The 70914-nt window shown below is 43.9% G+C and overlaps 5 protein-coding genes across 11 annotated transcripts; 3 read left to right on the forward strand and 2 right to left on the reverse strand.

Moving 5' to 3' along the window:
* Positions 1 to 9452: 9452 nt before the first annotated feature.
* LOC127348695 (uncharacterized) lies at positions 9453 to 10177 on the forward strand. The gene has a single exon (XM_051374635.2). The coding sequence runs from the start codon at positions 9542 to 9544 to the stop codon at positions 9974 to 9976; it is 435 nt and encodes a 144-aa protein (XP_051230595.1). The 5' UTR covers positions 9453 to 9541; the 3' UTR covers positions 9977 to 10177.
* Positions 10178 to 15030: 4853 nt separating this feature from the next.
* On the forward strand, positions 15031 to 17735 carry LOC127294242 (uncharacterized). 3 transcript variants are annotated; one of them, XM_051324018.2, is made up of 8 exons: positions 15031 to 15351; positions 15437 to 15535; positions 15774 to 15933; positions 16022 to 16201; positions 16298 to 16432; positions 16858 to 16940; positions 17037 to 17121; positions 17228 to 17735. In XM_051324018.2, the coding sequence occupies exons 1-8, from the start codon at positions 15071 to 15073 to the stop codon at positions 17309 to 17311; spliced, it is 1107 nt and encodes a 368-aa protein (XP_051179978.1). In that variant the 5' UTR covers positions 15031 to 15070; the 3' UTR covers positions 17312 to 17735. The 3 variants fall into 3 exon arrangements, with proteins under 3 accessions (XP_051179978.1, XP_051179977.1, XP_051179976.1); XM_051324017.2 differs by having other exon boundaries at positions 16025 to 16201; positions 17037 to 17130; XM_051324016.2 differs by having other exon boundaries at positions 15032 to 15351; positions 17037 to 17130.
* A 959-nt stretch (positions 17736 to 18694) lies between these two features.
* On the reverse strand, positions 18695 to 24880 carry LOC127294243 (uncharacterized). Of its 2 annotated transcripts, XM_071818858.1 has the most exons (4): positions 24420 to 24880; positions 22006 to 23650; positions 19348 to 19765; positions 18695 to 19151 (listed from the first exon to the last, which is right to left on the reverse strand). In XM_071818858.1, exons 1-4 carry the CDS (start codon positions 24790 to 24792, stop codon positions 18852 to 18854), a joined length of 2736 nt encoding a protein of 911 aa, XP_071674959.1. In that variant the 5' UTR covers positions 24793 to 24880; the 3' UTR covers positions 18695 to 18851. The 2 variants fall into 2 exon arrangements, with proteins under 2 accessions (XP_071674959.1, XP_051179979.1); XM_051324019.1 differs by having other exon boundaries at positions 18695 to 19765.
* Positions 24881 to 25059: 179 nt separating this feature from the next.
* Positions 25060 to 30608, forward strand: LOC127294244 (uncharacterized). 4 transcript variants are annotated; one of them, XM_051324020.2, is made up of 14 exons: positions 25060 to 25227; positions 25562 to 25647; positions 26757 to 26911; positions 26988 to 27052; positions 27172 to 27358; positions 27624 to 27893; positions 27979 to 28121; positions 28395 to 28584; positions 28666 to 28725; positions 28808 to 29056; positions 29139 to 29397; positions 29469 to 29674; positions 29831 to 29881; positions 29989 to 30608. In XM_051324020.2, exons 1-14 carry the CDS (start codon positions 25160 to 25162, stop codon positions 30277 to 30279), a joined length of 2280 nt encoding a protein of 759 aa, XP_051179980.1. In that variant the 5' UTR covers positions 25060 to 25159; the 3' UTR covers positions 30280 to 30608. The 4 variants fall into 4 exon arrangements, with proteins under 4 accessions (XP_051179980.1, XP_051179981.1, XP_051179982.1 ...); XM_051324021.2 differs by having other exon boundaries at positions 27630 to 27893; positions 29989 to 30607; XM_051324022.2 differs by having other exon boundaries at positions 27988 to 28121; positions 29989 to 30603.
* A 407-nt stretch (positions 30609 to 31015) lies between these two features.
* Positions 31016 to 32507, reverse strand: LOC127348696 (uncharacterized). Its single transcript, XM_051374637.2, has 2 exons — positions 32101 to 32507; positions 31016 to 31881 (listed from the first exon to the last, which is right to left on the reverse strand). Exons 1-2 carry the CDS (start codon positions 32362 to 32364, stop codon positions 31213 to 31215), a joined length of 933 nt encoding a protein of 310 aa, XP_051230597.1. The 5' UTR covers positions 32365 to 32507; the 3' UTR covers positions 31016 to 31212.
* Positions 32508 to 70914: the final 38407 nt, after the last annotated feature.

The following is a 70914-nucleotide window of genomic DNA, read 5'->3' on the forward strand; positions in this document are numbered from 1 at the left end:
TCTACCCCTGGACTATGGGTCCATAGCAGTAGCTAGATGGTTGTCTTCTCCTTATGTGCTTCATTGTTGGATCTTGTGAGCTGCCTAACATGATCAAGATCATCTATCTGTAATGCTATATGTTGTGTTTGTTGGGATCCGATGGATAGAGAATACTATGTTATGTTGATTATCAATTTATATCTATGTGTTGTTTATGATCTTGCATGCTCTCCGTTATTAGTAGAGGCTCTGGCCAAGTTTTTGCTAGTAACTCCAAGAGGGGGTATTTATGCTCGATAGTGGGTTCATGTCTCCGTGAACTGGGAGTGACAGAAACCTCTAAGGTTATGGATGTGCTGTTGCCACTAGGGATAAAACATTGATGCTATGTCCGAGGATGTAGTTATTGATTACATTACGCACCATACTTAATGCAATTGTCTGTTGTTTTCAACTTAATACTGGAAGGGGTTCGGATGATAACATGAAGGTGGACTTTTTAGGCATAGATGCATGCTGGATAGCGGTCTATGTACTTTGTCGTAATGCCCAATTAAATCTCACAATACTCATCATATCATGTATGTGCATGGTCATGCCCTCTCTATTTGTCAATTGCCCAACTGTAATTTGTTCACCCAACATGCTATTTATCTTATGGGAGAGACACCTCTAGTGAACTGTGGACCCCGGTCCATTCTTTACATCTGAAATACAATCTACTGCAATTGTTCTACTGTTCTCTGCAAACAATCATCATCCACACTATACATCTAATCCTTTGTTACAACAAGCCGGTGAGATTGACAACCTCACTGTTTCGTTGGGGCAAAGTACTTTGGTTGTGTTGTGCCGGTTCCACGTTGGCGCCGGAATCCCTGGTGTTGCGCCGCACTACATCTCGCCGCCATCAACCTTCAACGTGCTTCTTGGCTCCTACTGGTTCGATAAACCTTGGTTTCTTACTGAGGGAAAACTTGCTGCTGTACGCATCACACCTTCCTCTTGGGGTTCCCAACGGATGCGTGCTGTACGCGTATCAGCGGCTCCCATGAGGGATGTCATCTCTACCAGCAAGGTAGATCATCCCTCTTCTCTTTTGTTTACACATGTACTTTAGTTTTTTTTATTTATGGATGACACTCCTCCCAACCTTTTCTTTCACAAGCCATGGCTAACCGAATCCTCGGATGCCTTCCAACAATCTCATACCATGGAGGAGTGTCTATTTGCAAAATTTAGTTGCTTACTGATGAATCAGAGCAAAACATGTGAAGAGAGTTATTAATGAAAGTTAATTAATTGGGGCTGGGAACCCCGTTGCCAGCTCTTTTTGCAAAATTATTGGATAAGCGGATGTGCCACTAGTCCATTGGTGAAAGTCTGCCCAACAAGATTGAAAGATAAAACACCACATACTTCCTCATGAGCTATAAAACATTGACACAAATAAGAGATAATAACTTTTGAATTGTTTAAAGGTAGCACATAAAGTATTTACTTGGAATGGCAGAGAAATACCACATAGTAGGTAGTTATGGTGGACACTGATGGCATAGGTTTTGGGTTAAGGTTTGGATGCACGAGAAGCATTCCCTCTCATTACAGGTCTTTGGCTAGCAAGGTTGATTAGCAAGCATAAGAGTTGAGGGAAACAAACAAATACACATGTGATAGAAACAATCATGCATCTTCCTTGTAAGCACAAACAATTTTAACTTCAGAATAATAAGCTAAGAGCTAACAAGAAAGAAAGATAATGAAATAACATATTTATATGTATTTCTCTTTTCTACTTAAACTCAAAGTGTTGTTGCTATTGACCAATGCTAAGTTTGCCAAAACCAAATAGATTTACTCAATGCTCCCAAAGTGATACCAATAGTAACAACAAGATCAATTATATAATAGAGTTTGCAAACTAAAATAAGATGTGCAATATGTAAATCATAAGACTTCTCATTAATATTCCATAACGATAACTCACACCAAGGGATACATAGATAACCAACTAAAAGAGAGAGATACTTCCACACTGCAACCCATCTTATATGATAACTTCCCTACTCATGATATGACACTACTTGATAGTAAAAAACAAGGTAAAAGATAGCGATGATGTGATACCGCGGCACTCCCCCCATGCTTGGAACAAACCAAGGGGATGCCAATACCAATGACGAATTACTCCTTCAGCGGTGGTGGTGGTGATGAATTCTTGATAAGCTTCTTAACAAGCTCCTTTAGCTCATCAATCTCGTACATGAGGTTGCGGATCATCTCCGAATTGTGCTCGACGCGGTTAAGAAGTATGTCCGACGGCGAGTCCCAACTCTTAGAGTTGTTTCCCCACTCTTCAGCTTCAGGCTTCATCCTTCCTGCAGTGTTAGAACGATCTATATCCCAATTGCTAGGCAATACTGCCTTGGGAATCCTTTCAATTTGACTATTATGAATTAGAGTGTGGAAGGGGTTGTAGGTTCCTGGAGGAGATGTCCTTGGAGCTAGGAAGTGACGTGGAACTTTTCCTCCGGTGCGAATTCTTGCGCTCCTCTTGGAACTGAAAGGGTTTTCCACCACCTCGATGCTTGCGACGGTGGCACGCGGGTATACACGCGAGTCTTCCTCCACTTCTTCTTCATCTTCTTCCTTGACACTCTCATCCACCTCTTTCCACTCGGGATCTTGAATATCTTCCTCCGAAATCCCCTTGCCCTTGTTGTTGGAGACCATGGTGCTTCTAGATCAAAGACAGATCCTGGCAGAAAACAGCTCGAAACAAAACACGACGAGAAAACGATATACGGACCTCTAGGGGTCTGGGAGATTATATAGCAAAAAATTTCACGACGGAAGGAAAGTACCAGGCCGAACCAGACTTGGAGAGGGACACTGAGGGGAAGTCCTCATAGGGCGGCGCGGCCAGGCTAGGGCCCGCGCCGGCCTATGGGGGCACGCCCTCGTGCGTCTCCTCCACTCCGTTTCGATCTCGTAATTTTTCATATTTTCCGAAAATAGCAAAAACATTGTTCGGAAAGTTAAACGCGGACTTTTTATTACCAGTACTGTTACCTATTCAAAGTCGAACTCTGCAGAACTGTCAATTTGACCTTTGATGAAAGCTTCCGGAGTTACCACTCGAATAACATCAACATCTTCATTGTAAGAATCTCCAGAAATATAATGCTTGAGTCTTTGTACATTCACCACTTGTGTGACATCGCCTTGCAAAGAACTAATTTTAATTGCCCCTGAACGATACACCTCCACAATGACATATGGTCCTTCCCATTTTGAGAGTAGTTTCCCTGCAAAAAATATGAGACGAGACCGATACAATAGGACTTTATCCCCAACATTAAATTCTTTTTTGATAATTCTTCTATCATGCCATTTCTTAACTTTCTCCTTAAAAAGTTTAGCATTTTCATAAGCTTCACTTCTCCATTCATCTAGAGAACTCAATTGTAGCAATCTCTTCTTACCGGCAAGTTTAGGATCTTTATTTAGTTCTCTTACAGCCCAATAAGCTTTGTGCTCTAGTTCTAAAGGTAAATGACAAGCTTTCCCATAAACCATTTTATAAGGTGACATCCCCATAGGATTTTTATAAGCAGTTCTATAGGCCCATAGTGCTTCCTTCAATTTACTAGCCCAGTTTTTTCTAGATTTATTTACAGTCTTTTGCAAGATAGATTTAATCTCTCTATTTGATAATTCTACTTTCCCACTAGTTTGAGGATGATAAGCGGAAGCAATCCTATGATTAATACCATATTTAGCAAGAGTTTTTCTAAAACCACCATGAATAAAATGAGAACCTCCATCAGTCATAAGATATCTAGGAACTCCAAAACTAAGGAAAATAATATCTAAAAGCATTCTTAAAGAGGTCTCACCATCAGCACTTTTTGTGGGTACGGCTTCCACCCATTTAGTAACATAATCAACAGCGACAAGTATATGAGTGTTACCTTCTGAAGAAGGGAAAGGACCCATGAAGTCAAATCCCCAACAATCGAATGGTTCAATAACAAGAGTATAATTCATAGGCATTTCATTGCGTCTGGAGATATTACCAACCCTTTGACATTCATCACAGGATAAAATAAACCTTCTTGCATCTTTGAAGAGAGTTGGCCAATAAAAACCTGATTGTAGAACCTTTTGCGCGGTTCTATCTCCGGCGTGATGTCCTCCATAAGCACTACCATGACATTTACTCAATATCTCTTGTTGTTCATATTCGGGAACACATCTTCGCAGAATACCATCCACTCCTTCTTTATATAAGTGTGGGTCATCCCAAAAATAATGCCTCAAGTCATAAAAGAATTTCCTCCTTTGCTGGGCTGAAAAGTTTGGAGGCAAGTACTTGGAAACAATAAAGTTAGCATAATCAACGTACCAAGGACTATCTCGCGAGCTCACCTTTATTACAGCCAATTGTTCATTTGGAAAACTATCATTAACAGGAACAGGATCAAAAGCAATATTTTCCAATCTAGATAAATTATCAGCAACAGGATTATCAGCACCTTTCCTATCTATAATATGTAAATCAAATTCTTGCAAAAGAAGCACCCATCTAATAAGCCTTGGCTTAGCATCTTTCTTTTCCATAAGATATCTAATTGCAGCATGATCAGTATGAATTGTAACTTTTGAATCAACAATATAAGGTCTAAACTTATCACAAGCAAAAACTACAGCTAATAGTTCTTTTTCAGTTGTAGCATAATTTCTTTGAGCAGCATCAAGAGTTTTACTCGCATAATGAATAACATTCAATTTTTTATATATTCGTTGTCCAAGGACAGCACCTAAAGCAAAATCACTAGCATCACACATAATTTCAAATGGTAAATTCCAATCAGGAGGTTGAACTACAGGAGCAGTTGTTAAGGCTTTCTTTAGAGTTTCAAAAGCTTCCTTACAATCATCATCAAAAACAAAAGGTACATCTTTTTGAAGAAGATTAGTAAGAGGCTTTGAAATCTTGGAGAAATCTTTAATAAATCTCCTATAAAACCCAGCATGACGAAGAACACTACGAATATCTTTAACATCCATAGGATAGGGCATCTTCTCAATTGCTTCAACTTTAGCTCTATCAACTTCAATACCTCTCTCGGAAATTTTATGTCCCAATACAATTCCTTCATTAACCATAAAGTGGCATTTCTCCCAATTAAGAACAAGGTTAGTTTCTTCACATCTCTGCAAAACTTTATCAAGGTTTCGCAAGCAATTATCAAAAGAATTTCCATAGACAGAAAAGTCATCCATGAATACCTCTACAATATTTTCACAAAAGCCATGAAAAATAGCAGACATGCATCTTTGAAAAGTAGCAGGAGCATTACATAAACCAAAAGGCATACGCCTATAAGCATAAGTTCCATAGGGACAAGTGAAAGTGGTTTTCTCTTGATCTTTAGTTTTAACAGCAATTTGTGAGAACCCAGAATAACCATCAAGAAAACAAAAATGAGTATTTTTAGATAACCTTTCCACGCCGCCTCTACCTCGTCGCCCAGGTAGACAGGGGGCATGACAGCCAAGGTAGAGAGGAATCCCTGGGTCATGGAAAGAGGATTAACCTGCAACGACGCCGCGCGGTCGGCCGACTCCCGCGGCGGCCGTCGGTCGAGGACGTCCACGACCCCGCTAGCCTACACCTCTCCAGCGCCAGCAGCTCGCCCCGGCCAAGCTCCGGTCGCCGTTTCCCGCTGCCCCTACAGCCCTGCCTCCAGAGCCTGTCGACGCTAGGCTGGAGCGCTTCCTATTCCCGGCCTTCTAGCTGAGGAGGTGACAGGCAGCAGAGGGCGAGAGAAAATGGAAGAGAAGAAAAACACGGGATGTTTCACGAAGAACCGAGGCCTGTAGAGGGGATAGATAGGAAGGAGGCAAAGCGGTGTGCCCAACCGACGTGTCATCGCGAGAATGAGGCAGGATAGATATCACCGCTTTGACCGCTGTGACCAATACAAAGAAACAGAACCTAGTGTAACCGGTAACCAGTAGGCCCTACAATGCGGCAAAGAAGAAAATGTAAGCAAGCCACCGGAAAACAACCGGTCACCACGGAATTAAGACGTGGAGAGAAAGAACCAGACACGAAAATGTGTCGTACCAATCGCTCGTCTACAGTCAAAATCGCCATCGTGTTAAAATTTGATTGGCTGAAATACCACCATCAACAGTACCCAAACAGCTAAAATTTCAGCAAATGGGGTCAGCTTTTATATAGGTTATAATGAATCCCTCGACTCCACCTCCTATATAAGGGGGAGTCGAGGGGCAAAGATAGCATCGATTCATTGTTTCACGCAATCCTAGTTTTCACATCGTCGAGCACTTTTCGGCTGAAACCTTCGAGATCTACTTGCCCTCTACTTCCGACTAAAATCATAGTCTACAATCTGTAGGCATTGATAAGTTAATCCCTTGTCACACAGTTCATATTCTGAAACCAGAGAACTGCCCTCGTGCGCCACCTCTTATAGTGCGAACCATCAAAGAGAGGCGGCCTAGTAGCAGCGACAAGGTCACTTGAATTCATTTGCCTATAATCAGGGTTTTTGGATTGTTGAATATATAAGCAAATTATCATATGAATTAATCCAAACTAACAGTTAATAAATCATGACTACATAAACAGCAGATGAACTAATCATGCAGATCCACAGAGTAGATGAACATATAGCATCTAGGCAAGATAAACCTATTGCATCTACTCCAAACAGCAGTACTAGAAACTCTAGTAAGATCTGAAACAAGGATGACAGAAACGTGTACCGTCCAGCGTTGGCGGCAACATCAGCAGCGATGTTGGCGGCAACAATATCCTGGTTATTGTCGCCCATGTTGAGGTTGCCGAAGAGGTTGTCGATGTTCGGGAAGAAGTCGTCGTTCGGGAACTCGTCGTCGGACGACGTCGTGTTGCTAGTAGTCGTGCGTAAGCGCTCCCCAAAAACCGGATTGCCCCTCACCCGTACAGGTCTACGAGAGGCATGGTTCCAGAGGCCTACTGTCCCGCCGCTCGGTGCACGCCGAAGGACGGGATGAGGAAGACGAAGGCGGCGGCGCAATGAAAAGGAAAGAGGCGGTCGCATATGGTGTCTCGTACAGGCTAGGGCCGGGTTTGCGTTCGTCCTTATATAGTGCAGTTCGGGAAGGTCGTGGGACGCAGCCCACGCACGAGTCCACGATCCAGAAAAACCGGAACAAAAATAGCTGCGGCTCGGCGAGATTCCCGCAATCCCGTGGCGTGGCGTGGCGTGGCGAGGCGGGCGGCGGAGGAGGAGTGTGCGAGGACTCTCTCTCTTCTCACTCACTAGGAGTAGAACAACCCACCTTATATACCACTCCAACTCTCTCCCAACTAGCAATATAGGACTAAACTTTAGTCCCATCCCTTACCATTCCCACATGGGCCAAGAGAATTTCAGAATTTATATTAGAACATGGGCTAAGGGCCCAATGCAAAGTTCCAGCAAGAGATTGACATGTACGACAGATACGAAGCGGATCTTGTGCTTGATCCCGAGGAGGGTTGCAGCAGAGAATCTCCTCCGAGTCAGGTGATGTTACCTTCTTCTGGAACAGTGTTTCCAGAATTGTGGGCATTATTTTGAGCATAATTTTTTACCAAATTGCAATACTATTTGTGTTGGAACCTGTGGGGCAACACACGCTGGACTAGAAGAAGGGGAGCATCTCCAACAGACGCTGTATCCAAAAAAGCGACTAGTTTAACAAGCGAGAGGTGTAAATTGTTGTTCCAACAGATGCTGTAACCGGTGCTGTAAAGTGTAAAGTGGAGCACGCTGCAAAAGAGTTATCTAGTGCACTATATCTACCGCGCCAGATGGAGCGTGCAGTACAAATCGCGCGCAGAAACAACTACTTAATTTTACAGCTCCAAACTTTAGAGCTTCTGCCGGAGGAGAATATGGCCTCACGCGCGGAACACTTATGGAGCGCGCTGCAAAGTGCTTTTACAGCGCCAAGATTTAGCGCGGCTGTTGAAGATGCTCTTAGTATGAACATTAGTCATGTGTGTGTCATCAATAAATTTATCCCCTTGTTCAGGATTGAGAAGTGTTGGTGGGACTAAAAGGTTTTCTTGTCGAAGACGTGCCCCGATATTAGGATGAAGTGATTGGAAGGGAAAAACAACCTCGTCAAACGCAACATCGCGAGAAATATAGACACACCCTTAAGACACCTCAAGACATTTCCCTCCTTGTGGCGAGTACTATAGCCGAGAAAGACACACCATGTAGAGCGGAAGGCTAACTTGCGTTTGTTGTATGGACAGAGATTGGGCCAACACGCACACCTAAAAACCCGTAAAGAGAAGTAATCAGGTTTGGTTTCTAGGAGGCGATGCACATGTGTGTTATTATTGATATATAGTTTAGGTAGGAAGCATTTTAATGAAATAAGTGGCGGTAAGAAAAGCCTCGTCCCGGAATTTGAGGGGCATATGAGCATGGGTAAGAAGGGCTAGTCCCACTTCAACTATATAGCAATGCTTACGCTCAGCGGATCCATTTTGTTGATGTGAATGAGGGTAGGAGACATGATGGGCAATGCCTGGTGTTTAGGGAAAGTTGTTAAGTTTGACATATTCGCCATCCCAATCAAACTGAATGGTAAGGATTTTTCTATTAAGTTTATGCTCAACTAATTTCTAAAAAATGATAAAAGCATTGAACACAACAAACCTCTTCTTGAGAAGATATATCCATGCATAATTTACTATAGTCATCGATAAAGTTTACATAATAGACATGAGCCTCCCATGCCAAGTATCCATACTTATGGTAATTTTCTCCAACATGAACATGCATGAGGTGTTCATTAATGGGCATATACTCCCCAGTAGGAAGCCTAAAGAATGTCACTGGAAATTACCCCAATTTGCAATTAAACAATTCAAAACCATCACCTCTCTCTTGTAGCACTCCCTCCGATCCATAATAAGTGTTGGAAATTTTATAATAACTTAGTACAAGTTTTCTATACTAAGTTTCTGGCACTTATTTAGTACAACTTTTGTATACTAAGTTTCCGACACTTATTAAGTGTCGGATATGTTATACTAACTTAGTACAACTTTTGTGTACTAAGTTTCCGATAGTTATTATAGATCGAATGAAGTAATTGATTTTCATCCCTTACATGTTTTCAAAGCAATATAATAAAAATTTCATTTGCAAGGTATGTTGGTTTCAATTTTCTCCATGATGACACCACTTCATCTGCATAGTAATTTAAAAGGTTCTTTTTCACTACGGAGTAATAACAGTCTACGGAGTAACACATGGGTAGAAATTCCACTGCTCATAACAATGGGATGTTTGCCGCCAAGGACAGATAGGCAGACATTCAGCATCGATGCATGCGTGTGGCCAAAGGCACACCCGTACAGCTTTTGTTTATGCAAACCTGCACGCACACACCCCCGCGTCTCTAGCTATATCTAACCGCATCCGTCCATGTGATCGGGAATCCAAGATTGAGAGAGATAGCCAGAATTTCAGTCGTCATGCGGTGGCCGCGGGGGCCATGGAAGCCAGCCTCCCAGTCCGGCGAGCCCGAGGATGAGGGACTGGACCCGGCGGTGGATCACCATCGCCACTTCCACGTGGAGCACGGCGACGTCGAGACCGAGTCAGCGTCGTCGGAGCACTGGCCGGTGCTGCCGGTGGAGGAGGCGGTTCACGTCGAGGACCCCGCGGCAGATCAGAGCGGCAGCGAGTCCGGCGAGGCGAGCAGCAGCAGTGAGAGCGAGGATGGTCATCGGGGCGGCGGATGGAGGAGATCGGGGCGAGGACGGAGGAGGAGGAGAGGTAGGGGGAGCCCGTTAAGAGGGCTGCCGGTGCGCACGTTTGTCGGCGCCGCCGCCGCGGTGCTGCTCGCGCTCGTGGCGGTCGTGGCGTCGTGGAGGAGGAGGCGGCGCCAGCCGGCGCCGGGCAGCTGATGGATGACGCGCGTCCTTGTCGCGCGCGCGGCTGTATTATCGCCCGTACGACATCGTTCATACTCAGGTTGTATTCTTACGTGTATACATCCGTCTAGATGTTGTGCCAAGTGTAGGTACGTCCGTGGATGATTTGGTGTGAAAATTAACTTAGTTTTCGGTTAGATGACGTCCCAATCACGAATTATAACACAAATTTAGCGAGCTAGATATTTTTTCTTAATTGCATTCTCTCTAACAATTAAACATAACCAATCTCATCTACAACTCTACTTGTAATTGAAGAACTCTTTTGCAGGGGTTAGAGAACTCCTCACTAGTAGAAAACGGCCTTCTATCTTAACTCATTAGTCCCCAAATACTTTGACCCGGGACTAATGGGGTCTTTAGTTCCGGTTCTGCTGGTGAACCGAGACTAATGCTCTGGCCGGGACTAAAGGATGCCCTTTAGTCTTTGTTGGTAACACCAACCAGGACGTCCCCAACCGGGACTAAAGATTTTTTTCTGGTTTTTTACTCCCCACGCACCCTTCACCCCCCTCCCCCCCATGGATCGTCTTTTTTTGCTTTGTAAAATACAAAAGAAAATAATAGAAAATTCAAAAAAAATTGTTTTCAGATTCTTGTATGTTATGCAACCTACTATTCGGCGAAATTAAGAAATTCAAATTTTCACTTTTTTTGCAAAAAAGGTTTAAAAATGGTAAAACCGTATTAACTTTTGCATACGACGTCCTAAAAACGCATAATATATCAAAATCATCGTGGAAAAGGTTACTTGCGAATTTTTAGATTTTCAAAGTTCCAAATGAAAATACGAAAGCAGGAAGATTTTTGTTTTTGCAATAAATTACGGATTATATTTTTTAAAAAAAAAATTAAAATTAATAATTGCATCCTGCATAAAGATTACTATTACTTTTACCCAATTTTAGATTTTCAAATTTTTAGGTTTTAGGTTTGGCAAAAAAATATTTAAAAAATTAAAAAGAATACAACTTAAAAAGTTAATGTTTATTTATTTATTCAAGATTATTATTACATCATTAATTTTGTTTATTAAAATAATTATTTGAAATTCAAACAATAAAAAAATGTGACACCGACCAACATGTTAATAGGATTGATATGATATAAGTATCACATATATGCGCGCGAAGCACTTGGATGTGGAACGGAATGAAACTCGAAAGTTAAGCGTGCTAGTGCTAGAGTAGTGGGAGGATGGGTGACCGAGCGGGAAGTTTAATCACGAGTAAATAATTTGACTAGAGATAAGTGTAGTTAGAGATAGAGACTAAACTATGCAAATAACTTAAATAATAGAAATTCTGAAAAAAATAGAAAAAAAATGGAGTGAAAAAAATTAGAATTTTTTTTAGAAAAATTCACCTGGAGCCATTTTCGCCGACGCACGGAACCCACGTGGATGGACCTTTAGTCCCGATTTGTAAGCAACCGAAACTAAAGGGGGGGGGGGGGCTTTAGTCTCGACCCTTTAGTCCTGGTTGCACAACCGGGACTAAAGCCCGTTATGAACCGGGACTAAAGGTCCTTTTTTCTACTAGTGCCTAAACTGCGATTGAAACCCGGTAGGGGTCGGGATGTTCATTGCCCTTGCGCAGGGAAGGCTGCTGGACCCCTGATACGTCCAAAACGTATCTACTTTACCGAACACTTTTGCTATTGTTTTGCCTCTAATTTGTGTATTTTGGATGCAACTAACACGGACTAACGCCGTTTTCAGCAGAATTGCCCTGGTGTCTCGTTTTTGTGCAGAAACTCAACTTTCAGGAAAATCCCCGGAATTTATGCCAAAGGTCTTATTTTTCCAGAAGAATTACGGAGCTAGAAGGGCAAGCCAGGTGGAGGCCCGAGGCCCCCACACGCTAGGCCGGCGCGGCCCAGGAGGGGGGCGCGCCGCCCTATTGTGTGGCCGCCTCGGCTGGCCCCCGACGCCCTCCTCTGGACTACTTAACGCCTTCGACCTAAAAACGCACGGGGGGTTAGACGAAATCGCCAGAAGACATCCAGTACGCCGCCACCATCGCGAAACTCCGTCTCGGGACCAGAAACTCCGTTCTGGCACTCTGCCGGGACGGGGAATTGGAGGAGATCATCGCCATCATCACCACCGACGCCTCTCCATCGATCAGCCATGTTTCCCCCATCCATGTGTGAGTAATTCCCCCGTTGTAGGCTGAAGGGGATGGTAGGGATTGGATGAGATTGGTCATGTAATAGCATAAGATTGTTAGGGCATAGTGCCTAGTATCCGTAATTGGTACGTTTATGATATTGTTGCAACTTGTTATGCTTAATGCTTGTCACTAGGGCCCGAGTGCCATGATCTCAGATCTGAACATGTTATTGTTTCATGATGATATGCATTGTTTTATGATCTTACCTGCAAGTTGTATACACATGTTGCTGTCCGGAACCCGAGGCCCCAAAGTGACAGAAATTGGGACAACCGGAGGGGAGGCGGTGATATGAGGATCACATGTGTTCACGGAGTGTTAATGCTTTGCTCCGGTGCTCTATTAAGAGGAGTACCTTAATTTCCAGTAGATTCCCTAGAGGCCCGGCTGCCACCGGCTGGTAGGACAAAAGATGTTGTGCAAGTTTCTCATTGCGAGCACGTACGACTATATATGGAACACATGCCTATTGATTGATTAGTACTTGGATACCGTTTTATTATTATCTGCAAATGCCCTACCTTGATTGTTACATGAGTTTCTCTCATCCATGCAACGCCCGTTCATCCATCCCTGTGCCTACAGTATTTTAATCCTGCTGTTTACTATAATCACTACTGCTGTTTTTGTTACTCACGTTATTTCACTATCGCTCTTTGCTATAAAACCGTTACTACTGATAAACTCTTGCGAGCAAGTCTGTTTCCAGGTGCAGCTGAATTGACAACTCCGCTGTTAAGGCTTTCAAGTATTCTTTGTCTCCCCTTGTGTCGAATCAATAAATTGGGTTTTACTTCCCGCGAAGACTGTTGCGATCCCCTATACTTGTGGGTCATCAACCCCATTCGTAGATTAGTTTGGTCCATTTTTGCGGCCCTTTATTGGTCTCTTTGAAATATTAGAAATAAAGTAACTATCGAAGGAAAACTGATTGGCAACGCGTCTAACACTTTCTTCCATATATTGCTTCATATGCAGTCGTGGAGGGTTCTGGTCAGACCGAGAAACCGAACGATGCTGGACATGGCGGTCGACGAGCTCAGGAGGCTCCATGCGAGGACTAGAGCGGAAGCTTAGATATCATATTCGACCCGTTTCACGGCTCATGTATCCTCTTTCCCGCACCCTGAGCTATTATGGGGGCATATGTTGGGCTTGTCTTTCTTTAGATGGTAGTGCGCGCGTGGTGTGCGTTCTTCGTTGATGTGTGTGTGGTATGATGTAAAACTGTAATTATGTTGCTTTATATATAAAGCTGGGTTAGATAACCTTTGGTTTAAAAAAAAACTCTTTTGCAATCTACTTGCAACTCATATATAAACGAATCACGATGCAATGGAACGACGTATGACTTAGCTGAGAACTAACTTATCAAATCCGATATTGTAAAGTTCGTCTAAAGTTCTGGTTCGAAGAGGAGGTTTGTTTTAGTTTTGAAAAAAAAGTTGAGGTGCGTAGTTCAATTGTATCGATTGTGACGTTGGTTTCACTTAAGCAACATGCGTAAGTCCTAGGCACCATCGTGAGCATCGTCTCGAGGCTTGTCGGCCCTGCTTCCACCAATAGCTCAAGGTGTTATCATTAATCTAAAACTTCAAAACCCTGAAATCTCACTTATGCTAAATGGGAGCGAAGGGGTTAATGGTGGCCAACAAGGCATAGAAGGTTGATATGTGCAGAATCACTGTGGCCCGTTATATTCGGTTGCGTTCATGTCAATGAAGACACATTTTTTTTTTGTCTCAGTTGAGCTGAAGCAAGAGCGTTGAGACAACAAAAGTGTGTGTCACGTTGAGCAACATCCGGTGCCTCTGTTCTTGAGGTGCAAATGTCTTTTTCTCTCATAGGCCCACATAAGGAACGCAGCGATTCTACCGGCTCCGGTAGGTAAAGGAGTGATGATGTCATGCTGACGTCACCCATGTGTTGATTTAGTTTCCAAAAATTTGTGAAATATTTCTGAAATTTGTGAAACATGTCTGAAACTTATGAAAAATTATTTACTGTTCAAAGTATGTTTCAGAAAGTTTCACAAAGTTTCACATCTGTTGTTAACGTGTTTATGAAACTTATGAAACATTTTCTACTGTTTAAATTTGTTTCAATTATGTTTCAATTTTGTCAAAAAGGGAACAAAAAGTTTCACCAATCTCAAAGCACAATGTGTGGTGGATGACACTCCTACACATACAGTTGCCTGTAAAAAGGAGTTTTCGCGCACATAAGTAGATGGGTACAGCAAAGAGTAGCCACATGATACATGGTAATTTCTTTAATTTACTTCATTTGGTCCTTAAAAACACGTATGCTTTTGGTTATGGAGAGGCAAAGATAGCCATTTCATCTCATGGCCATACCTAGGTAATTGGTTCTGATCTTCTCGAGGAGAAATGCTCTTATTCCATGCACGAGAAGCCACATGTATATGCGTGCCGTTGATTTCCTACTTTAAGACACGTGCCACAATTTATCGTCAAGTTTTGTTAAGATTTATTTTATTTCAGTTTAATTACACAAATTGAAATGCAATGATACCTAATGATATAGCGCACGGGAAGTGCGAACAATAATCACAAGTGTGGTAAATTTTTTTTTTTGAACAATCTAATTTTTTTAGGGGAGGTTATTTCTTCTCATGGACGTACCTAGAATGTGTGGTGTGTGACAGGCCAAGTTAAAGCGACACCGGGTCCGACAGTCCGACCTGTACATTCTTCTAGTGAAGCCCGTTGACTCATTTTTTTTTTTGAGAGACAGCCCGTTGACTCATATGAGAACGGCAAAATAAAGTGTTTGACGCCATGCCTGTGGGCTAATACATGTCCAGCCCATATATACATAAGAAAGAAGCATATGAAAGCCCAGACCTGGGTCCACCAACCCATCCACTATAATGCTCCGCCGCACTCCCCTCCTCCGTGGAGCCCCCTCGCCGGCGGCGTCCTCGTTCCGGCGAGCTTTCCGCTCGGTAGCCTCCATCGAGGCCATCCTCTCATACTCTCACCCATCCAAGACCTCCTCCTCCTCCGAGGACCAGGCGGGTCCCGCCCACCTCGCGCTCTACAACTACCCCACCTTCGCCGGCGCCTACTCCGCACTCGCCGCCGACCTCTTCCATCGCCGCCTCGGAAGCCGCCTCCTCCTCCTCCCCTTCTCCTCCATCGACCCCTTAAGGTCCCATTCTCACTTGGAGTCTCACCATTCCCTCACTCGCTTTGGCTTCTTCTTCCTGACTGTGTTCTTTGAACAATGGAGCCAGAGCGGAGGACTTCAAGGCTGCAGGGTTCCGTTCTTGCTATCTTTTGGATTTTATAGGCCCAAAGAAGTTCGCGTTGGAGCTCTCTCGATTCATCCCCAGGTGAGTACAACAAAGCTACAGAAATCTCAGGATTTCCTTTTTGGTCGGTCGGTTCATCACGCTACAAATCTGCAACTGAAAATTTTCTTTCTTAATCATGGACAAAAGCCAGAACTTCTGATGATAACGAATATTTATTACCGTGCAAGGGCTTGTTCTAACTGAGCAACTTATTCTGGAATATATGTACTGATATGATGAAAAACCTCATATGACACGCCATTTCCAAATGATGCAGCGTGGTAGCATTTGATCACCGGCAAAGCACACTGGCAAGGATTCCCCAATTGGGTCGGTGTCCAACTAATCTTGAGCTCCACATCGACACAACAAAGAACAGTGCCCGAGCTGCATTCGACTATTTCTCCAAGAAGCTTGCAGGGACAAACACTGATTCTGTGAGCTGGAGAATCATTTCATGTTTTGGGTTCATCGTATTGCGCCACTTGGGAAGCAAGACCATGATGCTGTTCTCTTTTCATGCAGAAGATGTGTGAGAACCTGTTGGACCAAGGAGACCACGAGCGGGTTCTTAATGTTGTCAAATACATAGAGGATGCTGATCTGCGACTATGGGAGCAGCCAAACAGTAGGGAATTTCATACGGCTCTGAGAGAAGAACGTGCAAAGTTAAACTGCGTGACTAATCCTCATGTTTTTGAGCAGGTGAAGGTCTATCCTTTGCAGTCATGGTTGTAAGCTTCTTTTGTGTACCCCTAGTGATGACATGGTCAATGATTGATTTATTGGTACTCCAAACAGCTAGTGCAACTTGATGTTTGGGATCTGCTTGCTAGGGGAAATTCACTTGTGCAGAATCGTCTAGAGGCTGCAAGGAAGCTAATATACAATCCTTTCAAGCTTCATCTCGGAAGAGGGTTATATGGTGAATGCCTAGTAAGTGAATGCCTTGTATCACCGTCTCCTAGGAGGCTTGTAATTATAACTCTTTCTTTTCAATGAAATGAAGCGCAAAGGTCCTTTGCGTTTTCTCGAAAAAGTGAGGCATGCTCTTACATTATTATAGTTATCATTGGTCCCTTTTGATATGCGATATCCGTATAGTTCCTTTCTCAATCCATCAACTAAATATATTTCGAAGTGACCATTTGATTCAGATTACATATGTTGCCCAATCAATTATGCTCCTTCAGTATTGCTGCAGACTTGCTTTCATGTGTGTTGCATGTCCCAGCCTAAAAGTTTGATACGAGATATTTGTCAATAAAGCAAAATCAAGAGTTCTTAGCTCTTAGGTGGTCTGTGTGTAGCTCTGGAAGAAATCTTATGTATGGCATTACATGCTTTATTTTTTTTTGTAGGCAATCAGAGCTGATGGGAATGCAAAACTGAGCCACGAAATTGGTTTGGAGCTGAGCCAGATGAGTAGTGCTGCTGGATTAAGGTATAAACTCTATGCAAGATCCAAAGCACATGAGCACAGAAATCGTGTGTACGGTTGCTTTAGTGATTTTTCATGAATGCTTTGTTTACTTGGTAGACCAATTGGAGCGGTGGTCTTTTTGCAACGTGGTATGCTTAAGGTCTGCTTGAGGACTGCAGACAATGCAACCAATACATCAGAGGTTGCTAAGGTGCATCGTTTTTTCTGTTTGTTTCTGTAGACCCGCATGGTTTTAGACGTATTTTAGTATTTAGCTGTTTGCACGTTGACACTCTGTTAAAACTTAGGCATATGGTGGAGGTGGAAAGCCAAGCTCAAGTTCTTTCGCGCTAAGAATGGACGAGTTCAATGCCTGGACTAGAGAGAACTGATGAACCCACCTAGAATGCTACTCCCTCCGGACAGATTAAATTGCCGCGAGCTGAGCACAGGAAAACAACTACCTACGTACGAACGTCGCGTCGATTAAACAAGACCAGAGGAAGTAGAAGGCAACCTGTGATACTATCGTATGATGGCAGAGCTGTCGGGACAACGATACAGAGCTGTCGGGAGAACGGTGCAGGGACAAGACAGTTAAGCGTGAAGATGCTTAAGCCTGAAGCTGTTTAGGATGATATATTGATGCGAAGAGTATCGCAGCACCCTTGTCAGGAACTAGTATGGGTATGAAATAGTGGGTTATAATATCGGTATTTCACCTATGTTGTTATATTGTAGTTGGTAGGTATATATAAGCTTACCCTTATCCTTTTGCAATCAATCAATAAATATGAACCCTAAATTTATCTTTTATTTCCAGCAATTTACCTTTTATTTAGTTCTTGCAATTTATCAATTTTCTACTGAATTCCTCTCAAATATATGTTCTTAGTGATCCTCTTCTGTCAGCAATCCATTGGGGTCGCGAGTTCCATCCATCGGACTGCTCCCTCCCTTCCCTCCCTCGTCGCACCGGCGGCTTCTCCGTCTTCCTACTCGTCTCCGCGAGCCGATTCACAAGTCCCCACACTCCCTACCCCAAAATTGAACACCTTCTGCTCCGATTCGCGTCCATGGCTACCACGCTTAACACCTTTTTTTTACCGCCATCGTGGTTCCCTCGCCCCCGTGTGGTTGCGAAGCACCACCTGCACCTTTACTCCCGTCGTCGCCTATCCACCTCCTCCTTTTCCCGGTGGCTACTACACCTCCCCCTTCCCCTGCTTCTACGGCAGCACAACCTACACGACACCTACCCCTACCCACCTCTCGCCTCCGCATACACGCCCACGTACGGCTTCTCCCCAAATTGGTCAACTTGGCCACCGCCTGACCTGACTCCTTCCACCACCCCATCCACCTTCTCCTCCGCCACCACAACCTCCACCACATGCGCCTGTAAGCCTGATTTTCCCCCACCACCACCACTCCAAATCAAGAGCACCCCCTAGCCCCAGAGCCTCCGAACCTCCTCTCCTCATCCAATGCCGGCTTCTACAATTCCACATCTACGATGCAGTCACACCACGCGTCGTTGCCCCAACTCCTCGACGGAGGACAACCCTGGGTGAAGTGAAGAAGCACGGGTGATCCTATGCAGCACTACACGTGTTCCTGATTGTGTAATCAGATATGCTTCACCAAACCCTATACATACACATGCCATGGACATCATACGAGTGCGTATAGTCCTCCAAGGCCTGTTAGAGCTCTCTTCAATTCACTCATGGCTAGATCGATCGGTTTCAGGTCAAATAGGAAGAAACTAAATCTTTCACCTCTGGAAACCAAATTATAGAGATTATTATCAAAGAGTTCTACATCTATTTATACTTTTAGCAACGGATAATTACACGAGGCAACCACCTGATGTATACCAGAAACGTGTTAAAAATGAAAAATAAATGAGAGAACATGGAATCAGAAAGATCAACTTCGGCAGCATTTTATACTTTCAAAGCACCACTTCAGATTTGACAGGCTTGGACGTAGGGCGCCAACACTGACGATAACCTCTGTCATTTCGAGAGCAATCCACGGTGGTATTTCTTGGTGGTTTCCCACCGAGCCTGTCAATGTCACAATCTCTCCTCCTAGAGCCATCGTCCTTGCTGGTGTTCCACGAAGCAAGAATTTCGAAGAGTGAACTCCGGGATGGATCTTTTCCTGCTTGTTGGCTTTCCGTATGATTTTCATCCTCAGAAAAATCAGCATCCGAATATTTCCCCACTTGTTCCTTTGCCAAATGGTTTTCATCATCGGAAAATTCGGCATCCGAATCCTGTCCTGCTTGTTGGCTTGCTGTATGATTTTCTTCCGCGTAAAATTTGGCATCCGGATATTTTCCAGCTTTTTGACCTGACAAGTGATTTTCATCATCTGAAAATTCATCGTCTGAATGTGTAGGAGGTTGATAGCGCACCACTTTATCAATTCCTGGATGAGGTTCAACAACGCTGGATATAGGGCCAAGTTCTTCCCAGTCAAAGTTATTACCTTGGTTTTCATTGTCCTTGTAGCTTGCCTGGCCCTTCCCGTTTCTTGCAGCTAACAACTGGGACAACTTGCCTGATATGGCTGTGCTTCGGTCATGTACAGGGTTACACTGCTCCAATGGTCTTCCATTTGTAATAGGAGGACTTGTCCCTTCCATTGTACCGGAATGAAATGGAGCACATTTTCCTCTCGGAGGTAGTGTAAGTTGGAAATGAAAAGTTTCTGAACTACATTCTTTGATCCATTTCTTTTCAGAGATTAACAGATGTACTAACTGATGTATATTTTTCTCATCAAGGCCTTTGAGAAGCCAACAACCGTTCTGTAGTCCATGTGCCAACTCCTCCCTACAAAAAAGAAGCAAATGGTCAACCGATGATTTAACATTACATTTCAGACGAGTACTAGTCCAACATAGGATGAGAATTGCATGAAATGAAATAATGGTACTGCAGCTCGATGAATAGAATACATTTTGGTTTAGGACTGCATGTGTTTCACAAGCATATGTATATATCATCCCCAGTTTAGGAAATATCATCCATATTTGATTTGTGTCAATAAAGAACGACATGAAATCATGAACACAGACGACAAAAGTGTAACTCTAAAGGAAAGGAAAGTAACTATGTAATAAATTGTTTTTTTTATCTGCATGGCCCAGCATCATCACCAGGCTACACCATGCAATTTCGTATTACTTTGGTGCTCTCACAGGTGATAAGTTTCTGCAAGGGCTTATGGGCAAATCATTTGCTTGCAATATAGTATGATGGATCACCCACTCAAAATCACACTGCAATGTTGTCCCCCTAGATGTGACAACGACAATGCAGCTTATTGGTTACTAGTAATCAGGATATTCGGACTAATGCACATCGATCTCCTAAGAAGTTGAAGAATTTTGGAAGGGGGGTGTAGACGGCAACTGAGGAAGTGAAATTTGGATACATGTGGAAGGTAGGAAATGGTAAATCTATTAGATTTTAGGAGGACATCTGGTTTGGCAATACACCCCTAGCCCCCCAATTTTTTGACATTTATTTTATAGTCAACCAACAAATAAAACCATTGCCGATCTCTTGGATGGCTCTCAGCTTCGATGCACTTTTAGGAGAACTTTTACAGAAGATTTGATGAAATAATGGTATGAGATTTTAGCTATGCTCTATTACTTTTATTGTCCAAGATCTTATGATTTGCCCTGATGAATCCAATGGGGTCTATTCATCCAAATCTTTATATGCTATCATTAACTTTAGAGGAGTGAAGCCAATTTATTTACCTGCAGTTTGGAGTTCGAAAATCCCTCCTATAGTTCAAATTTTCCTTTGGCTTCTCTCTCAGAATAAGGTTATGACTAGAGATAACTTGAGGAAGAGAGGAATTCCTAAACCTCTAGAATGTAGCTTGTATAGAGAAATAGAATCTGTTTCACATGTTCTTTGATTGCATTGTATCTGAACTGCTCTGGAAGGATGTGTTCAAAATCTTTTATGTGATGATCTCTGATTTCCTTGCCTTAGCTTCCAAATGGTTGTGTAATACTAGATACTTGCAACTTAATATTGTTTCTTCTGCTGTTTTTTGGAGCATTTGGAACAATAGGAGCTCGATTTTGTTTAACAGAAAAACCTGGATTAATATAAACAGGTGTGGCAGCTTGCCCTAGGTTATCTGAGGGACTGGAAGGTGCCATTCAAGGACCAGGAGTGGGCTCTGGTGGATCAATTCAGAAGCTTGCTCCTGAGAAAACTCAGATCGCCACTGGAGCTGGAGCCAGACTGAGCTGTCCATCTTTCGGTTGGATCACCTCCTGGAAGCCTTCAGCGAGCCTGGCGCCACATGAAGGGAGAGCTTCTCTAGCTTACCTCCAAGAGCATCCTGATGATGATTCTGTGCATGTGGTGATGGGATGAAGCCTGTTTGCTATGTTTTGCTGTTGGCTGTCGAGGTGTTAAGTGCTTTAAAAATTTCATAGTCTTGTTTTGGTCTAGGCTGGGCTTGAGATGGTTTCGCCTGCGGCGCATTCCTTTCCCTCCCTTTCGGCTTGCAGTTACTTCTAGCGTGAAAAGAAAACTCTAGGTCTTTGTGTTTCCTGGTTTATCTGTAAGATACAAAACGCTATGGTTTGCCTTTTCAATGAAAAAGGGAGCCGGGGAGCGGGCCCTGTTCATCTAAAAAATTGTTGGAGAATGAAAAAAGGGATTAGCTCAGGTTTTTGAAAAAGAATCTACTCACTACGATGAAAACACTACTACCATGCACCTTATGCATGGTGCCATGAGTGTAAGATAAAGTGTCAGCATTTTCTTGAAAATTGCACAATATCCCAAGAGGTACCATGGGATCAGCTTAAGAACAAAATCGTGGCCTTATAGGTTTCAGAACATCAAGCTACTGTTCTCATTGTAGTTATACATTTACAACTGGTTCTTTACCAAATAGCTATTGCAAGTTTGTAACTCCAGGTTAAATTATATGAGATCTCGAAATATTTACTACTTGTAGAATTTGAGGCCAATGTTCCCAACATATATGCTGGAAAATATAAGAAATAAAGGAAGAAGCCTGAAAGATAGATTACCTTGCCTTTGCTTCTGAAACAAGTTCTAATCCATGAGGGGTTAACAAATATTCTTCTAGTGCATCCCAGAAGTAAGATTTTTCAAACATTTCAACTCCTACTTGCGCCCCCCTTGCACAGTCAGCTATCTTAACAGATGCAGATCCTTTCTCCGAGTCTATCCTTGTTCCATCAGTGGCATCTGTATGATTTCTATTATCTTGTTTATCAGATTTTCCAGATGACCACCAGCTTGCTGCCCAGCTAAATATTCCTTTGTTGCTTTCTCCGAAACCTTGTATCTTTCCAGCTTCGCTGATGTCGACTGTTTTGTTAGAGTAATTCTTTGTATTCACAAAATTCCCCTTGGCATCTAATTCAAAACAGTTATTAGAAGGGTCATTTGACAAACTAGTGCTAAATGCTGAATTGTTAGCAAGACCTTTCCCATCAGGAGTTGCTGCATCATTGAACCCTTTAGAAAAAGTAGCATCATTACACGGATAGACCTGGGGCTTAGTGGGCTTAGGACCATTCCATAGAATCTGAATCCTTTCAAATAGCCCCTTTTTACTAATAGTACCTTGCAGCCCTGAAGAGGGAGTTCCAGCAGCGATCACCGTATCAGCTTCCATATGGCAGGCAGGTGATTCTGCGGGCTTAATAAAATCTATGGGTGGAAATTTCCTTTGATCTCTAGAAAATGGATCAAACGGGGAAGATGGAGCATCAATTACCAGATTTTTCTGTTGTTTCGGAGGTAATATATCTGATGGAGAACTTGGGGCATTAGATAATGGTGACTTGCCATTCTTCATCTCAATGAAGCGCTTTCCATTATCATTACTTTGAGCAGAACTCATTCTTTTGAAGTTCTTCCCATTAACTACAGCAGGTCGACTATCACCTGGTAGAGGATCTATAAATTTGACATAACAAGGAATAGATTGGAGCAGATCAGAGAAGTTTTTGAAGCCTAATAATCGATTATCCACAACCCCCTTCCTTTTAAGTTCTGATAGAAGATCTTCAAGATTGACCCCTTCAGGATAATAGTTCAGTACTATCCTAATCATGTTGGCCACATATCCAGGGACTGTAGGTGGCTTCTCTGGCTCCTTGGTCTCAATGAAGCGTTTTCCCTCACCATTACTTTGTCCAGAATTCAGCCTTGTAAAACTTTTTTCACCAACTACAGCAGGTTGACTATCACCTGGTACAGAATCTATAACCTTGAAATAATCAGGCCCGCTGACCTCAGATTTGGGGACTATAGGTGGCTTCTCCGGCTTCTTTGTATGCAATGGTACATTCATGGATTGCTCTGGTTCTGCATTCAGGAAGGGGTCATCAAGATCTCCCCTGTAGTGACCATACCAAGAGCCAGACAAACCATCAGGTGGGTGGTTAAAATGTTTCCGGGAAAACCCAACCCCTTCAATTAACGCATCCCACGGCCACATAATTGTTGCTGCACTGCACATAACACTGGGCTCAGTATTAGGGCAGGCTAGCAGCACATTATAGTTGCTCATCCGAAGGCGATGCAGAATATTTGCGAAGTGCTTATCTCCAGATATAAGGAAGAAATGGGCTGGCGGAGGGTTTTGAGCAATCCAATAGACAAGATCAGCCATGAGTGATCTGTCAGAATCAGGCTTTCCACCTAGACAAGGTCAATTGCATCATTAGTACTATGAGACCAAACAGCAGCAGAAGATAACTATCTAAGTGAAACATATGCATTAAGAGTAATTCACAAGTGAGCTCTATTTAACTTGAAGTGACAAAAGTAGAGTTGTAGATTAGAAGAAGTACGCAGAGACTAGATGTGAGTTCGAATCCAGTAATTTGCACTTCCCAAAATAGCGCTAGCATCACAATGGTAAACAAGCGAGAAGGCTCCCCTACACTGTCCATCCACTTATTTACCAGTGGTGTTGGGTTACAAAAAATCTCCTGACAAAAAATTGTTTAAAAAGCCATTTCTTTACATGCCGCACACATATTGCCTACATTTTTTTCTTTCCTTTTTTAGTGATCTCAAGTCCTCAACTTATAGAAACTTGAAGGGGGGAAAATCTAAGGTCAATTGAAATGATCCCTCCACAATGATATGTTCGTAAGTGGTAACAATTGAGGTGTGCTTAGGGCATATGCAGTAACAATATCCGGTAAATACGGAACAAAGAGTCATCTAGAATTTGCTTCCATTTTCAGCATTTATGCACAAAACATTGCAACTTCTTGCAAAAAATCCAATCCCATAATACCCCGCCCTGCCAAACTACATGCAATCTAGACAACCAGAAGCATATTGAAAAGCGAATATTTCTGTAGTGCATTCAGAGGCATGAAGTGATAGATATCGTTCCCCAATTCGTGGGGTACAGAAACAAAAAAAAGTAAATGGTGGCGGAAGTGGAGGACGCAACTGGGGGGGACGTGCGAGAACGCGACGCCGGTAGCCGCGAGGACCTCCTGGACGCTGCGGCGGAGCGTGAAGACGTCGCCGAAGGCGGTGATCTCGACGGGCCCTCGGATGCCGGCGGCGCGCAGCGCCGCCGTGATGCGCGGGGCCACGCGGCAGGGGTTAGCGCCGGGCGGAAGCTGGCACATCTGGAAGTCCCACCACACCGACACCTTCACCGCCTTGCTCTCCTCCTGCTGCTGTGGATGCCCCCTCCACCGCTCGCCGCCGCCGCCATAGGACGCGCCCCCGCCGGCGGCGTGCGAGCAGAGGCTCCGAACAGCCCGTACACGTACGAGAAGGAAGGGGTAGCCGCGGCGCGCGAGCGCTTGGGACATGGTCGCGAACGGCAGCGTCGCTCGCCGTGTGGACGACCGACGGCGAGCAGGGCGAGGCAGCGGCGGTGGCGCTGGGGTTTCTCCAGGGCTTATGGCAGATGGCAAGTTCTTGGTGGGCTTTCTATTGCTTAGGCCGAAACATGGGCCGGGCTTATGGGCTCAGTTTGGCCTGTTCAACGAGGATCTGAAGGCCCATTGCGATGAAAGCCCAGGAACGAGAGCGTAAAGAGGCTGGCTCCGCACTCGGCGCGGTCCGCAGAGAGCGGCGGGGCGATTGATTTCACCGGCGTTGGTATTGGTAGCGGTGCGCGACGCCGCCAGCCGCGAGCCCGATCCTTCTCCGGCGGTCCGGCTGCCGCCTGGCGCGATGGAGACGGCGCACGAGGTGGCCATCTACATTGACCGCTTCCACAACCTCGACTTGTTCCACCAAGGGTAACGATCGACGAGGGCCCTGTACATTTTCCCTCCTTCAATTGGTGTTCTCTCTTGTATTGATTCGCTGATTCTCTGTCGGGTAGTTGGATACATGATATGCGATATTTCTTCAGATGAAGGTTACATTTCTATGCGGAATTTGACTGCTTGGTTGTTTTATTTTACTTTTGTTTCTTTGCGGGGAACATGCTTGGTAATTTTACACTACAATTTTGTTCATCTGTCCATTTTTCTGAGAAATATTTGTGGAAAAATCCGTCCATTTTCTCTATCATGTGGACGCTGTGAAATTTGATTCTTTCTTATGATGTTCGCTTGTGTGTGCGTGCAGATGGTACCGGATGAAGATTAGTGCAGCATGGGAGCAGGATGACGGCAGGGCACCGGTGACGCCGGCCAGGGTTGCTCAGTACGAAGGTTCTTACATCTCATCACCCGGAAAACGAAAATTCTGTCTCCATTTACATTTCCTGCGCGATCATTTTTTTAATGATCCGGAGCTGCGTGTGTGGGTGGAAGTTAATGTCTAAAATTGTTCGCCTTAATGATATATCTGCCAAGTCTGCAATGAGCTTGCGAATCGCGCCGAGCCCAATGAAGCTCTTCGATGATTTCCAAATGCCAGTAATTGATGCGATCTATTGTGTGTGTTGATAAAGAGCAAAACGACTTACTTTGTGGGAGATTTTGGTTTGGCATTGTTAATATCCAATATTTAGCCTGACTATCATAGGAAGTATGTTCTGTAAATTGGGGGGATTCCGAACGCATGTTGTGCATGATTGTTCTGCAATCCTGTGCTTTTATTGGTAGCCAGTCTCAGATTATTATATTACTACTACTCCCTCTGATCATAATTACCCTAGGTTTTTGGTTTCGTCAAAGTAAAACTTTGCAAAGTTTGACCAAATGTATAGGGAAAAGTATCAACATCTACACTATATAATCAGTATTATATTATTAGAATATAATAAAATATATTTTCATATTATATGAATTTGGTAGGATGGTGTTTATTTTTTTTTGTTACATATTTAGTCAAACTTCATAAATCTTTACTTTGAGTAAACCCAGAACGCATGGTAAAAACAGAGCGAGTATGACCAACATGCTAGACAACCAACAAAAGTAAAAGTGCTTGTGCATATCTGATTATTTGCCATATGAAAGCCATTCTCTATTCTTTTCTAGTATATCTTGAATAAAATTAATTCATAATTGGTTTATATCTTCATTTGCTTTGATTAGTTTAGGCAGTTTTGGTTTGTTCAGTTCTGGTCGATGCGACACTTGTGGTGTTGTAATCTTGTGTTATTGGTGTTTATCCTAGTACAATTGACACATTTTGATGCGGGCCCAAGAAAAAGAAAAATTTAGAATGCAAAAACATATCTTGTTGGCAAATAATTTAATACAGCAAAGTGGTAGGTGGATTTTCCGTGCTGGTACATTTCTGTTGTTAAGTATCCTTTGAAATTATCAACCTTTTGTCTAACAGATAATGACATGGTAGGTTGATTGTGCAGCTACTGATATTGGTGCAAAGCGTGCATTTGGCTCTTGGAAAATAGATGACGTTGACAACAGCTTCTATACACAGCCATTTAGAATTAAATATGCTAGACAAGATATTTATCTATCACTTATGGTTTCTTTCTACATACCGAACAGTGAAGATGAGGTTGGGTTTTACAAAGTTCTATTTTTCATGTCAATCATGTTTTGTATAGCGTCATCTGAACAGTTGTCTATTCTAGGGTCCAGCAACTTCTTCAGTTATATTGAAGTTTGAGCTACTATATGTTCCAACATTGGGGAACAGGTGAGTCTGTATTTTATTTCCATGTTTTTATCTTGTTTTGCATGCTCTCATATGTTCTTCATTGTAGAGTACATGGTTGACTTCGTCAATACTGAAACATGTTCTTTCCTGTATTACAGGATAGAAACTGAAGATCCAAGTGACAAATATGTGGCCCCTGTGCATGAGTTTAGGATCCCACATAGGGCACTCCTGGGTTTGCACACATATTGTCCTGTCCATTTTGACGCTTTCCACCCTGTGCTTGTTGAACTGAGCATACATATAGTGTACCTGAAAGCTGGTGTGACTAAATCGTCACTGAAGGTACACAGGTTTGTGATGCTTTAGCTTGAATATTATTCTTAAATACTTCTTATCTTCCAGAATGCAAATATCCGCTTTCTCCTTTTTTTATTCTAAAATAATAAAGTACAGATCCGAATTTATATGCTAATTATAAATGCATTAAGAATAGGCTACAGTACATAAGCTTATGCTTATGCCAGGCAGTAGGCATATCATGCCCCTGAATACAATTGTTTTTTCAATCACTTGTCCTCTCATTAAATTGGTGGGTAAAATGTATCAGTTGCAGTCATTCGAGCAAGGTTCAGCCTTGAAGTCATATGATATTGTAAAGGCATTATTAACTTCTAGAGAACTGTTGCTCGAGGAAGTGAAGACGATCAGTAATGCTATTGGTAAGAATCTTGAAGATGTGGATGGTACTGATTTGACTCTTGGTAAATACGAGTCAGTTAACGCAACAAAGTCAAGCTTTCCTAATTATACTAACGGGCTCCCTGTAACCCCAAAGTATATTGGCCGGCGGATTGGCATTTTACAAGATCTTCTAGAGGTACTTCATTTTCTCTGTTAACAAGTGAACTACTGCCAAAGTTACAATATGATAACTTTTCTGATTCGATACATTCTCTTCCAAGTTATTTCAGATATCTGATGATGTGGTTCAGAGCACTAGCGATGTTATGCTGTACACTCTTTCCAAGGAAGAATTGTTAGAATTATTTGAAACTGTGAGCAACCAACTTACTATCATATGGAATGGCTTTCTGAAATTTCATAGGTGAGGTTAATTATTTTCTTTGTGTTACTTCATAAGATGGGTATTTTCCATTTCTTTGATGTGTTAGCACTTAAAACGTGGTTACATGGGAGAGCTTCCTCCCTTAACTATACGTTGTTAGAAAGAAATGAAGCACCCTGTGGAGGCTGCCTCCCACATAGGTGGGTGAGCTCATGGGCGTATGCTCTAACCAACCAGCGCCACTATTTGCTAACATTTTGGAGTATTTCATGGAACATGGTATTCAGCCAAATTATGGTTGGTCTGCTGCAGGTCAAATAAAATGAAGATATTGGATTACTTGCATGATATTTGGGATGTTGATCGGAAATCAGAATGGTCAATATGGATTGTTCATTCCAAAATTGAGATTCCACATCGCTACATGCACAGTGTGTCTGACAGTTCATCTCCTCGCCATTCACTTCGGAGGGCTTCCAGTTCAAAGAAGCTCCACCATGATGTAATTGCCTTCTCTCAAATGTTTACAATGAAGTATGTGTGATTCTCTTGCCAGTGTTTTACAGTTCCATATATTTTGTAGCCTGTACAAAATGCCTCTTCACGAGCTGAACTCCACAGAAAAAGTATTGCACAAATGAAGGTCAGTCTTTAAATAAGTATTGGAATAATTTATAAGTGCTATCTTGCTCGGTGAGAGGGGACTAATGCGAAGTCCACTGCAGATTAACGCACGGTCTGTTCAAGATATGCATATTTATGCTAATCCTTCGCGTGTTCCTGTTGTTCTTATAGAACAACATGTTATGATCGTTCCGCAACATGGTTGTAGCAAGGATTTGTTGGCAAATGCTCAAGATCCAAATAACATTTTGCCAACTAACCTACAAGAAGATTCTGTAACGGGGAATCCTAGTGGTGGTAAAAACAGTGGACACGTCTTACGAGCTGTCATTTTTGTGCATGGATTTCAAGTAAGTTTTTTTGGACTGGTGCATCGATTTGGATCTTCCTGGTACACATTTAATTGGAAATTTTGATTATGTCAAAAAACAGGGGCATCATCTGGATCTTTGTCTTATTCGAAATCAATGGCTTTTGCGTGATCCTGGAGCTGAGTGCCTATTGTCTGAGACAAATGAAGATAGAACGTATGGAGATTTTAAAGAAATGGGTAAAAGGCTTGCTAGTGAAGTACTCTCGTTCCTGAAAAATAAACTGGACAAGTATTCGAGACACGGAGGATGCAAAGAGTTGAAGCTTAGTTTTGTCGGTCACTCCATTGGGAACATCATCATCAGAAGTGCCCTATCAGGTATTTTCAACCTGACATTTCTTCCAACCAACCCATGTGCATGTGACTAATCAGTTACTTCCATTCAACAGATCCCAAATTGCAGCCATTTTTGAAGAACCTCTACACATACATGTCGATATCAGGGCCTCACTTAGGTTATTGGTATAGCTCAAATTCTTTGTTCAACTCCGGCCTCTGGCTTATGAAAAGGCTCAAGGGACTGCAATGCATGCATCAGCTCACTTTCACTGATGAACAAGACCCCCAGAATACATTCTTTTATAGGCTTTGCAAGGTATATTCGTTAAATATATGTTCTTCATGGTGGAATCTTGCCAACCCGAATATTCAGCATGGCAAGGACTTGTATGAGATGTTTTCTACAGTTAGAAGTAGAACGAGGATCATATGCCATCCTCGTGTATGCACTTACTTTTGTGTATTTTTTCAGCTCAAGACACTGGAAAACTTCAAAAACATCATTTTGGTATCTTCACCACAGGTACTTAATATGAGCACCATGCTCTTTCTTTGGAATGCCCAACTAGCCATTCCGTTAAAGGACCAGCAAGTTTACTCGTAAATCTTATCACAATCGTGTTGTGCTAGGATGGTTACGTCCCGTATCATTCAGCGAGAATCGACCTCTGCCCGGCCTCGTCGACAGATAGCTCGAAGAAGGGCCAAGTGTTCACCGAAATGCTTAACAACTGCCTGGACCAGATCCGGGCGCCCACCTCGGAGGAGCGGGTGTTCATGCGCTGTGATGTGAGCTTTGACCAGTCCGCACAACGACGGGACCTCAACTCCATGGTCGGTAGGGCTGCACACGTGGAGTTCCTGGAGAATGACATGTATGCCAGGTTCATCATGTGGTCCTTCCCGGAATTGTTCCAGTGATGAATGAGGAGGCATCGTAGACTGGAGCTGAGGATCACACACCGACCATGACCATGTGCGTGAATAGAGTGTGGCACTATAAGTTTCTTTGTCGGTGTTGACTCTGACAGTTTTTGACCGGAACTGGCAAGAAGCAGCCTATTTCAAATAGTTGTCATGGTTGTGAACCGGTCAATGCATAGCCGGAGGGCGCCACCCCAATTTTGCAAAGAAAAAATCACATTCACATACGCAAAGAAGTAGAGTACGTAGTATTGACAGCTGATGGAAATGCAAGATGATATGTATTAGTGGGACGTGGGAGTACATATTCTTAAGGAAGTGGCTGATAGGCAAAAGCTGTCCGCGTAGAGGCAGTGGCGCCACAGCAAGCAGCCCAGATTGCAATCCAAATGGTCGTCACCCGATAGATTGCCTGGTTCCTAAGCGACGGATGTTGAGATGAATTCTGAGTTTCTGACTAGGGAGCAACTTTGAATAATCATTGAAGTTCAGCACTTACAAAAATTACTCATACTTACTCAATACAAATGATATTATCCAAGTAACTTCAACATTTAATAGATTATATATACAATAAAATCTGATTGTTTTTCTCATTTCCATTAGGGCATATTTCTAACGATCATAGTCCTATCCCATATTCTCATTCCCTAGTAATTACAATTTACATTATACAAAAATAGCAATGCAATCTTTCTAATTAATCACAACATGACTACCACATATATACAGAATATATATACATTCAGAACACCTAGGTATCCAGATCCCTAGTGGCTATGAGGAAATTGATTGGCCCAGATAATTTGGTGAAAATGTATTTAGCTATGAGTGGCGGTCGAGATCGAGTGGATTTCCTCCTCGACCCTCTTGGCTTGGAGCCAGATATCCAACTAATTCAGTCGGCACCACTGCAAACCATATATAAACTCACCAACTAATGCTCCTGAGATCAATTGATCTGGGGAAGTGGTTCCCTCTCCCTGCACTCATTGGGTGACATCGACATGGATGCTGAGCTGGCCAATGGCGGTGTGGATTGGCAGCATATGCTCGTCCAAGTGGAAAATGAGATCGCCCGCCAATAGGAATGGCGGTATCTTCATGTACAGGAGCTATTGCTGGTGGTGTTGTTGTTGCATGGAGGCTTACCTTCATGATCACGAGAGGCGAGCCAATTGGCACCGCAACTACTGATCGCGCCAGCGGGATGACGGAGCCAGAAGAGGAGGGGGCGAGCTCCACCATCTCATCGGTTCCACGGTCGAAGAGAACCATGTTATCCTCGTCTCGGAACTGTGGGATGTGCGCGAAGATTTTGCCATAGACGTGGGTGGTGGTGGTAGCAGCAAGGTTGACATGAACGGTGGCCTCCACGGCGTTGCTTAACATCGCGCACGTCACAACGATGTTGCCATTGTCTGTAGTGATGCTAGATTCAACCATGGAATCGGTGTCATCGGCGTCACACTCCCAGAGCGTGGCTCCGTCGACATCGTCAGATTCGTCGGAGCTGGGGAGATCGACTTTCACGGCGAAGCTCCCGCCATCGGCTGAGATGGCCCTGTGTGGTCCGGTGAGTACCAAATCTGTAAAATCCTGCATATAAATCATACCGATCAGTGAGTGCAATTCTTTGCCTTTATGGCTTGCTAGTTTAAAACGTACGTTCAAATGGCCGGGATACTAATAGGAATACCCCTTGAGTGAACCCTTGAATATTTTTTCAAAACTTGTAAAGGTTGAATGTAATATACTAATATGCCAACATCCATATCCATAGCAGCAAGAAATAAAGCACACATGCATGGAACATACCTCAGGGTTGCTGATGCGAGCACGCCCTCGTCCTTGATCGTTTTCGTAGACGATCTGGCCGCATGTTCCGTCGAAGACGGCGATGGTTCCGACTACGGGGAAGTTAGTCCTCGTGCCAAACACCTCCACCAGGGGTCGACCAGAGACACCGGGTGGCAGATGCTGCCACCGGCCATGGTTCGCAGGCGGCGGTGGCTGCTGCTGGGGTCGGCCAGCAGGGCCAGCAGTTTCGGCATTCAGCTGGCCAGCGACGGCTTTGCCCATGATCCTGATGTTCCTCCGTTCGTGTTTGGGACGAGATCTTGTCTAGCCCATCAGCAAGCGCCAAATATTTATTCGACAGCTCCGTAGGTAGCCCAAGCTAGTCCAAATGTATCTTGCCGGCCGGCCTCACGCTCTAGCAAACTGAATAGGGTCTTGTTCTCTTGGACCACCCGTCCGCTCATCTTCACATTGTTCTTGCCGGGTGTCGTTTTGCCATTGTAATTGTCATTCATGCAGTTCCACACAGGCTACATGACCGATAGACATTTGTTGCTTGAATGCTTCACAAGTTCACAACCTAAAACGTGCGGCGTCACTAGATTTGTCAATAACAGGGAACATGGAAACATTCATAAATTCTGAGGAGAGTTTGAGAAATATGTAGGTGAAGAACGGAAATGAGAATCTTCATATGAATATGTTCGCACTTTCTTTAATTAAAGAATAATCGCAGTTCTGCCGGATAGGAGGACTCGGAGAATATCTACAGGGCACAATATAATTACATGTTTTTTTAAAAAAACAAAGCAAGACTGCTATTTTCATTAGTAGTTTGGCCGGTTAATTAGCGGGAAACCGGCCTAAGACCGTAACACTCCCTTGTCGATCGTCATGGAGCACGGCCGTCCCAAGGGTGCACAACCACAATGGCAACCCACACAAGCTACACAGAGAGTTAAGGTGAACATCTTCGCGGGAGGTTGTCTCCTAGGATCATCGTCATCGCGTAGCGGCGACTCCGACATCCTTGAAAGACTTCGCAAACAACACCGTGAAGCCCACATTGGCCTATTCCAAGAAGATGACCCATAGCGAAGGGACATGCGGTTCCAATTCTACCGACGATATCCAGATGAAAAGCGTAAGACCCGCATCGTGGAAGCTCAGACACGCCGAGATAGAGGCCAACTAACAAGGTATTTCCGAGACCAACCATCACTCTTCAACGCCGTCGTCGCCACACAGGCCACCACGTGGAACTCCGGCATCAACGGTTAGCCATTGGCCGACCAGGATATCGTGTGCATCCAACCCACCAAGAGCCACGAAAGGCAGCACGATCTTCAAGGCGACACCCCAACGGAGGAAAGCGACGCAAGAGGGCGACGCTCATCGCCCGATCCAACGGGTCTAGGATTTCACCCGAAGATCTTGTTTGGAGGTTGCAGAGGTCGAGGAAGAATCCACAAGTACGCCTACAATGAGAAAGCGATGGCCGCAGGAGCCATCACCAATGGTTGTATAAATCCAGCCAAACTTCCCCTCATAGCTTCCAGACCACCACCTCATGCAAGCGGAACTAGACGGTTGATACGTCTCCAACGTATCTATAATTTCTGATGTTCCATGCTAGTTTTATGATAATACCTACATGTTTTGCTCACACTTGATAATGTTTTCATGCATTTTCCGGAACTAACCTATTAACAAGATGCCGAAGTGTCAGTTCCTGTTTTCTGTTGTTTTTTGTTCCAGAAAGGCTGTTCAGGCAATATTCTCGGAATTCGACGAAACGAAGACCCAATATCATAATTCACCGAGACGGACCAGGACACCGAAGGAGAGTCGGAGGGGAGGCCTGGGCCCCCAGACCATAGGCCAGCGCGGCCTGGAGGGGGGACGCGCCGCCCTATGGGGTGGGACCCCCAGGCGCCCCCTTGCGCCGCCTCTTCGCCTATAAGACCCCTCGCGACCTAAAACCTCGATACCAATTGACGAAACTCCAGAAAGACTCCAGGGGCGCCGCCGCCATCGCGAAACTCTAATTCGGGGGACAGAATCTCTGTTCCGGCACGCCGCCGGGAGGGGAAGTGCCCCCGGAAGCCATCTCCATCGACGCCACCGCCTCCATCATGCTCCGTGAGTAGTTCCCCCATGGACTATGGGTTCTAGCTGTAGCTAGTTGGTACTCTCTCCCCCATGTACTTCAATACAATGATCTCATGAGCTGCCTTACATGATTGAGATTCATCTGATGTAATCGGTGTTGTGTTTGTTGGGATCCGATGGATTGTTACATTATGATTAGTCTATCTATATAAGTTTGTGAAGTTATTGTTGCTGCAATCTTGTTGTGTTTAATGCTTGTCACTAGGGCCCGAGTGGCATGATCTTAGATTTAAGCTCTATACTTATTGCTTAGATTGTATCTACAAGTTGTTTGCACATGTCTATGTCCGGAACCCGAGGCCCCAGAGTGACAGCAACTGGGATAACTAGAGGGGAAGGCTTAAATATGAGGATCACATGTTTTCACGGAGTGTTAATGCTTTGCTCCGGTGCTCTATTAAAAGGAGTACCTTAATTTCCAGTAGATTCCCTAGAGGCCCGGCTGCCACCGGCTGGTAGGACAAAAGATGTTATGCAAGTTTCTCATTGCGAGCACGTATGACTATATATGGAAAACATGTCTACATGATTAATAATCTTGATGTTATGTCTTAATGCTATTTCAATCCTATCAATTGCCCAACTGTAATTTGTTCACCCAACACTTGTTACTTGTTATCTGAGAGTTACCACTAGTGTAGATAGCTGGGAACCCCGGTCCATCTTTCATCATCATATACTCGTTCCTACATGTCATTGGAAGTAGTATCAACTATTTTCTGGTGCCATTGCTCTCATATTACTGCTACTGCTGCTGTGTTACTGTTACTACTGCTCTCATATTACTGCTGCTTTCACATCACCCCTGTTACTAGTGATTTTCCAGGTGCAGCTGAATTGACAACTCAGTTGTTAAGGCTTATAAGTATTCTTTACCTCCTCTTGTGTCGAATCAATAAATTTGGGTTTTACTTCCCTCGAAGACTGTTGTGATCCCCTATACTTGTGGGTTATCAAGACTATTTTCTGGCGCCGTTGCCGGGGAGGCATAGCTCTACTCATAAGTTCACCTAGGGAGTACACTCTACCTCTCCCTCTGTTTTATTTTATTTTATTTTGCTTAGTTTACTTTTGTCTAGTTTATTTGTGCTTAGTTTATTTCTGTCTAGTATTATTTTGCTTAGTTTACTTTTGTTTAGTTTGTTTTTGTTTTGTTTTATTTTCCCTATATACCCGAAAATCCATAAAAATTTGAAAAACCTAAAAATTAAAAATTGTTGTTATGGGAGAACCCACAACCTATTTGGAGCTTATTGAATTATATAATAATTATAGAGAATCAAGAACGGGTAAAGTTATGAGTGCTGTGATAGAAAAATTGAATACAATTGCTAAAATCTTGCTTAAACGCCATGATATAAACTGTTGCTCTAAACAGGATACTAAACATCTTAAATTTCAATGTGGCTTTAGTGAGGAAGTTTTAATTAAGAACTATAATTGGAATAACTATATTCATTTTGGGTTCGAAGAGGTAGAACAATTTGTCTTATTTATGGGAGCTTCTGAGATCGAATCCTTCATGTCTAAAAATTATGAAACTTGTGTTGTTTGTAAGGACCTTAAAGATTATGTCTCTTCTATCTTTAATTTTTGCACAGAAAGTTACAGTGATAATCCTTATATCATTGATTATAAAGAGAGACTCATTAATGCACAAGAATGCACTCACAATTTGCAGGAACCTGTGAAAGAGGAAATTGATGAACCTGAAAGCTCATTGGATGAAAAAGAGGAGGAGAGTGATGAACAAAAGGAGGAAGAATGGATTAGCTACCCATGCCAACCTTCTAATGAGAGTAACTCTTTATCTCTTACACTATTTGATTGTCCTCCATGCTTACCAAAGGATGATGAATGTTATGTTCCTGTGGATTCTCTTGACATATTCCTTATGAGTAAAACTTGTGAGAATAATTATGCTACTGTTATCTATGATAATCCATGCTACTTTGATAAATCTTATGATAATGCTTTGTTTGTGCCTGATATCGAAATGTATGGTACTAAAGAGTTTTGCGTAGCAAATGTTTATGATAAAGCTCTAGATGATGGTCCTATGTTACTTGATAATATTAGTTGTACTACTAATGAAAAAGGGATTGGAGAAGTCTTGACTTTATCTAGGAGTCCCATATCTCTTGAGAATGATCAATCATCTTGTTATATTATTGATAAAAGTGGATTCAAAAGTTTTGATCCCACTATTTTTGAGCTTGATAAAAATTATGTGTTTATGGATCATGAAAGACATGCTTTATGTGATAGTTATATTGTTGAGTTTATCCATGAAGCTACTGAAAATTATTATGAGAGAGGAAAATATGGTTGTAGAAATTTGCATGGTACTAAAACACCTCTCTATATGCTGAAACTTTTGAGGTTACTCTTGTTTTATCTTTCTATGCTTGTCACTTTGTTCTTCATGAATTTATTTGTGTACAAGATTCCTATGCATAGGAAGTGGGTTAGACTTAAATGTGTTTTGAATTTGCTTCTTGATGCTTGATACGTCTCCGATGTATCGATAATTTCTTATGTTCCATGCCACATTATTGATGATATCTACATGTTTTATGCATACTTTATGTCATATTTATGCGTTTTCCGGAACTAACCTATTGACGAGATGCCGAAGGGCCGATTCTTTGTTTCTGCTGTTTTTGGTTTCAGAAATCCTAGTAAGGAAATATTCTCGGAATTGGACGAAATCAACGCCCAGGGTCCTATTTTCACACGAAGCTTCCAGAAGACCGGAGGAGATACGAAGTGGGGCCACGAGGTGGCGCCACACTAAGGCGGCGTGGCCAGGCTAGGGCCCGCGCCGCCCTGTTGTGTGGGTCCCTCGTGACTCCACCGCGACCTTGCCCTTCCGCCTACTTAAAGTCTCCGTCGCGAAAACCCTACCACGTTCGACGAAAAAGCCACGGTACGAGAAACCTTCCAGAGCCGCCGCCATCGCGAAGCCAAGATCTGGGGGATAGGAGTCTCTGTTCCGGCACGCCGCCGGGACGGGGAAGTGCCCCCGGAAGGCTTCTCCATCGACACCACCGCCATCTTCATCAACGCTGTTGTCTCCCATGAGGAGGGAGTAGTTCTCCCTCGAGGCTAAGGGCTGTACCGGTAGCTATGTGGTTCATCTCTCTCCTATGTACTTCAATACAATAATCTCATGAGCTGCCTTACATGATTGAGATTCATATGATGATGCTTGTAATCTAGATGTCATTGTGCTAGTCAAGTGGATTTTACTTATGTGATCTCCGGAGACTCCTTGTTCCACGTGTGTAAAGGTGACAGTACTGTGTGCACCGTGTGGGTCTCTTAGGCTATATTTCACAGAATACTTATTCGCTGTTATGAATGGCATAGTGAAGTGCTTATTTATATCCCTTTATGATTGCAATGTGTTTTGTATCACAATTTATATGTGTGCTACTCTAGTGATGTTATTAAAGTAGTTTATTCCTCCTGCACGGTGTAATGGTGACAGTGTGTGCATCGTGTAGTACTTGGTGTAGGTTATGATTGTGATCTCTTGTAGATTATGAAGTTAACAATTGCTATGATAGTATTGATGTGATCTATGCCTCCTTTCGTAGTGTGAAGGTGACAGTGTGCATGCTATGTTAGTACTTGGTTTGGTTATGTTGATCTGTCATGCACTCTAAGGTTACTTAAACATGAACATTGAATATTGTGGAGCTTATTAACTCCGGCATTGAGGGTTCGTGTAATCCTACGCAGTTAGTGGTGTTCATCATCCAACAAGAGGGTGTAGAGTATAGCATTTATCTATTTATTCTGTTATGTGATCAATGTTGAGAGTGTCCACTAGTGAAAGTATGATCCCTAGGCCTTGTTCCTAAATACTGCTATCGCTGCTTGTTACTGTTTTACTGCATTTATACTGCCTACAATATTACTACCATCAACTGCACGCCAGCAAGCACTTTTCTGGTGCCATTGCTACTGCTCATACTTATTCATACCACCTATATTTCACTATCTCTTCGCCGAACTAGTGCACCTATTAGGTGTGTTGGGGACACAAGAGACTTCTTGCTTTGTGGTTGCAGGGTTGCATGAGAGGGATATCTTTGACCTCTTCCTCCCTGAGTTCGATAAACCTTGGGTGATCCACTTAAGGGAAACTTGCTGCTGTTCTACAAACCTCTGCTCTTGGAGGCCCAACACTGTCTACAAGAATATAAGCACCCGTAGACATCAAGCACTTTTCTGGCGCCGTTGCCGGGGAGGAAAGGTAAAAGGCACTCATACTCCGGTCCCAGGTAACTAAGTACTTTTCTGTTGCTGTTGTGTGTGTGCTCGAAGCTATTTCCTTTAGATCCTGCAATTGCATCTTTTTGTTTCTTGTTTACACTAGTTGGGCATAATGGACAACAATGAGCTTCTTATTCTATTTCCTGATTTAAGACATGGATGGTTTGATGCGAAAATTAAAAAACCTATGGAACATATTAGTATGAACACTTTGAACACCATTGTTGCTAATGATATGGAAAATTCTAAGCTTGGGGAAGCTGGCTTTGATGAGCATGATATTTTTAGTCCCCCAAGCATTGAGAAGAAAATTTACTTTGATGATACTTTGCCTCCTATTTATGATGATTATAATGATATTGGTCTTTTAGTACCGCCTGTTATGGAGGATAAATTTGATTATGATTACAATATGCCTCCTATATTTGATGATGAGAATAATAATGATAGCTACTTTGTTGAATTTGCTCCCACTACAACTAATAAACATGATTATGCCTATGTGGAGAGTAATAATTTTATGCATGAGACTCATGATAAGAATGCTTTATGTGATAGTTATATTGTTGAGTTTGTTCATGATGCCTCTAAAAGTTATTATGAGAGAGGAAAATATGGTTGTAGAAATTTTCATGTTACTAAAACACCTCTCTATGTGCTGAAATTTTGAAGCTACACTTGTTCTATCTTCCTATGCTTGTTACTTTTTTCTTCATGAACTTGTTTATTTACAAAACTCCTATGCATAGGAAGCATGTTAAACTTAAATTTGTTTTGAATTTGCCTTTTGATGCTCTCTTTTGCTTCAACTCTTATTTCTTGCGAGTGCATCATTAAAATTGCTGAGCCCATCTTAATGGCTATAAAGAAAGAACTTCTTGGGAGATAACCCATGTGTTTATTTTACTACAGTACTTTGTTTTATATTTGTGTCTTGGAAGTTGTTACTACTGTAGCAACCTATCCTTATCTTATTTTATTGCATTGTTGTGCCAAGTAAAGTCTTTGATAGTAGGGTTGATACTAGATTTGGATTACTGCGCAGAAACAGATTTCTGTCTGTCACGAATCTGGGCCTAATTCTCTGTAGGTAATTCAGAAAAATATGCCAATTTATGTGCGTGATCCTCAGATATGTACGCAACTTTCATTCAATTTGAGCATTTTCATCTGAGCAAGTCTGGTGCCACTTTAAAATTCGTCTTTACGGACTGTTCTGTTTTGACAGATTCTGCCTTTTATTTCGCATTGCCTCTTTTGCTATGTTGGATGGATTTCTTTGTCCCATTAACTTCCAGTAGCTTTGGGCAATGTCCAGAAGTGTTAAGAATGATTGTGTCACCTCTGAACATGTGAGTTTTTGATTATGCACTAACCCTCTAATGAATTTGTTTCGAGTTTGGTGTGGAGGAAGTTTTCAAGGGTCAAGAGAGGAGGATGATATACTATGATCAAGAAGAGTGAAGAGTCTAAGCTTGGGGATGCCCCGTTAGTTCATCCCTGCATATTTTGAGAAGACTCAAGCGTCTAAGCTTGGGGATGCCCAAGGCATCCCCTTCTTCATCGACAAATTATCAGGTTTCTTCTCTTGAAACTATATTTTTATTCAGTCACATCTTATGTACTTTACTTGGAGCGTCTGTGTGCTTTTGTTTGTGTTTTTGTTTGAATAAATGCTTGTGTGGGAGAGAGACACGTTCCGCTGGTTCGTATGAACATATGTGTTCTTAGCTTTTAATGTTCATGGCGAAGGTTGAAACTGCTTCGTTCATTGTTATATGGTTGGAAACGGAAAATGCTACATGTAGTAATTGGTAAAATGTCTTGGATAATGTGATACTTGGCAATTGTTGTGCTCATGTTTAAGCTCTTGCATCATATACTTTGCACCTATTAATGAAGAAATACATAGAGCTTGCTAAAATTTGGTTTGCATAATTGGTCTCTCTAAAGTCTAGATAATTTCTAGTATTGAGTTTTGAACAACAAGGAAGACGGTGTAGAGTCTTATAATGTTTACAATATGTCTTTTATGTGAGTTTTGCTGCACCGGTTCATCCGTGTGTTTGTTTCAAATAACCTTGCTAGCCTAAACCTTGTATCGAGAGGGAATACTTCTCATGCATCCAAAATCCTTGAGCCAACCACTATGCCATTTGTGTCCACCATACCTACCTACTACATGGTATTTCTCCACCATTCCAAAGTAAATTGCTTGAGTGCTACCTTTAAATTTCCATCATTCGCCTTTGCAATATATAGCTCATGGGACAAAATAGCCTTAAAAACTATTGTGGTATTGAATATGTACTTATGCACTTTATCTCTTATTAAGTTGCTTGTTGTGCGATAACCATGCTCCTGGGGATGCCATCAACACTTTGTTGAATATCATGTGAGTTGCTATGCATGTTCGTCTTGTCTGAAGTAAGGGAGGTTTTCACAATCAAATGGTTTGAGTATGCATACTGTTAGAGAAGAACATTGGACCGCTAACTAAAGCCATGAATCATGGTGGAAGTTTCAGTTTGGACATAAAACCTCAATCTCTTATGAGAATATTAACTGTTGAATGCTTAAGCATTAAAAGAGGAGTCCATTATCTGTTGTCTATGTTGTCCCGGTATGGGTGTCTAAGTTGAAGAATGATCAAAAGCGAGAAATCCAATGCGAACTTTCTCCTTAGACCCTTGTACATGCGGCATAGAGGTACCCCTTTGTGACACTTGGTTGAAACATATGTTATGCAATGATAATCCGTGTTAACCCAAGCTAATTAGGACAAGGTGCAGGCACTACTAGTATACTATGCATGAGGCTTGCAACTTGTAAGATATAATTTACATGATACATATGCTTTATTACTACCGTTGACAAAATTGTTTCATGTTTTCAAAATAAAAGCTCTAGCACAAATATAGCAATCGATGCTTTCCTCTTTGAAGGACCATTCTTTTACCTTTTATGTTGAGTCAGTTCACCTATCTCTTTCCACCTCAAGAAGCAAACACTTGTGTGAACTGTGCATTGATTCCTACATACTTGCATATTGCACTTGTTATATTACTTTGCATTGATAACTATCCATGAGATATACATGTTACAAGTTGAAAGCAACCGCTGAAACTTAATCTTCCTTTGTGTTGCTTCAATACCTTTACTTTGATTTATTGCTTTATGAGTTAACTCTTATGCAAGACTTATTGATGCTTGTCTTGAAGTATTATTCATGAAAAGTCTTTGCTTTATGATTCATTTGTTTACTCATGTCATTACCATTGTTTTGATCGCTGCATTCATTACATATGCTTACAATAGTATGATCAAGGTTATGATGGCATGTCACTCCAGAAATTATCTTTGTTATCGTTTACCTGCTCGGGACGAGCAGGAACTAAGCTTGGGGATGCTGATACGTCGTCGACGTATCGATAATTTCTTATGTTCCATGCCACATTATTGATGATATCTACATGTTTTATGCATACTTTATGTCATATTTATGCGTTTTCCGGAACTAACCTATTGATGAGATGCCGAAGGGCCAGTTGCTGTTTTCTGCTGTTTTTGGTTTCAGAAATCCTAGTAAGGAAATATTCTCGGAATTGGACGAAATCAACGGCCAGGGTCCTATTTTCACACGAAGCTTCCAGAAGACCGGAGGAGATACGAAGTGGGGCCACGAGGTGGCGCCACACTAAGGCGGCGCGGCCAGGCTAGGGCCCGCGCCGCTCTGTTGTGTGGGTCCCTCGTGACTCCACCGACCTTGCCCTTCCGCCTACTTAAAGTCTCCGTCGCGAAAACCCTACCACGTTCGATGAAAAAGCCACGGTACGAGAAACCTTCCAGAGCCGCCGCCATCGCGAAGCCAAGATCTGGGGGACAGGAGTCTCTGTTCCGGCACGCCGCCGGGACGGGGAAGTGCCCCTGGAAGGCTTCTCCATCGACACCACCGCCATCTTCATCAACGCTGCTGTCTCCCATGAGGAGGGAGTAGTTCTCCCTCGAGGCTAAGGGCTGTACCGGTAGCTATGTGGTTCATCTCTCTCCTATGTACTTCAATACAATAATCTCATGAGCTGCCTTACATGATTGAGATTCATATGATGATGCTTGTAATCTAGATGTCATTGTGCTAGTCAAGTGGATTTTACTTATGTGATCTCCGGAGACTCCTTGTCCCACGTGTGTAAAGGTGATGATCTTGTGTGCACCGTGTGGGTCTCTTAGGCTATATTTCACAGAATACTTATTCGCTGTTATGAATGGCATAGTGAAGTGCTTATTTATATCCCTTTATGATTGCAATGTGTTTTGTATCACAATTTATATGTGTGCTACTCTAGTGATGTTATTAAAGTAGTTTATTCCTCCTGCACGGTGTAATGGTGACAGTGTGTGCATCGTGTAGTACTTGGTGTAGGTTATGATTGTGATCTCTTGTAGATTATGAAGTTAACTATTGCTATGATAGTATTGATGTGATCTATACCTCCTTTCGTAGTGTGAAGGTGACAGTGTGCATGCTATGTTAGTACTTGGTTTGGTTATGTTGATCTGTCATGCACTCTAAGGTTACTTAAACATGAACATTGAATATTGTGGAGCTTGTTAACTCCGGCATTGAGGGTTCGTGTAATCCTACACAGTTAGTGGTGTTCATCATCCAACAAGAGGGTGTAGAGTATAGCATTTATCTATTTATTCTGTTATGTGATCAATGTTGAGAGTGTCCACTAGTGAAAGTATGATCCCTAGGCCTTGTTCCTAAATACTGCTATCGCTGCTTGTTTACTGTTTTACTGCATTTATACTGCCTGCAATATTACTACCATCAACTGCACGCCAGCAAACACTTTTCTGGTGCCATTGCTACTGCTCATACTTATTCATACCACCTGTATTTCACTATCTCTTCGCCGAACTAGTGCACCTATTAGGTGTGTTGGGGACACAAGAGACTTCTTGCTTTGTGGTTGCAGGGTTGCATGAGAGGGATATCTTTGACCTCTTCCTCCCTGAGTTCGATAAACCTTGGGTGATCCACTTAAGGGAAACTTGCTGCTGTTCTACAAACCTCTGCTCTTGGAGGCCCAACACTGTCTACAAGAATAGAAGCACCTGTAGACATCAATGCTCCTTTTGCTTCAACTCTTATTTCCATGTGAGCATCATTAAAATTGCTGAGCCCATCTTAATGGCTATAAAGAAAGCACTTCTTGGGAGATAACCCATGTCTTTATTTTGCTACTGTTTTGTTGCGTCTTGTAAGTTGTTACTACTGTAGCAACCTCTCCTTATCTTTATTTTATTGCATTGTTGTGCCAAGTAAAGTCTCTAATAGGAAGTTGATACTAGATTTGGATTTCTGCGCAGAAACAGATTTCTATCTGTCACGAATTTGAGTAGGTCTCTCTGTAGGAAACTCAGAAAAACCTGCCAATTTACATGCGTGTTCCTCAGATATGTACGCCACTTTCATTAGTTTTGAGTTTTCTGATTTGAGCAACGGAAGTACCTCTTAAAAATTCGTTTTTACTGGTTGTTCTGTTTTGACAGATTCTGTCTCTGTTTTTTGCATTGTCTCTCGTGGACTTTAAGCAAGGCTTTCTAGACGTGGAGAGCTGTAGCTAATGTTTTATTGAGTTCTTGCAATGTGTCACTACAGGACTAAAGTAGATTAAAGTTTTTTGAGTACTAACCCCTCTAATGAAGTTTATGAGAAGTTTGGTGTGGCAGAAGTTTTCAAGGGTCAAGAGAGGAGGATGATATATGATCAAGAAGAGTGAAAAGTCTAAGCTTGGGATGCCCCCGTGGTTCATCCCTGCATATTTCAAGAAGACTCAAGCGTCTAAGCTTGGGGATGCCCAAGGCATCCCCTTCTTCATCAATAACTTATCAGGTCACCTCTAGTGAAACTATATTTTTATTCTTCCACATCTTATGTGCTTTACTTGGAGCGTCTGTGTGTTTTTATTTTTGTTTGTGTTTGAATAAATTCGGATCCTAGCAATCCTTGTGTGGGAGAGAGACACGCTCCGCTTTTTCATATGAACACTGGTGTTCTTAGCTTTATTTTAATGTTCATGGCGGAGTTGAAAACTGCTGAACTTATTGGTATTTGGTTGGAAACAGAAAATGCTTCATATTGTCTTGAATAATTTGATACTTAGCAATTGTTTTGAGCTCTCAAGTAGATCATGATTAAGCTCTTGCATCATGTAGTTTAAACCTATTAGTGGAGAACTACTGTAGAGCTTGTTGAAATTGGTTTGCATGATTGGTCTCTGATACGTCCAAAACGTATCTACTTTCCCGAACACTTTTGCTATTGTTTTGCCTCTAATTTGTGTATTTTGGATACAACTAACACGGACTAACGCTGTTTTCAGCAGAATTGCTCCGGTGTCTCGTTTTTGTGCAGAAATCCAACTTTCGGGAAAATCCCCGGAATTTATGTCGAAGGTCTTATTTTTCCAGAAGAATTACGGAGCCAGAAGGGCAAGCCAGGTGGAGGCCCGAGGCCCCCACACACCAGGCCGGCGCGGCCCAGGAGGGGGGCGCGCCGCCCTACTGTGTGGCCGCCTCGGCTGGCCTCTGACGCCCCTCTCTGGATTACTTAAGGGTTTCGGTCTAAAAACGCGAGAGGGGAAGTCGAAGTCACCAGAAACCATCCAGTACGCCGCCACCGTCGCGAAACTCCATCTCGGGACCAGAAACTCCGTTCTGGCACTCCGCCGGGACGGGGAATTGGAGGAGATCATCGCCATCATCACCACCGACGCCTCTCCATCGACCAGCCATGTTTCCCCCATCCATGTGTGAGTAATTCCCCCGCTGTAGGCTGAAGGGGATGGTAGGGATTGGATGAGATTGGTCATCTAATAGCATAAGATTGTTAGGGCATAGTGCCTAGTATCCGTAATTGGTACTTTTATGATATTGTTGCAACTTGTTATGCTTAATGCTTGTCACTAGGGCCCGAGTGTCATGATCTCAGATCTGAACATGTTATTGTTTCATGATGATATGCATTGTTTTATGATCTTACCTGCAAGTTGTATACACGTATTGTTGTCCGGAACCCGAGGCCCCAAAGTGATAGAAATTGGGACAACCGAAGGGGAAGGCGGTGATATGAGGATCACACGTGTTCACGGAGTGTTAATGCTTTGCTCCGGTGCTCTATTAAAAGGAGTACCTTAATTTCCAGTAGATTCCCTAGAGGCCCGGCTGCCACCGGCTGGTAGGACAAAAGATGTTGTGCAAGTTTCTCATTGCGAGCACGTACGACTATATATGGAACACATGCCTATTGATTGATTAGTACTTGGATACCGTTTTATTATTATCTGCAAATGCCCTGCTTTGATTGTTACATGAGTTTCTCTCATCCATGCAACGCCCATTCATCCATCCCTGTGCCTACAGTATTTTAATCCTGCTGTTTACTATAATCACTACTGCTGTCTTTGTTACTCTGCTGTTGTTATTTCACTACTGCTACTGCTATAAAACTGTTACTACTGATAAACTCTTGCGAGCAAGTCTGTTTCCAGGTGTCGCTGAATTGACAACTCCGCTGTTAAGGCTTTCAAGTATTCTTTGTCTCCCCTTGTGTCGAATCAATAAATTGGGTTTTACTTCCCGCGAAGACTGTTGCGATCCCCTATACTTGTGGGTCATCAAGACTATTTTCTGGCGCCGTTGCCGGGGAGCATAGCTTTATTTGGAAGTTCACTTGGATTGATATTGTTCGCTGCAAATTCTCCATCATGGGTAAATCTCGCGATACTAAAGTCGCCATATTACCATCCACTACAAGAAAAGGTACAACCCTGAGTACCTCTGCTGCTCTTGATTCACCATCTGTGATAGATAAACTTGTTTCACCACCACAAGCTTCACATGCTGGTACTTCTGCTAGATCTGAAAATTCCTCTTATAATTTTGATGATTCTTCTGCTGTGCTTGATAATGATGGTTCGTTAGGATCTTTTCTAGATGCTACAATTGCTAGGTCTAGACAAATTGAAAATGCTGAAACTCCTAATGAAAATGCTGCTACACCTGTTAATTCACCTGAGTCTGTTGAATACTCTAGTGATGATCCTGATGAGGATTATGTGGAACTTGATGATGATTTCATTGATAAGTGCAATGCTACTACTGATGCAAGAAAAATTAAAAAGTTGCTCGCACAACATACTGTTAGATATAAACTGTCTCCTGATCCTAAATTTGCCACATCTCCTATAAACATTAAGGATAAGGATTATGATTTTTCTCTTGATCTATCTCATATATCTATTGTTGAGAAAGCACCTTTTTGTGGTACTGAAAAAGAAAGTGCTGTAGAACACATGATTGAGCTATCTACTCTGAGTAGCTTGTTTTCTGATGATGTTAAGAAGCGTACTTATTTCGTTGCTAAATTTTTTCCATTCTCATTAAAGGATGATGCTAAAACTTGGTATAATAGTTTGCCACCTGATTCTATTAATAGTCCAAAAGAATTGCTTGATGTTTTCTTCCGGAAATACTTTCCTGCTAGTGCTCAACATATTGCTTTGCAGAGAATTTACAATTTTGATGAGGAAGATGGAGAGAAATTGCATGAGGCTTGGGCTAGATTTTGCTCTCTTATTAGAACTCGGCATGAACATGATTTGGAAAAGCATGATTTACTTGATATATTTTATAGTGGACTAACCATTGAGTCTAGGGCATACCTGGATAGTTGTGCTGGTTGTATTTTCAGGAAAAGAACTCCAGACAACGCTGAAGAATTATTGGTTAGAATAGGCCGGAATCATGATGATTGGTCTACACCTGAACCAACCCCGACACCAATATTGAAGAAGAGGGGTTTAATTAAATTAAATGATGAAGATATGAGGGAAGCCAAGCAATCTCTTAAAGAGAAAGGTATTAAATCCGAAGATATGAAGAATTTACCTCCCATAGAAGATTTATGCAAGATAACTCCCCCTTCATCCATGATTGAGGTATACTCTCTTGAACACTTTACTAGGGAAGATATTCCGTATTCAAAACCTCCTGCTCAATGCTTAGATGAGTTTGATAATTATATTATTAAGCAAAATAATTTCAATATGAGAGTAGAGAATCATTTACTGGAAAATTCTCGAGCTATTAGTGAATTGCATGGTATTGTGGAGAGAACCTCCAATGATGTTAAGATGCTTGTTCAACACTTTCATATGGTTCAAACTTAAATTGATCAACTCACTAAAGTGCAAAATGACTTGTTAAAAAATAATCCTAAAGAAAAACATGCTTATGAAGTAACAACTAGAGGCGGTGTTTCTACCCAGGATCCTTTATATCCTGAAGGGCATCCCAAAAGAGTTGAACAAGATTCTCAACGAACTGAAACTAGTGCTTGATAACCCACAAGTATAGGGGATCGCAACAGTCTTCAAGGGAAGTAAAACCCAAATTTATTGATTCGACACAAGGGGAGGTAAAGAATACTTATAAGCCTTAACAACTGAGTTGTCAATTCAGCTGCACCTGGAAAAGCACTAGTAACAGGGGTGATGTGAAAGCAGCAGCAATATGAGAGCAGTAGTAATAAAGAATACAGCAGCGGTAAGCGAATATGAGAGCAATGGCACCAGAAAATAGTTGATACTACTTCCAATGACATGTAGAACGAGTATATGATGATGAGAGATGGACCGGGGTTCCCAGCTATCTACACTAGTGGTAACTCTCCAATAACAAGTGTTGGGTGAACAAATTACAGTTGGGCAATTGATAGGATTGAAATAGCATTAAGACAGAACATCAAGATTATTAATCATGTAGGCATGTTTCCCATATATAGTCATACGTGCTCGCAATGAGAAACTTATACAACATCTTTTGTCCTACCAGCCGGTGGCAGCCGGGCCTCTAGGGAATCTACTGGAAATTAAGGTACTCCTTTTAATAGAGCACCGGAGCAAAGCATTAACACTCCGTGAAAACATGTGATCCTCATACCTAAGCCTTCCCCTCCAGTTGTCCCAATTTCTGTCACTTTGGGGCCTTTGGTTCCAGACATAGACATGTGCATACAACTTGTAGATACAATCTAAGCAATAAGTATAGAGCTTAAATCTAAGATCATGCCACTCGGGCCCTAGTGACAAGCATTAAACACAACAAGATTGCAGCAACAATAACTTCACAAACTTATATAGATAGACTAATCATAATGTAACAATCCATCGGATCCCAACAAACACAACACCGATTACATCAGATGAATCTCAATCATGTAAGGCAGCTCATGAGATCATTGTATTGAAGTACATGGGGGAGAGAGTACCAACTAGCTACAGCTAGAACCCGTAGTCCATGGGGGAACTACTCACGGAGCATGATGGAGGCGGTGGCGTTGATGGAGATGGCTTCCGGGGGCACTTCCCCGTCCCGGCAGGGTGCCGGAACAGAGACTTCTGTCCCCCGAATTGGAGTTTCGCGATGGTGGCGGCGCCCCTGGAGTCTTTCTGGAGTTTCGTCAATTGGTATCGATGTTTTAGGTCACCAGGGCTTAAATAGGCGAAGAGTCGGAGTCGGAGGGGCCACGGGGCCTCCTCACACTAGGCCGGCGCGGCCAGGGTGGAGCCCGCGCGGCCCTGTTGTGTGGGGCCCCCAGGCTCCCTCTGGTCCCCCTCGACTTTCTGGAAGGTTCCGGGAAAATAAGGTTCTGGGCGTTGATTTCGTCGAATTCCGAGAATATTGCCCGAACAGCCTTTCTGGAACCAAAAACAACAGAAAACAGCAACTGGCCCTTCGGCATCTCGTTAATAGGTTAGTTCCGGAAAATGCATAAAAACATTATAAAGTGCAAGCAAAACATGTAAGTATTGTCATAAAACAAGCATGGAACATCAGAAATTATAGGTACGTTGGAGACGTATCAGTGCTCCATCTAAGAAAAAGAAAAAGAAACATAAAACTGTTGTAGAATCCTCTGAGCCTGTTAATGATCCTAATAGTATTTCTATTTCTGATGCTGAAAGTGAAAGTGGTAATGAACATGATAAAGATAACGATAAGAATGATGCTTCTGATAAAGAAGAGGTTGAAGAAGAACCTGAAAAGCATGCTAAAAATAAAAAGTATACCCAAGAAGATTTTATTGCTAAGAAACATGGTAGTGAAAGAGAACCTTGGGTTCAAAAGCAAATGCCTTTTCCTGCTAAGAAACTAAAATCAAAGGAAGAAGAACACTATAATAAATTTTGTGATTGGATGAAACCTTTATTCCTGCAAATACCTTTGACTGGTGCTATTAAATTGCCCCCTCATTCAAAGTATATGAAAGATATTGTCACTAACAAAAGGAAAATTCCTAATGAGGAGATTTCCACTATGCTTGCTAACTACTCTTTCAATGGTAAGGTTCCAAAGAAGCTTGGCGACCCAGGTATACCGACTATTCCTTGTTCTATTAAGAATAATTATGTTAGAACTGCTCTATGTGATTTGGGAGCGGGTGTTAGTGTTATGCCTTTTTCTCTTTATAAGAGACTTTATTTAGATAAGTTGATACCGACTGATATATCTTTGCAAATGGCTGATAAATCTACTGCTATTCCTGTTGGTATATGTGAGGATGTTCCTGTTCAAGTTACTAATAACTGCTTGATATTAACTGATTTTGTTGTGTTGGAAATGCCTAAAGATGATAATATGTCTATTATTCTTGGGAGACCTTTTCTTAACACCGCAGGGGCTGTTATTGATTGCAATAAAGGAAAAGTTACTTTCAATGTCGATGATAAGGAGCATACCGTTTATTTTCCCAAGAGGATTGATAAAGTATGTGGAGTTAATACCATTTCTAATGTGAGAACTATCAAAGTGGGAACCATTGATTGTCCTATATATGAGCCTAAAGAAGAATATCAAACTCTTGTGATTGGATCCATATCAATACAATACAAGGTAACATGATTGATTTGAGGTTTATTTCTTCTTATGCTATGTAAAGTTTATTTGGTGGCAAGACTTGATCAACCTTGTTAACAAATTCATTTTATATGCATAGAGGAACTAAACAACATTTCTTTCTTCCTCCACTTGCTCTACTTGCTGTAGCATTTTTGTTTTGCAAAGTTCTTTAGTTGATTAGAGATTTCAAAAATCTTTTTCTGCCCAGTAATAATAAATTTGACACCCAGAAATGTGCATTTTTCAAAGTTTTCAAAAATTCATAAAAATTATACCGTTGGTCTTATTTTTCGAAGAGGCACCTGGGAACACCTGGGGATGACCAGTGGGGCACCCCAGGGTGGCACCCCACAGGCCGGCGCGGCCTGGAAGGGGGGCGCGCCACCCTGGTGTGTGGGCCCCTCCTTGCCCCACTACATCATCTTTTCCACTCATTGCACTCTCTCTCCCGAAAAAACTCGTACTCATTTTCTCTCACTCGCGTTTCTGCTCAAGAGCTCAAGATTTCTCGATCTCTTTGCTCAGCCCAGATTTCTGTCTGAAATTTGGCACATTTGCTCTCCGGTATGTGACTCCTCCGATTATCCAAGTAGAATTTTGTTTGGTTGAGTATATCTTGAATATTTTGCTGCTGTAGGTAACATGTTTAGTGAGCTTGCATGCTTGTTCTAAGTGGTAAAAACTAGTTTTAATGCATGATTAGTACTCTAGCAAGTTCCTATAGTAGTTTCACTCAAATATATGTCACCAAATCAAATTTTATAATGTTTGTTGAAAAATTTCAGAAAAGGAAGATGGATAACCATAACTTTGGAGAAGTGTTTGAAAGAGAGACGACAAGCACGGGGAGGCCCTCAAGGTCATCCACTCGGATTAGGCGTTCTTATAATGAGGATGTCATTGCACCGAGCTTCGAAGCCGAAGAGGACAATGGAGTCCCTAACGCTTCATCTTTTCCATGTTATGACTTTTTGAGTAATGCAGGGTTGCTGGATGATTTCTTGGTCCTCATCAATAATGTGGGCTTAACCGCCTACATGGAGGATGAGAGGGATCAATACTACATGCTTACTAAAACCTTTGTTGAGAGCTTTCAGTTCAACAACAAACACTTCCAACCATCGGTTTCATTCAGGATTTATGATGATCCTATTACTATGAAGTTGAAAGATTTTTGTACTGCATTGGATATTGCCCCTGTAGGTACATCAAAGAAGATCCAGAGCAATCCCAAGGAATTGCTGGAGCTCTATCAAGGAATCACCAATGATGATTGTCGCACCATTCAGCGCGGCAAGATAAGAAACATTCAACTCCCTGCTATTAAGTATTTTGCTTATTACCTTGCTAGTAGCATTCTTGGTAGGGAGAACACTAGAAATATTTCTAGTTACCATCTTGCTTTCTTAATTGCTGCACTCACTGGAGAGACACCTTATCATCTTGGTGCTCTTGTTGCCCGCCGCTTGTCTAACAAGGGACCTATTTATGGAGGAATTATTGCATCGCACATTTTAGCACATCTAGAGCTCCCTCTTGACCCTACTTGCTGCTATGAAGAGTCATCAATTTGTTACAGCTGACTCTAGTTTAGATAATATTGTCTATAGAATGTTGTTTGCTGACGGGGAAGAGAGGGAAGTTCCATTGCCGCAGCCAGATTTGTTCAGTATTCACAGGGAACCAAGGTCGCGCTCTAAGGAGGAGGTGGATGAGCAACTGAAGATACATGGCTTCCACCAGCAGCATGACTCCGAGGACGCCGAGCCCTCCTACGACTACACCGTCACGTATCCGGGTGCTTCTTCCAGCACATACACGGATCCATCTTCGTCGTACTACGGAGGTGCTACTTCATGGGCACCATGGGATTGATCTCCACTTAGGCCAAAAGCCTAAGCTTGGGGGGAGGTATACCGGCATCACTCATTCTTTGCATATTACAGTTGTTGGATACTTGTACATACTTGTTTAGCTTCTTAAAGTGGTTTTCTAATAAGAGGAAGATGATATTTGGGGAAGTGCTGATTAAAAACAGATTCTGGGCTGATACCAAAAAAATTCCTGTGTACAGCCAGAACGTCATTTTGAGCTGCCAATTTTGTGCATGTTCCTCAGGTTGTTATCTAACTTTCATTAGTTGAACACTTTTCGAGCTGAGCAGCGGAAGAATTTCTTAAAAATCGATTACTCTACTGCTGTCAAGTTTTGGCAGACTTCTGCCATCTCGCTTTTCTTTGTTTCTTTTAGTTTTCATTTTCTTGTTTTTGCTTTGTTTCTTTCCTAAAACACAAAAAGACCAAAAATATTTCTGTTGTTTGTCTTTACCATTTGGTTATTTTGGTTTCTTGCTTTTATTTTGCTTTGTTTGCTATCGTTGGTTTGCTATAAGAAAATCCAAAAAGATTTTGCTTTGTTTGCTTGTTTCCTTTTGTTCTTGTTTCCAATTCGAAAACACCAAAAATATTGCTGTTCTTCTTTGGTTTTGTAAAGTTCATTATGAGTTCAATGGTCCTCGGTGGCTGGAGCATGGTTTTCATTCTATATTATTCAAGCTACACAAGTGAAAAGGCAATAATGACGATCTACGACAATCCGATTGTGGTGAGAGGCTGGTATGAACTCTATTTGTTTTCATTTTTGTACATATACTCATCCATGTGAGCATGCTTAGTTGGTTCATGTAAGGTATATGTCATTTAAGAAAGTCTAGTAGTTCATGATCTCTCATGTTTAGCTCCAATTTATTAATATGAGTAGCATGTCATAAATATTTGCTTGCATTGCTTTGTTCATGGATAGATATGACATTGTGGTATCCTCCTCTGAATAATTCACTTGAATCAACTTGGCACATGCTCACGCATGCATATGACTGAACAAATGTCAATTAAGCCTCGATGATTTACTTTACCTCAGAGTTCTTGTATCACTCTTATGCCTCCGTTAATTTATTTTGTCGCAAGCATGATTATGCCAGTTACTGCTCTCTTGATTGTCGCTTCCCAGTCTGTTGCTAGCCTTCACTTGTACTGAGCGGGAACGCTGCTCGTGCTTCCAAACCCCTGAAAACCAAGTTATTCTAAAGTGTCCACCATAAATACCTATGCATGGCATTTCAAACCATTCCAAGTAATTCTCATGTGCTACCTTTAAAACCTTCAAAATGCTTCTCAATTTGTGTTTATGTTTTATAGCTCATGAGGAAGTATGTGGTGTTTATCTTTCAATCTTGTCATTTACTCCTGACAGACTTTCATAATGGACTAGTGGCACATCCGCTTATCCAATAATTTTGCAAAAAGAGCTGGCAACGGGGTTCCCAGCCCCAATTAATTAACTTTCATCAATAATTCTCTTCACATGCTTTGCCCTGATTTATCAGTAAGCAACTTAATTTGCAAATAGACACTCCTCCATGGTATGAGAATGTTGGAAGGCACCCGAGGATTCGGTTAGCCATGGCTTGTGTAAGCAAAGGTTGGGGGGAGTGTCATCCATAATGAAACTAAAAATACATGTGTAAACAAAAGAGAAGAGGGATGATCTACCTTGCTGGTAGAGATAACGTCCTTCATGGGAGCCGCTCTTGAAAGTCTGGTTGATGAGGTAGTTGGAGTACCCATTACCATTCGTTGACAACAACAAACACCTCTCAAAACCATTTCACTTCTGTCTTTAGAAAAATGAAAAGCTCTAGCACATGTTAATCCCTGCTTCCCTCTGCGAAGGGTCAATCTTTTACTTTTACATTGAGTCTCCATCCTTTCTTTGAGCACTTTCTTGAGAGCACAACTGTCATTCTTAGTATAATATGCTTGTCCCGAAATGTGATTAACTGTGGTATAACTTTGATGCTTTTATCTTTGATAATCTCTACTTCCAGTCTTTCCATAAACTTCAAAGGTGCCCGAGCACTTATGTTTTGCTGTACAAATACGGGCAAGCGAGATACCACTTTATCGTATCCTTTTATGAACATTGCAATCCTGTTGATAGACATGATTCATGATGCTTATTGTTAATTTGTTGGTACCTTTTCCATGATTGACATAGCTATTGGATGATTTTATTTGCATGTATCTTACTATGAATTGCTTAAGTACTTGCCATATCATGAGAATATTTACATCATATGAACAAATGTGTTCGTGAAAGTTCTTTTATCGCACTCAGTTGTTAACTGAATTGCTTGAGGACAAGCAATAAGCTAAGCTTGGGGGGAGTTGATACGTCCAAAACGTATCTACTTTCCCGAACACTTTTGCTATTGTTTTACCTCTAATTTGTGTATTTTGGATACAACTAACACGGACTAACGCTGTTTTCAGCAGAATTGCTCTGGTGTCTCGTTTTTGTGCAGAAATCCAACTTTCAGGAAAATCCCCGGAATTTATGTCGAAGGTCTTATTTTTCCAGAAGAATTACGGAGCGAGAAGGGCAAGCCAGGTGGAGGCCCGAGGCCCCCACACACCAGGCCGGCGCGGCCCAGGAGGGGGGTGGGCCGCCCTACTATGTGGCCGCCTCGGCTGGCCTCTGACGCCCCTCTCTGGACTACTTAAGGGTTTCGATCTAAAAACGCGAGAGGGGAAGTCGAAGTCGCCAGAAACCATCCAGTACGCCGCCACCGTCGCGAAACTCCGTCTCGGGACCAGAAACTCAGTTCTGGCACTCCATCGGGACGGGGAATTGGAGGAGATCATCGCCATCATCACCACCGACGCCTCTCCATCGACCAACCATGTTTCCCCCATCCATGTGTGAGTAATTCCCCCGCTGTAGGCTGAAGGGGATGGTAGGGATTGGATGAGATTGGTCATGTAATAGCATAAGATTGTTAGGGCATAGTGCCTAGTATCCGTAATTGGTACTTTTATGATATTGTTGCAACTTGTTATGCTTATTGCTTGTCACTAGGGCCCGAGTGCCATGATCTCAGATCTGAACATGTTATTGTTTCATGATGATATGCATTGTTTTATGATCTTACCTGCAAGTTGTATACACGTATTGTTGTCCGGAACCCGAGGCCCCAAAGTGACAGAAATTGGGACAACCGAAGGGGAAGGCGGTGATATGAGGATCACACGTGTTCACGGAGTGTTAATGCTTTGCTCCGGTGCTCTATTAAAAGAAGTACCTTAATTTCCAGTAGATTCCCTAGAGGCCCGGCTGCCACCGGCTGGTAGGACAAAAGATGTTGTGCAAGTTTCTCATTGCGAGCACGTACGACTATATATGGAACACATGCCTATTGATTGATTAGTACTTGGATACCATTTTATTATTATCTGCAAATGCCCTGCTTTGATTGTTACATGAGTTTCTCTCATCCATGCAACGCCCATTCATCCATCCCTGTGCCTACAGTATTTTAATCCTGCTGTTTACTATAATCACTACTGCTGTCTTTGTTACTCTGCTGCTGTTATTTCACTACTGCTACTGCTATAAAACTGTTACTACTGATAAACTCTTGCGAGCAAGTCTGTTTCCAGGTGCAGCTGAATTGACAACTACGCTGTTAAGGCTTTCAAGTATTCTTTGTCTCCCCTTGTGTCGAATCAATAAATTGGGTTTTACTTCCCGCGAAGACTGTTGCGATCCCCTATACTTGTGGGTCATTAGTCTCTCTAAGGTCTAGATATTTTCTGGTAAAAGTGTTTGAGCAACAAGGGAGACAGTGTAGAGTCTTATAATGCTTGCAATATGTTCTTATGTAAGTTTTGCTGTACCGGTTCATACTTATGTTTGCTTCAAACAACCTTGCTAGCCAAAGCCTTGTACTGAGAGGGAATGCTTCTCGTGCATCCAAAACCTTGAGCCAAAACCTATGCCATTTGTGTCCACCATACCTACCTACTATGTGGTATTTTTCTGCCATTCCAAGTAAATACTTCATGTGCTACCTTTAAACAATTCAAAACTTTATTACTCCTTATTTGTGTCAATGTTTTATAGCTCATGAGGAAGTATGTGGTGTTTTATCTTTCGATCTTGTCATTTACTTCTGACAGACTTTCACCAATGGACTAGTGGCTCATCCGCTTATCCAATAATTTTGCAAAAAGAGCTGGCAACGGGGTTCCCAGCCCCATTAATTAACTTTCACTAATAATTCTCTTCATATGTTTTGCCCTGATCTATCAGTAAGCAACTTAATTTTGCAAATAGACACTCCTTCATGGTATGTGAAATGTTGGAAGGCACCCGAGGATTCGGTTAGCCATGGCTTGTGAAAGCAAAAGGTTGGGAGGAGTGTCATCAATAATGAAACTAAAATACATGTGTAAACAAAAGAGAAGAGGGATGATCTACCTTGCTGGTAGAGATAACGTCCTTCATGGGAGCCGCTCTTGAAAGTCTGGTTGATAAGGTAGTTAGAGTACCCATTACCATTCATTGACAACAACAAACACCTCTCAAAACTTTACTTTTATGCTCTCTATATGATTTCAAAACTTGAAAAGCTCTAGCACATGATTTAATCCCTGGTTCCCTCTACGAAGGGCCTTTCTTTTACTTTATGTTGAGTCAGTTTACCTACTTCCTTCCATCTTAGAAGCAAACACTTGTGTCAACTGTGTATTGATTCTTACATACTTGCTTATTTGCATTCATCATATTACTTTGTGTTGACAATTATCCATGAGATATGCATGTTGAAAGTTGAAAGCAATTGGTGAAACTTAAATCTTCCTTTGTGTTACTTCAATGCCTTTTACTTTGAATTTATTGCTTTATGAGTTAACTCTTATGCAAGACCTTTTGATGCTTGTCTTGAAAGTACCATTCATGAAAAGTTTTGCTATATGTTATCTATTTGTTAGCAAACTATAGATCATTGCCTTGAGTCACTGCATTCATCTCATATGCTTTACAATAGTATGATCAAGATTATGTAAGTAGCATGTCACTTCAGAAATTATTCTTTTTATCGTTTACCTACTCGAGGGCGAGCAGGAACTAAGCTTGGGGATGCTTGATACGTCTCCAACGTATCTATAATTTCTGATGTTCCATGCTAGTTTTATGACAATACCTACATGTTTTGCTCACACTTTATAATGTTTTCATGCATTTTCCGGAACTAACCTATTAACAAGATGCCGAAGTGCCAGTTCCTGTTTTCTGTTGTTTTTGGTTCCAGAAAGGCTGTTCGGGAAATATTCTCGGAATTCGACGAAACGAAGACCCAATATCATAATTCACCGAGACGGACCAGGACACCGAAGGAGAGTCGGAGGGGAGGCCTGGGGCCCCCAGACCATAGGCCGGCGTGGCCTGGAGGGGGGTGCGCCGCCCTATGGGGTGGGACCCCCAGGCGCCCCTTGCGCCGCCTCTTCGCCTATAAGACCTCTCGCGACCTAAAACCTCGATACCAATTGACGAAACTCCAGAAAGACTCCAGGGGCGCCGCCGCCATCGCGAAACTCCAATTCGGGGGACAGAATCTCTGTTCCGGCACGCCGCCGGGACGGGAAAGTGCCCCCGGAAGCCATCTCCATCGACGCCACCGCCTCCATCATGCTCCGTGAGTAGTTCCCCCATGGACTACGGGGTTCTAGCTGTAGCTAGTTGGTACTCTCTCCCCCATGTACTTCAATACAATGATCTCATGAGCTGCCTTACATGATTGAGATTCATCTGATGTAATCGGTGTTGTGTTTGTTGGGATCCGATGGATTGTTACATTATGATTAGTCTATCTATATAAGTTTGTGAAGTTATTGTTACTGCAATCTTGTTGTGTTTAATGCTTGTCACTAGGGCCCGAGTGGCATGATCTTAGATTTAAGCTCTATACTTATTGCTTAGATTGTATCTACAAGTTGTTTGCACATGTCTATGTCCGGAACCCGAGGCCCCAGAGTGACAGCAACTGGGATAACTGGAGGGGAAGGCTTAGATATGAGGATCACATGTTTTCACGGAGTGTTAATGCTTTGCTCCGGTGCTCTATTAAAAGGAGTACCTTAATTTCCAGTAGATTCCCTAGAGGCCCGGCTGCCACCGGCTGGTAGGACAAAAGATGTTATGCAAGTTTCTCATTGCGAGCACGTATGACTATATATGGAAAACATGCCTACATGATTAATAATCTTGATGTTCTGTCTTAATGCTATTTCAATCCTATCAATTGCCCAACTGTAATTTGTTCACCCAACACTTGTTACTTGTTATCTGAGAGTTACCACTAGTGTAGATAGCTGGGAACCCCGGTCCATCTTTCATCATCATATACTCGTTCCTACATGTCATTGGAAGTAGTATCAACTATTTTCTGGTGCCATTGCCTCTGTGTTACTATTACTGCTGCTGTGTTACTGTTACTACTGCTCTCATATTACTGCTGCTTTCACATCACCCCTGTTACTAGTGCTTTTCCAGGTGCAACTGAATTGATAACTCTGTTGTTAAGGCTTATAAGTATTCTTTATCTCCCCTTGTGTCGAATCAATAAATTTGGGTTTTACTTCCCTTGAAGACTGTTGCGATCCCCTATACTTGTGGGTTATCAACGGTCTGCACCTTCACTACCCCGCACACCCCCGAGGTGGCGACCACACCATCTCCACACCGAGGCCACCAACCGTCTGGTCATCGGCAAGCACCAGCAAACCAGATCCGGCCGCAAGATCTGGTGACCACCCCATCCCGCACAACCCACTACTAGAAAAAACCTATTATTGGCGCACCAACAAGGCTACTAGTGGCGCACCATGGTGCACCACTACTAGCACGCCACTTCTAAGTTTAGCAATGGCGCATGGTAACCCATGTACTAGTGGCGGCTATTACCCCTAGGTGCACCACTCGTAGTAGAATTAGTGCGCCACAACTATTTTTGAAATTTGGATCTAGATCTAGAACCATTTTTTGCAATTTTTTTACTCGTTTTTGTTTTCCGAATTATTTGCCCCCTTCTTCTAGCACCATTTTTGCTAGTTTTTGTTCTCCTATTAGATGGACCGTGGGAGAGGTTTGAGGATACTAGTCTGGAGAGGAGAGAAGAGGAGAGGAGAGGAGGGATATGATGTAGGAGAGGACCGACGGAGAGGAGGGAGTGACACCATAGTGGTTGGATGAGAGGTGGCCGAAGACGAGGAAGAGGGAAAACGGAATGGTTGGAGGAGTGGTGCCCGAGAGGAGTATGGAGGAGAGGAGGACAAGAGGAATATGTGGAGGAGAGAAGAGGGAGGTGTGGATAAGAAGAGTGTGGGTAGGTGGTGGTCGGCCTGTTTCGAATTTTGAACGCGGGAAGGTTAGTAGTGGCACATCAAGACATGGTGTGCCACTGTTATTTTTTTTAAAAATCATTGAAATCTAAAAGCTGAAAGAAAACTCCTTTTCCCTTTTTTATTTTCAGGAATCTAAAAAGTGGTAAACGGTCATAGACAATTGAATCGGATGTAACTTTTCTCGTAGATACATTTTTATATAAATAACTTTTTCAACGGAGGTCGTATGCAACCAGAAAAGCCGTTTTACTAAAACATGACGCCATTTTGCATAATATATCAAAATTCATGTTTATTAATTTTCCTAAATTTAGTCACATAACACATGGTCATCTCAAAGGATTTTATTTTTTAAAATTTTCTCTCATTTTTTTTTCAAAACCAAAAAGGCGATATATGGGAGCGGCTGAGAATTTTGGGCAGCACTTAGGTGTGGTACACCCCAGCCCCCCTCCCCCTCGACATACTAGTGGCGCATCACACCTAGGTGAGCCACTATTATGGGTGTGGTGTGCCACTAGTATGTCTGGAAAAGGGGGTCCACTATTTTCAAGAATAGCAGTGGTGCACCTCTAACCCTAGTGTGCCATTGGTAATGGGCTAGTAGTGGCGCACATTGCTAGTGGTGCGCCACTGTTATATTGGCGTTAGCTATTTCCTAGTAGTGGCCAATGCCGGGGCCAGTGCTCAGTACGCAACCAGAGAGGCCACTAACGAAGCTAGGAGGTCGGGCCGCTGCCCTGCCACATCAAGCCAGACGAGCAACAAAGTTCGTCGCCAATGCACTAAGGAAGCTCGATGACGAGGATGGAGGTCCTAGAGCCGCGCCGCAAGAAGAAAATGCCAGACAGCGGCGTGAGATCTGCCGCCCCGGGGAGGAGGGCCAAGCCCACCGTGCGTGGGGGAGGGGGCATCACATTACACCACCATCAGTTTATGGTAAGTTAGTTGTTACATGTCTGGAATTGCAAACTCCACGAAGAAAACTCTTTTTGAAACACCATATCAGTTGTTTATCATTCAAGTGGAACTTTCTGATGCAACTATAATTTAATAACTATTGAAATATTAGTGGTTTGTAATAATTTACAATTATAATTATTGTGATATGCATTAACATTTCATACTCAGTTTCCGGCTGTTATTTTGTGTGCGAAATAATTTCCTATTGCCCTACCTTTGTGGGACATTATATATTTTTTACCTCTTGATAGGCCTCTTCGATATATTATATAGATCTTTCGGCAAATTAAACTTAATTGGGACGTGTTGGCTAAATTACTATTGGGCTAGTACAGTTGAATCTCTGAATAGGCGTGAACAATACTAGACCCTGTTGTGAGTCTCTGATGGTTTCATTTCTGTGCGTTCGTCGGGCCCTCTCAATCGTGCACTACGTTGCTACCGATGTCTGTGTACAATGCTACTGACTGTGAGAGAAGCGGAGCGGGGGAGTCAACGAGGGAGTGGATGTGGGGCCAGAGAACTAGGAGTTTGAGGTAGGGTCAGAGGCGCCGCGATTGGGCAACGTCAGCGAGCCAATCAGGTGGGGCTGAGAGGCTCCACATGCGGGGACGTGGTGGCGGAGTGGCCTGGTGGCGCTGGTGCTGGCCGGCGACGGAGTAACCATAGGAGAAGACGGAGCGTGTGAACGAGCGATAGGGTAGATGGGAGGTCATGGAGGAGCCAATCGGTTGGGAGGCGCTGGAGCCGGAGGTGGCACGTAGCTCCGGATGAGCTGGGCGTGGAGGCTCCTGGGCACACGTCGAGCAAGAGGGGATCGGGGATGCAACGAGATCGGAGGGAGAGGACCCAAAGTCGCGCGACCACGACCCGCGTCTCCGCCAGCGCAATGGCCCATGGCTACGTACATAACAAACACCTCTGCAGTTGTACCCTCTGTTGCGGTCAGAAACCCACCGGCGAACAGCGACGGGCAACACAGGAGAGCCGGGAGGCTCCCAGGACTGCGGCTGGCCCTGGTCCCTCCGAGCGACGGCCCGCAAAGACTTCGGCACGCACGTCCGATGCTGATGCAAGGGCGTGCCACCTGACCTATACCTGGTCAGGAAGGTGATGGAGATGCCTCGCTTAGTTTCCTGCATGGCATACACGTAAACATTAAATACGAGCCTCGATCGGCTCTCAGGTTGTCCTGTGAATCGGCTCAAAGAGCCGATCCACCCATGATTCGCACGAGGTGTACGAATATATGGTGGTCCTGCTTGATCAGAATAAAGCTAAAACGACCTACTACGATTTAGGGCTTTCACCGCATAATCGAAACATCCTACTCGTGATTGAGCCTCGCGGCCACGCACGGTGTTCGTAAGCCGACCCTAGGCAAGGCCTAAAAACCAACACGAGGTTGATCCCCGGAACATCCTGTCTAGGGCTAGCAAACTACACCCTACGTGCTGCTGGATCCTTCAACCCTTTGTAAGGCCTAACCATGCAGATATTAAACTAATCCTTGAAGAACAAGGAGCAATCATAACGGATCGGATCTGCTAAATAACGATCAAGCGGGGTGCCGCCCCTACACCTAAGATAGGTGTAAGGGCGGCTAGACGTCTCAGGGTTGCACTACGACAGCATATGATACGAAGAACAATGCTAACCCTAACACGTCTAAGATAACTACGTTGCTCGCCATCAAAAAGGCTTCAGTACGAGCAACGCATGAACAGCGAATAAACTTGTACTGCCTAGATCGCAAGATGCGATCTAGGCAGCATGATGCTTACCCGGAAGAAACCCTCGAGACAAGGGAGTTGGCGATGCGCCTAGATTGGTTTGTGGTGAACGTGATTGTTGTTTATTTCATAAACCCTAGATACATATTTATAGTCCGTAGACTTTCTAACGTGGGAATAATCCCAACCGTGCACGAGCCAAACTCTATCTAATCGATACGCATCCTACTATATTACAGATACACGGGCCAACTAGCCCAAACTTTGCATATAAGGCCGATTCACGTATATTCTTCCATGTATATTCTTCAAGCCCATCTTGATCGCGGCCCACCTCTGACTCGGTCAAATTCTGGTGATAACACATGCCCCCCTGGTTTTGGAATTGATAATTCCAAAATCACTCTGCTTTTCTTCGTCAGGTCATGTCGTGGCAGAACTGTCGCAGTATCCTTCATCATGATGCCTTGCCTTCTCAACTTCTCCGCGTGACCTGGCAGTTTTTTTTTGTTAGGCACCAATTCCTCGGAAACTGTTGTGGCATTGAATTTCCACTATATCCCCTTTTATTTAACCGCTCCAAACAGTTCGCTTCCGCATCCCCTTCGCATTAGCACTCCAAAAGCCCTCCTGTGCCACCATGTCTTCTTCCTCCTCTGCTTCATCGGATCTTTCCACCCAGTCCTCCTCTTCCCGCGAGCCGACGCCGGAGTGGAACCCGGAGGAGGCCCACGCAGCCAACATCCGCCGCGCCATCGAAGCCGGGGAGGAGTCTAGTCACGACTTCTCCGTCTGGTCTGAGGACGACAAGTCCTCGACTGACGGGGAAAGTGACCTCCGCTTCCTCGCCGACGGGGAAACGGAGGAGGAGAGCGATGACGATCGCTTCTCCTACGACGACTTCACCTCCCCCGAGGAGGAGGAGGAGGAGAAGGAGGAGGAGGAGGATGACACCTCCTCCGATGAACCGCCGGCCAAGCGCTTCTGCCCCTGGCCGGGGAACCTCAGCGACTTCGACAGCGATGACGACGACGCTGACGAGGAGGACGAGGACAACGAAGGCCCGGCCGGCGGCCGCTGGAGCAGCGACGACGAGCCCGCCGGGAGTAGCGCCGACAGCGGCGACGACGGCGACGACGAGGGCAGCGACGGCCCATAGATAGGACCCTTAGCATAGGATCAGTAGTGGTAGATGGGGCAATGTATCCCCTAGTACTTCCTTTTGAGAGCAATCAGCTCTTTATGTAAGAAATCCTGCTTATCAATGAAGAACTTCCCCCAATTTGATTTTGCCGATTTCCCTTGAGCTAATTTAGCCGATTTCCCCTCATACTGATTTTGCCGATTTGTCCACCTAGCCAATGCTTAATGAGCCGATAGCAACGCATCTGTCCTTCACAATCCATCCTTCAATTCTTCAACTGATGACCTTGAGATCTGGTGGATAATGTGGAGTCTTCAAGAGAGCCCTTAAATTCCTCCCACCAGGTCCAGTGATCCTCTTCTGCAAGAATTCACCATTTTTGAAGAAGGTTGCGATGAAGGATCAGCCGATGACACCCCAATCGGCTTCTAAAACAGAGCATCTACCAGGCCAGCTGCCCCCCGAGCCTCAGTCAAGGCGAGAATATTGGTGAGGATGCACAGATCAGACAAAGGGCTTTGAACTCAGGTAATCTGAGACAGCCATCATGCAGAGTCAGCCAAACTTGCCCCCATTGATCACCTTTCTTCCGCTGAAAAGCCGATGTTGTAGACGAAACACCAACAGCTTAATGAGAAAGAGGCTGCCTTGTATGCCAAAACTGATGCTTCTGACAGTACTGCTGAACTGGCGCAAAGGGTTGGAAGTCCTCGAAGAAAAGGTTCGGGCACCAAAATCGGCTCCTTGTAGCTGAGGCAGCTCTCATCGTTCACCCCTTCGAGGAAGCAGAAGGCCTCACAGCTGAACTGGACTTTGGTGAAAAATCCATGTCTTGAATACGCAGCAGGTAGATCTTGTGTAATTGTACTAGAGTCGATGGCTGTACATCGGCTTTGTTTCTTAGCTCTAAAGTCGATGTCCGTGCATCGGCTGTATACCATGAGAATATTTTTTTTTACTGGCCGATTTTCTATCGGCCCCCAATATTTCACTGCACATGTATCGCACATGTTATTTCACTGTACATGTGTCGTACATGTTCATCTGATTAGGTGCCCCCCGAGCCGAATCTGTCAGGTGACTGCAGATATCGGCTCTGTAGTTTAACCAAGGCACTGTATTTGCACGTCGGCTCCGGTAGGACCAATGTTGATTGTTTCCAACTCATCAGCCGACGTAAAACCGCTGCCCATTAGATCGACGTCGAACACAGGCGGAATGTGTGGTGAAGATAATTTTGGCCGATTGCTGGAATCGGCCTCCATGTTGATTGAATCGCTCAATGAAGGTTTTGCAATGTTCCTCCATAGATCTTTGGGGCCGGTCCCAAGGATCGGCCTCGCCACGTTTGTCCATAGGTTTGTTCTTGCTATACGGTCAGGCCGGTGGATAAGACCAGCCTAACCCCATCCTTTGTCACGTCGATGCGCTCGCAGTCGTCTAAATTGATGCCTGAGAGTGGCTCTTGGCCTGCTGTTTCCCAAGCGTTCATGCCAGCCGTTGAAATCTCGGCTGAGTCATCTGCATGGACGACCTCTACCTCATCTCCATCCCACTGTATTACACATTGGTGCATCGTGGATGGAATGCCACAGTTGGCGTGGATCCAATCTCTTCCGAGCAGGACAACATAGGTGCTCTTGCTATCGACAATAAAGAACGTCGTAGGGATGGTTTTCCTTCCTACGGTCAGATCCACGTTCAGAACACCTTGTGCGTCAGACGCTTGGCCGTTGAAATCGCTCAATGTCACGTTGGTCTTGATCAGATCCGAGCTAGAGCGTCCCAACCGACGTAGCATGGAGTATGGCATAATGTTGACTGCCGCTCCGGTGTCCACCAGCATCTTGTTGACAGGCTGCCCATTGATATAACCTCGAAAGTACAGGGCCTTCAGATGTCTGTAGCTTCTTTCTCGTGGCTTCTCAAAGATAACTGGCCGTGGGCCGCAGTCAAGTTGTGCCACGGGTGCCTCGTCTAATCCTGGAGCACTAAACTCCGTCGGAAGGATGAACACCATGTTTGTGCCAGCCGATGTTTCATCATCGGCTTTCCTTTGCTTGGGGCGCCACTCCATTTTTTGTGGTCGACCCTCTTCATCCAGGGTTCGTTGAATTTTCGCGGCCAGATCAGGCCGCGCCTTCCTCAATTTGTGCAGGTATAGCCTTTCGGCTTCCTCCAAGCCACGCAGTCGCTGAACCCTACGCTTTTGGGAACGGCTGAGTCCATCAGGGCACCACCTTGGCCGGTGGTACCTATCTTCTTCTTCTTCATCGTCTTCCAAATCCTCGAGATCTTCCACCCGAGGGGACTCAGCGTGCTTGTTCCGAGGTGGGAGAGGCCCTAGACGTTTGAACACGGACACGTTAGCTGCATCCTACCTCTTCTGTTTACATTCTGGGCAGTTGCCGATTGTAGGCAATCGGCTCATTCCTGAATCCCAGTAGTGCCTGAAGAAGGGACATTCCCAGTGCCTATCCTCGTCGTCTTGCTCCCTCGATTTTTCCTTGGCATGGCGCTCGTACTCCTCCTCATCGCGATCATGCCGACGATGTCTCCTGGCGTCCCTAGCCAGACGATCTCTTTCACCATCGTCGTTGGGTCATCGGCGTTGGTCATACTGACTCACATACTTGTTGAGGAGGTGATCAGAGAGAGGTCGCTGATATCTCACGTTCCTCACTTCTCCCTCTGTGATGTAGCGCTTGCCATCGTGACGGAGCCGATCGCGTGGAACGGCTTCCTCTGTGTCCTTGCTACGAGAGCAGCTGCCCTCGTCTCCGTCCTTACCAGAGTGGTGTCCAGGTCCTACCATGTTGATGTCGAACGAGAATCCTGGCTGGCACCCTCCAGGGTAAGTGCACTCCACCATGTTAACGGCGGGGAAGGGGTGAGTGTCGACTTTCATGGCGTACTGGTTGAAAATTAGACGTCCTTGTTCTATCGCCATTTGGATCTGCTGACGCCACACCCTGCAGTCGTTGGTGGTATGGGAGAACGAGTTATGCCATTTGCAGTATGGCTTTCCGTTCAGCTCCTGTACCGTGGGGATTTTGAGGCCTTCGGGTAACTTCAACTGCTTCTCCTTAAGTAAGAGGTCAAAAATTTGCTCAGTTTTAGTTACGTCGAAATCAAACCCTCTGGGTGGACCTGGTGGCTTAACCCATTTGCAGGACACGGGGGTTGCCCCCCGAGTCCATTCAGCCACTGCTACCTCTTGATCTCCCGCAGAGCCTTCGTCTTCATCTGCCTCAACCAGGACTACCGCCCGCTTGAATTTGTCCTGGTACAAGTCTGGGTGGCGCTGTTCATATAATGACAATTTCTGAACGATGTGCGCCAGTGAAGGGTAGTCTGCTTGGGAGGCCATATCCTTGATTGGTGATGCAAGGCCCACCACTGCCAACTCGACTGCTTCTTTTTCAGTCACACGAGCCGAATAACATCGGTTCCTAACAAGTCTGAAGCGCTGGACGTATTCTGCCACAGTTTCTCCACGCTTCTGACGTACTTGTGCTAGATCGGCAATGCCGGCCTCGGAAGCCTCTGAGTGATACTGCATGTGGAACTGCTCTTCCAACTGCTTCCACGTCTGGATTGAGTCTGGTGGCAGCGATGTGTACCACCCGAAAGCCGATCCAGTGAGGGACTGTGCGAAGAACCTCACATGCAGCTCATCAGCTGCTGAGATCGTGCCCAGCTGTGCCAAATATCGGCTCACATGCTCGATGGAGCTGGAACCATCTGATCCATTAAACTTGGAGAAATCAGGGAGCCGATATTTGGGTGGTAGCGGGATCAACTCGTACTCGTTGGGGTACGGCTTGGAATAGCCGATTGTCCTCCTTTTCGGCACCATGCCGAACTGGTCTCGCAGGATTGTACTGATTTGATCCGCGGTGCTGGCTGCAGGAATCGAACTCTGAAGATTCGCCGAAGTGGCATACTTAGCCAGCCATGCTTGCTTTTCCATCTCTGAGCCAACTGCAGGAGCTGAGCTCTGGAGGTTTGTCGGAGTGGCATACTTAGCTAGCCACGTCTGCTTCTCAAGATCTGTCGCTGAAGTTCCTCCTGCTTTTCCAGAAGTCCCTGCTGTTGCAGTCTGGTTTGTGAGTGCCCAGTTACTGCAGTCTGTCACGTATGTGCATGTGTAATCGTGAGGGATCTCCTTAGGCGCCTCATGCAAGAACTGGTAGTCGCTAGGGTCACCACCGATCTTGTAGACGACGTATGCCGGTGAATTCGGCACTTCTGGTGCTGCCAACGCGAATGGCAGCGGTGGACGGGACTAGAGTGGCATCTCTCCTTGGTAAGTCCCGAGAGCTGGTCCTGACGGAGAGTACTGATGCCTCATGATTTCCTGGATCACCCGAAGAGCGACACGCTCCAAAGTGTTCACCAGGCTCTCAGAATAGCGGTGCAGCGAGTGAGCCACCATGTATTAATCTCCTGACGCAGGGACCTGGTGCGTTCTTCTGACGGGGCGGACAGGTCCACTCCATCGAGCGCGCCTTCAGGTGAGAACCCTTTCCACCTGATGCCATGTGAGCGGGTTCTGTGAAAAGAACCGATGAGGTCGGCTTCGAGGATTGCTTTGACCTCGTCATACTTCTTCTTGAGCTCCTCGGTCAGATCCTCGTACGTGACTGGGGTGCCGTCCGCCATCTCAGATGTATATGGCGATGTGGTTGATGTCGAAGATTGTCCCACCGGGCGTGCCAGAATGTGTTGCGGTCAGAAACCCACCGGCGAGCAGCGACGGGCAACACAGGAGAGCCGGGAGGCTCCCAGGACTGCGGCTGGCCCTGGTCCCTCCGAGCGACGGCCCGCAAAGACTTCGGCACGCACGTCCGATGCTGATGCAAGGGCGTGCCACCTGACCTATACCTGGTCAGGAAGGTGATGGAGATGCCTCGCTTAGTTTCCTGCATGGCATACACGTAAACATTAAATACGAGCCTCGATCGGCTCTCAGGTTGTCCTGTGAATCGGCTCAAAGAGCCGATCCACCCATGATTCGCACGAGGTGTACGAATATATGGTGGTCCTGCTTGATCAGAATAAAGCTAAAACGACCTACTACGATTTAGGGCTTTCACCGCATAATCGGAACATCCTACTCATGATTGAGCCTCGCGGTCACGCACGGTGTTCGTAAGCCGACCCTAGGCAAGGTCTAAAAACCAACACGAGGTTGATCCCCGGAACATCCTGTCTAGGGCTAGCAAACTACACCCTACGCGCCGCTGGATCCTTCAACCCTTTGTAAGGCCTAACCATGCAGATATTAAACTAATCCTTGAAGAACAAGGAGTAATCATAACGGATCGGATCTGCTAAATAACGATCAAGCGGGGTGCCGCCCCTACACCTAAGATAGGTGTAAGGGCGGCTAGACGTCTCAGGGTTGCACTACGACAGCATATGATACGAAGAACAATGCTAACCCTAACACGTCTAAGAGAACTACGTTGCTCGCCATCAAAAAGGCTTCAGTACGAGCAACGCATGAACAGCGAATAAACTTGTACTGCCTAGATCGCAAGATGCGATCTAGGCAGCATGATGCTTACCCGGAAGAAACCCTCGAGACAAGGGAGTTGGCGATGCGCCTAGATTGGTTTGTGGTGAATGTGATTGTTGTTTATTTCATAAACCCTAGATACATATTTATAGTCCGTAGACTTTCTAACGTGGGAATAATCCCAACCGTGCACGAGCCAAACTCTATCTAATCGATACGCATCCTACTATATTACAGATACACGGGCCAACTAGCCCAAACTTTGCATATAAGGCCGATTCACGTATATTCTTCCATGTATATTCTTCAAGCCCATCTTGATCGCGGCCCACCTCTGACTCGGTCAAATTCTGGTGATAACACCCTCTGACTTGGAGAGGCCACTAATACTTGATTTTCCTTGTGTTGTCACTCGGGCTCCGAATATTTCCTGCCACCCTACATTGTCCTTGTGGAATCCCGTGGACATACTCGAGATATCACTTCACTCTTACACATGCAAACATCGGTTTAGATCAAAGCCATTGTGGTGTGGTGGCGGCGGATCTTCCTCGGCCGCAATCTGGGGCACGACACCGGCATCTGTCCGCTCCAACCTCGATGGCTGTGATGCGGGCTTGTGGCTGCCTGTCTTCGGCATACTGACGATGGCGGGCGGCCCATGTGCTAGCTAGGTAGCGGCGGCGGGCCGATATGGGCCAAGGGGCTCGGGTTGGACGTTCCTCCCCCGCTGTACCTCGACGTCTTCGACGGCGGTACCTGGAGGCTGGGTCGGCCCCGCGGCACAAGGAACTTAATGTGGAAGCAGCCTCCTCCTCCGTCAAAGCCGATCGTCTTGGCTCGTTTGTGGCGTTCATCCCACGTCTGCAACCAACGGCGAGTTGGGGAGGCGTGGCTACCAGTGAAATCCGAGCTTCGACTCCGGTCTTGGCGGACGATGGCGGCGTCTTCACGTCATGACCTTGTTGAAGGCTTCGCCAATGCAGCCATCGTCTACTCGCTTGTGTTGCTCCGGGGGAAACCCTAGATCTGGGTTACCAGAATAGAGAATGATGGCGCGTTGGTGTTGTTCTCCCTCATGGGGCTTTGTTGCAGCGACTTTCGGCAGTGTGGTGCAACGGGTACTCGGTGTCGGACGTGGCATGATGATCTCGCGCAGGGCAGTGGTGCTGGCGCCATGGTGACGATGATGGGTCTGTGATAGATGGTGGTAGTGACTTCTGGAGCATGTGCAACAGTGCATGCTCTACTGGACAGGTCTATGCTCCCACTTGGTGTAGCCTCCAGTTTGTTTTAGATGAGGCGCACATATGCAAGCACAGCAAGCGGCTCCAACATGGCCACACCCCTTCATCAGGTTTGTAGGCGTTGCGATAACTATCGCTAGTGAGGTGGCTTTGAGTTGATTCTTGTATTCTCTCTTTAACGCTCTGTTGAATAATTCTAATAAAAAAAGTTGTGCATTTCATTTTAATGCAGCGGCTGAGGGTAAAACCTCTGGTTTGAAAGAAAAAAAATAAGGTACATGTATTATGTATTCGTCAACGAACTGGTGGCAACATGTACGCGTTAGCAATGACACTGACACGACAGACCCACAAACAGTGGCTATCGAGGAGAAGCGAGCAAGGCGTGAGAGCGCGCTACGCCAGCAAGGACTGGGTCAAGCGACACACTGTCAACCGATGATATGTCAGCTACATAAATACGACATCACAAGGGAAAGAGTGGCGATCAATTGGTGGCTTCGGCCAAATATAATATAGGTTCTAGCTTTTTCTTCCTTCTGAATTTTCCTCT

This window comes from Lolium perenne, chromosome 4 (assembly GCF_019359855.2).
Source record: "Lolium perenne isolate Kyuss_39 chromosome 4, Kyuss_2.0, whole genome shotgun sequence".
Classification (NCBI taxonomy): Eukaryota; Viridiplantae; Streptophyta; class Magnoliopsida; order Poales; family Poaceae; genus Lolium; species Lolium perenne.

Bases quoted from the DNA above. Each gene is read 5' to 3' on its own strand.
- LOC127294243 (XM_051324019.1), bottom strand. From the start codon at position 24,792: ATGTCCCAAGCGCTCGCGCGCCGCGGCTACCCCTTCCTTCTCGTACGT. The intron at 23,651-24,419 runs GTTGCGTCCTCC...GACCTTGTCTAG, and splicing joins GTTCTCGCACGTCCCCCCCA to GTGGAAAGCCTGATTCTGAC. The intron at 19,766-22,005 runs GTAATCTATCTT...TCTTTTTTGTAG, and splicing joins GTTTCAGAAGCAAAGGCAAG to GGAGGAGTTGGCACATGGAC.
- LOC127294242 (XM_051324016.2), top strand. From the start codon at position 15,071: ATGCTCCGCCGCACTCCCCTCCTCCGTGGAGCCCCCTCGCCGGCGGCG. The intron at 15,934-16,021 runs GTGAGCTGGAGA...CTTTTCATGCAG, and splicing joins CAGGGACAAACACTGATTCT to AAGATGTGTGAGAACCTGTT. The intron at 16,941-17,036 runs GTATAAACTCTA...TTTACTTGGTAG, and splicing joins AGTAGTGCTGCTGGATTAAG to ACCAATTGGAGCGGTGGTCT.
- LOC127348696 (XM_051374637.2), bottom strand. From the start codon at position 32,364: ATGGGCAAAGCCGTCGCTGGCCAGCTGAATGCCGAAACTGCTGGCCCT. The intron at 31,882-32,100 runs GTATGTTCCATG...ATTTATATGCAG, and splicing joins CTCGCATCAGCAACCCTGAG to GATTTTACAGATTTGGTACT.
- LOC127348695 (XM_051374635.2), top strand. From the start codon at position 9,542: ATGCGGTGGCCGCGGGGGCCATGGAAGCCAGCCTCCCAGTCCGGCGAG.
- LOC127294244 (XM_051324020.2), top strand. From the start codon at position 25,160: ATGGAGACGGCGCACGAGGTGGCCATCTACATTGACCGCTTCCACAAC. The intron at 28,585-28,665 runs GTAATTGCCTTC...TATATTTTGTAG, and splicing joins CAAAGAAGCTCCACCATGAT to CCTGTACAAAATGCCTCTTC. The intron at 28,726-28,807 runs GTCAGTCTTTAA...AGTCCACTGCAG, and splicing joins AAAGTATTGCACAAATGAAG to ATTAACGCACGGTCTGTTCA.